Source organism: Patella vulgata, chromosome 8 (genome assembly GCF_932274485.2).
Source record: "Patella vulgata chromosome 8, xgPatVulg1.2, whole genome shotgun sequence".
In the NCBI taxonomy this organism is placed as follows: domain Eukaryota; kingdom Metazoa; phylum Mollusca; class Gastropoda; family Patellidae; genus Patella; species Patella vulgata.
In genome coordinates, this window is record NC_065886.2 from 26,129,963 (window position 1) to 26,199,236 (window position 69,274).

At 35.7% G+C, this 69,274-nt stretch overlaps 1 protein-coding gene and 1 long non-coding RNA gene across 2 annotated transcripts; both read right to left on the reverse strand.

Moving 5' to 3' along the window:
- Window positions 1–1,045: 1,045 nt before the first annotated feature.
- LOC130014046 (uncharacterized) lies at window positions 1,046–44,771 on the reverse strand. The gene is made up of 5 exons (XM_056102856.1): window positions 44,753–44,771; window positions 3,237–3,344; window positions 2,559–2,672; window positions 1,643–1,774; window positions 1,046–1,376 (listed from the first exon to the last, which is right to left on the reverse strand). The coding sequence occupies exons 1-5, from the start codon at window positions 44,769–44,771 to the stop codon at window positions 1,054–1,056; spliced, it is 696 nt and encodes a 231-aa protein (XP_055958831.1). The 3' UTR covers window positions 1,046–1,053.
- A 7,565-nt stretch (window positions 44,772–52,336) lies between these two features.
- On the reverse strand, window positions 52,337–54,268 carry LOC126831139 (uncharacterized). Its single transcript, XR_007684151.1, has 4 exons — window positions 54,095–54,268; window positions 52,993–53,113; window positions 52,551–52,772; window positions 52,337–52,381 (listed from the first exon to the last, which is right to left on the reverse strand). It is a non-coding gene; the product is annotated as an uncharacterized LOC126831139 (long non-coding RNA).
- Window positions 54,269–69,274: the final 15,006 nt, after the last annotated feature.

Below are 69,274 nucleotides of genomic sequence, written 5' to 3' on the forward strand. Positions count from 1 at the left end.
AACATTTTATATTGACCTTTATAAGATATTTAAAATCTCCTAAGAATAAATAAATATTTTAAATTTAATATAGGAATACAAGATTTAATTAAATGATATCAAGTCATAAAATCTATCAAATAGACTAACACATTTTATAAAAATAAAAATGAATCTCAAATATTCAATAAATAAATAAAACATGAATATAATGATGTAAAAAAAACCCCAAAACAACACAAATTTTAAAAATATCAACAATAATCAAATAATAATTATGATAAGTACAGTTTAATAAAAATGAAAAGTTTGCAATCATTAGTAATCATTAAACAAAAAATGTTTACAGCAGCAAGAAACCTTGGTCATATCAAAGACACATTATAATAACCTTCATAAAATATTGTAATAGTAAATAAATACTTTAAATTTAATAAAGTAATTACAAGGTAATTAAATGATATTTATCAAGTAAAATAAAAATATACCGCAATCTAGGAATGAAATGATACCGTAGAAATATTTTTTTGAAATATAACCTGTGATGGCAGATATTCTGTACAACACTAATTATACCATATAAGTTTATTGATTCAAACTGTATGTACATTTAAATAATTTTTACATAAATACATAAATACCTGTAATAAATTAAAATTGCATTATGTAAGATTTAAATAATGAGCTGACAGTTCTTGCTATAATAGTTACTAAATAGATAATGAAAAGGGAATATGTTGAAAAATTTAGTAAAATTACATCATGCACACTTTGAAGGTATTATTGGGTAACACTAAATTTTGTTGATAAGATATGACATTTTATATTATTTAGAGTGATAAAATACATTTGAATCACCAAAAAAGACCAATTATAGTAACCAACTATGTAACCTTGACCCAAAAGCATGATAATAAAGGGTGCTGATGAAAACAAAAGTCTCTGTTATGCCTGCAGGTATTGGTCAAATTTGGCATCAAGAATGTTACGTGCAAGTCAAAAAAAAAAATACAGTTCACTTTTAAGTAAGTGTGTAACTTAGACTACTCAACACACTTCAGATCGTTTAAGTCATCAAGACGTTGCTGACAGTTGATACAGTTTTTTATTCAGAGCACTAGGTTTCACTGAACTGGGTGAATAAGAGAAATTTTTAAAAGACTTGAACTGTCGTCCTGGAATTGATGAAAATAAATTTTCATCTTTTAAAATTTCTACAAATTTGTTTATGTCCTCATCAAATTTTGATTTATAATGTTTGGTCTGTTTCTGAATTTTTGCTTCTGCCATTTGTTCCATGTAAATCCTGTTTAGTTCCTTCCGCATATGACCGACCAACTGGCTATGTCGTGCTACTGTTTCTGGTGTGAGGTTTCCTACAGCATCTTTGAGAGATTCTACAAAATATAGAAAAAACTAATTACAAAAATTAAACTAAAAATTATTTACCATAAGAATCGATATTACATAGATGTATGTTTATATTCAAAGATTGCGGTTCCTTTCGATATAGACAAATGTTGTATCATAACTTCCAAGATTATGGCCCCTGATTGTACAAAAATTGCTTTTTTTTAGCTTGTGCTCTATGCATAACTTGCACAAATTGAGCGTATCTTGCTTGCATGGCCATCACAAGTTGGGATATCAGATAATTACTTGCCTTTAAATTCTTTATTAAGAAGTTCATTAACCAAGTCTGCTTCGGGATTTCTACCTGGTCCTCCGCTAAGATTTACAGCCCGGTTCCATATTAAATCTTGCCGCAACCTTTCCGGGTGCCATCCACTAATTGCTGTAAAATATGAAGGAAAAAAAAACTCTTGCCATTTTTTTGAAAAACCTAGGTTCCTGTACGTTTGCCTTTAATGGAAAAATTTAAGTTCATACTTTCAGCAAAGTTTATCTTAAAGATATGTTCCCAGAAAAGTATTTATCGGGTGGTTATTTCCCATAAAAGTATGGCAATTTTGGTATATATGAAGAAAAGTAGAGATATCCAATCTTGCTAGAAAATTACTGGATTCCTTAAAAAAAACACTCATGGAGTGTATAGAGGACAAAAATGTCAGGGCTCCCCTAATCGACAGTCTGACGATTAGGAATATCTGCACGCGTGACGTCAAAGGTTGCACGCGGAGATTGGGCGCTTAATGTACATGTTGATAAACTTTATGAAGAGTTAGGCGTACAACACTTTCTGAGATAAAAATCACGGAAAAAGACGTGGACAGTGGATAATCTGAGAATTTAATTAGGATTCGATATTTGTAATGAATAGTCAGCCTTTAAAGACAACATTGTCTTGTATATGCAATGAATTCTCCTCCGACTTCACACCGGTCAGTCACGTGACACAAACTTGACCACTTTTGATTGATTTTTTATAGCAATGGTATTCCTTGACAATTACAATGTTTTGAGAAGGATTTGAAGCAAATTTATGATAAATTAATTAGTTTGAATATGTTTTTAGGCCAAATGTATCATCAAATCACCCAGTTTGTACGCGGAAATGTATCTTTAATAGTTTAACAGAATGTTTGTTTTTCCTAGTGACTTGTATGCACACTACTTACATGCTATTAATCTGTGGGCATTTATAACATATTTATAATGGTGTCTATTATGAAAACCGATCAAATCATATTTCCGCTGTGACATGATTAATGGTCCATCATTTTCTCTAATGGCGTCACTAGAAGTCACATAAGGAAGTCAACAAAACATCTAGGACTTGACATAATTGGAAGCATAGTCGGGATCTTTGACATTTGTATGGTGTTCTTTCTTGCATTTCTCACAACAAAACCAGTCAACACCTGTAATACATTGAGTATATTTTTCAATAAGAAATGTTTACTCAATTTAACATGTTTTCAAAAGGAAGCCTGTTTAGATATTGGCTCAGCACTTAGGTGTTGCGGCTGTTTCTTTGTCTCAAATACGTTTATTGTACTGCACCAGTTAATGCAGGCCTAAATGTGACAAATTGATTGGCACAATATACATAAATATGATTTGCAGCTAATGAATTTATTTCCCTACATGTATTTTGAGTTAGATTTTAGAAATAAATACAATTGATGGCGTTTCTCTGTAGGCCTATGTACTTACAAATACATCTTCTTCCCTTGTGTTTATATAGGAGAAGTGAAACCATTGACCCTTTTTACATGACTGATTGTCACAGCCTACCATTCCATCCATTTTATCTGTTTTGCATCAAAATGGGCATGATGATACTATTTTTCTACATTCTGTGCTGCAGTACCACTCTTCAGTCACCTCATCTTCAGCCAAGTCCATACATTCCAGATGAAAGATTTCACCTTTTTGGCAGTTTTGGTTGTTGCAATAAACAACTGGAACGTCACCAAGATCTTAAAAAATGAATAATAATTAGCTATGACCAAGAAGCAAATAAAGTATGCGTATATAAAGCAATTAGCAAAGTAGTAATCCTTTGATACAATAAAACACAAATATAAAAACATGCCTCCTGCATAAGATTTTGATAAGGATTGTCTGAGAACCTAATATTAATATCTGTTTCTTTTTAGTACCTGTTTTGCAGATGCAGTGATCATATCGGTCCTGTTTCTTGGACTGGACTTGACTTGCATTCAATATGTCCTTAACGTTTACGTCTTTCCAAACAAGCTCAGGAATTTATTTTGACAATTGGTTTATGTAGTTTTTTCTTGTCAATATCGTTCATGACATTGCACAAGTCCCATTCCCCTGTAGGTTCATCATCCAACTCTTCAATATTAAGGATATGCATTGCTGTCAATATTACATAGCCATGTGTTGCAAAATGTATAAAATCATTTGCATAATTGAAGCTCTGACCTACATCTTTTTTCACGTTATTGTGGCCAAAGGCATTCTTCAAGTGACACAGGGTGCCTTTTTCTGATTGACTACTTCCAATAAAGAAAATGTCCACGATATCCTGGAAAAACAATATATTAAAGGGGCATTATGGGAGATTAGATAAAGAGTTGACAGTTCTCGCTATAATAGTTAAATGGATATGCTGAAAATTTCGGTCAAATTGTTCCACTCTGAACCGGGATATTAGCTTTTGAATTTTAGGATAGCCCTGATCATCATTATTAAGTTTGGTACTATAAAAAACAAAATCTCAATTATCCAGTTTGACGTTAAATCAAACATCACAAAATGTATTCCAATTCGCAAAATAGCACAGACTAGTGATGGCATCTAGAGTTAATTATGGCCTGGATAAGTTAATTAATGTCGAATTAATAATTTAGAAAAACATTTCAGGCCTGAAGAAAGACCTTTAATAGGCAGACTTAGCTCTTGCATAATGTATGTTTAAACATGATGTTATTCATTTATTTTGTGTTAACAACATTGGTGCTAAAATTCCCTTTATCTCATTGATCTGACACAATATATACCCCTATTAAACAAAGTCTTCACTAGATACCTGTAACTTTAACATCTTTTTGTGAAATTCTTGAATGCCTTCAAGTCTTCTATCTCTAGTTAAGCAAGTTGCTCGAACCATATGAGCATCATTGTGGCGTTCACAGGACAGACCACCACCATAACATATCAAACGATATAATTTTTCATCTGACTGTTTTGGTACATATTTTTGCTGCAGGTGTTCCAATATGTTCACAACACCTGCAATTGTGGAGGGATTCTCCGGGGGACACCTAGGTTGATCTACAAAACAAATAAGGAATATAAAAAATATAAAGATTAACTTTCCCTAGATTCGAACCAGAAAGTGATGAACAATTTAATAATCGTTAACAAAATTTCACCAGGGTTAGCTGATGAGGAACTTCAGGCTTTTTCGCAACCATTGCTGTTTTCCCTATTGGTGTAGTCAGGAAAAGGGCTTCGTCTATCAGGTGGTATGACAAACCAACAGGACCTGTGCAACTGCGAGAGAAGGTTATAAAGATCACTATATTATGTTAGATGACCATAAATATGGGCCAATTATATGTAACATATGCCAATTTTTATTAAGACGCCAAAATGTAGGACGATAAACCCCATTTGATCAGGAAGCTGAAGAAAGTAGTTTGTAGTTTGCTCATTAAGTTTGCTCTAAAAGCAATAAGAAAATTTAAAAAAGAAAAATACTCACAACATCAGACTTTTCTGTGGATTTCAACCAGAAGTCATGTTTTAATGTGCTTCACAACCACTGATGTCATCTCATTCATACATGGTATATATTTGCAATGAATTCGTTGTAATATTATACCCATTCTGTCTCGGATACTTTTCAAATCATTATCATCAGGTAAAAACTTGTCTATCTTGATGTCACGAGCATTAATGGCTTGTTTGTCATCTAACAAAGAAGTAGACACTCTGTTTATTGCAGCATATGACAACGTCCATAACATCATCTTGTTATGACTTTCTGTTGAATGATGTCTTGTTTTTATGTGTTTCCCAACATTGTCCCAAACTATATAGTGTAACCTGGACATATTTCTGTGAATAACAAAAAACAAAACATAATGAAAACAGTCCAAACTACAATAAAATAGACTATTGTTACTTGATTTTTTTTTTTAAACAATATTTTATTCAGAAATTGAAAGGGATTGAGGAACAGGCATAGCCTATATGACCTCTCTCCTAAATGCAAGAATTAATATGGATATGTAAAAGAAATAAGTGAGTAAACAACAAAATGAATACTTAATCATCAACATTTTATTTTATATATACATATTTACACATTGGCTACGCAGTTGTTCATGTTTGCATTTTAATCGATATAGATGTTACACTGATCTTAAAACCTTCTGCTGCTGTCAAAAAACGTGTGGACCTTTTCAAAGATTGCTATCGAAATATGACTGCTGCTTACACCGTATAACAAATTATGTGTATTGATAAAATTCGGTGGTAAAAGATTTATAGATATTTTGCGTGCATCTGAATGTAAGGAGCAATGTAAAAGAAAATGATCGTTATCTTCGAAGGAATGACCGCAATCACACTCAGAGCTGTCCGAAATATGCCTTAAGAATTTATGCCCATTTAGGTCACTGCAAGAGAGACGAAGACGACTATGTAATATTTGATTTTTACGTTTGCCAAAGTTGAAACAAGGTGGTATATTTTTATCTTTATCAGTTATTTTAGTTTTTAATTTACTTATATCAAGGTTATTCCATTCTTTTATGGTAGAAGGTATAAAGGATTTAGAGAATAAAGTTGTTCGACAAAAGTAATCAGTTAAATTATTGCTTGATTCAGTGCAACACTCTTTGTTGTCTGTTAATACTTCAACTATTTGCGTGTTGCTGTTGGGTCGCCACGTAAAAGTTATCCCCTTAGGTGTAGTAACGTTTAAATGAAAATAAGACATCACTAATGAAAGTAATAAATTCATCCAACTTTCTCATACGAAGAAAAAAACTGCATGCGGTTTTCATTCTAGCAAGCTACCTATTTGACTAATTATATAACATAGGCCTACCATCCATCTTTTCTGTTTCTGATACGTCACTGATACTCAGAATATCAACTTAGCTGACTTTTCCTTCACAAGAACTATATTTTGAATTTGATGATGTAATTTTTATTTCTGGACTGGCATTGGTATAACTATAATCAATATCACTATCTTTGCTACTAGAGATGTCATCTTTACTGGAACTGCTGGATGAAATCCGTTGTGTGGTGTCTCCATGAACCATAGATGCCTCAATAAATGGATTTTGACCCTCACATGCTTTCAAGTCCAATTCCTAAATGGAAATAATAAACATTTGTATTTAAGAGTAATATTGTAAGTGATTTCCATTAATGATATGTACTCCTTTTTAGTGCTATGGGCTTCCTCGCTAGAGATAAAGGGACATAATTTATAGGCGAGGCGGTTCCACGTGACCTCATTGTTTACCTTATAGCACAGTTTTCCTGTACATTCATTACGAACTCGTGTGTTGACAAACGTTAGTTTTTGTCGTTAATATGGAATTTAATACCGATACGGCTCTCTTAGCATCGATAAGGTCACGTTGAACCAAGTTTGTACTAGCGACACCTGGTCGGAATTCCTTCAGTGAGGACGCCCATTAATATTTCCATGCTTGTTTTTTTAAATTAATTGTTGAATTCTGATTATAACTTTTTAATGGTAGTTGTTAGTTTAGGAATTCAAGTCTATTGGTCCTTCATGTCTTTATTTAACAATTATTAAATAATAAACCTATCTTAATACTGTATTTACCTCAATCTTGGTTTTCATGTCCAATAATTTCTCATCATATTCAATTTTCAACTGCGATAATATTTTCATTGATGTTGATCGGCTCATACAGAGTCCTAAATGGTTGAAGTGGGTGAACAAACATCTAAATAGAAATTAACAAGAGCATTGAAATAATACAAGTATATCTTACTCTAACCAAAAGCTAAAACATGTAAGTAAGATTTAATGTAAAATGAAAATATTGAAAATTTCATTCAAATTTCATTCTGAGCCAAGTTATCAGTGTTTGTTGCTTTGACATGATGTGCGCATTGTGGTAACCAGGGCATTGGTATATTTGAGACTTAGTCTCGCTTTCCCATCCTTAAATTAAATTTTTAAATGGCGAACATTACTAATCTACTTAAAATCTCAAATATACGACGCCATCAAGAGTTGATTATGATCTTGTTTTATTAATAAATGTCTAATAAAAAGTTGATATAACATTTTAGGCCTAACGAAAAACATTAATATTACATATTCCATAAAATACAGGTTTTGTTTACGCCATAAATGTTTCATTGAATACAAACAACATTATATTATGTTCTATACATCATACCTCAATGACAAAACTAGACATTTTGATTAAGGATCGGTTGATAAAAAAATGCATTGTTGATTATTTGGTGTTGCTATAATATATTAGATACATACAGTGTACTTACATTAGGGAAGGGACAACTGAGATCGAAGTTTGAAGACGGGCATTTTTGTAGGCGAAATGGGTTGATATAGCTGAATCCTAATGACTTTTTCACAGAAATTGTCGTTTTAGGTTGGTGCAGCACGGATTTTCAAAATGGCCGCCAAAACTTTCGAAAATGTTTTAAAATCTCAAATAACTCAGAAACTTTTGAGTTTAAAGCATATAAATGTATTACGAACATATAGGAATAGGCATCTGATCTTTTCAGAAATGGCATTGAAATTCGTGTATGACGTCACTGTGACGTCATATTCTCTTTTTTTCGTTGTTTTTAAGATTTTAGCGCCATTTAATGTTTTGAACTCTAGTTAGTAATGACAGCTAGAAGCAGAGGATTTTTCCCGCTCTAATGTGATGTCATAATGCATATGACATCATTTATTTCGTTGCTATGGAGAGAAAATGACAAAAAAAGTTGGAAACATTCCTGAAATTTCATTCGTTTTTATTCAATGTTCTCTTGATAGTGTGTGCTAAATCGTGTGCTTAACTGCTTACTTTGGCGACTCCAACAAGGACAAGACATCGGGCTCAGTTATTCAAGGAATTGTACTGTGAGGAACAAGAATTTGTGAGAAAAACTAAATTGCAAACAGGTAGATTTATTTTAGGCAGGATGTTACACCTCTGCAAGCAAGGATCTCCAAGTAGCAAGGAGGAGGCCGGTATGATAGTGGCAAGGGAATTGCGCGAGGATTGGATAAGTAAAATTGTTTATCCTGCCCACGAAAAATCCGTGGCGAAGAAAAATTGTCAAAGATTATGAAACTTTTCGGGAAATCAGAAAAACGGAAGGAAGAACAGACAGAACGCCGCCCAGAAAATGGCACGAGCTAGCCGAAGAGTTCAATGCTAGAATTACGAAAAATGCGTACGGTAATCGGGCAAACTCAGAAGCCTATGAGAAGCAATTAGGCTATCGGAATTCTACGGTGTCAAAAGGACAGCAGAAGTAATAGCTTTCTTTGAAGACAATTGTAATGGGGAGTACGTGTCCACAAGCGTGTATACTGTTCCCAGAAAATGGGCTAAGCAGGCAAAGCGAAGAATTCATAGAGAATATCGTATAGAGGAGAAACGAGCCAAGATCGACGAACAGGCTGCGGCTCAGTTAGAATTACAGAGGACACTCACTGAAGAAGCAACCGAAACTAGCGACAGAGAATACGTTCCGCCCTCCAGTTACCCAGCACCAAGTACCAGTTCCGGAATTTCGACCCGGTCATCGAAGCACACTGATCCTGATAAATTCATCGATAGTAATGGTAATAAGTTTCCATCTGTTCCAGTTCGAACTGGTAAGAATTCTCTCAACGAGACCATAATGAGATGTCTGGTTCATTGTTGCGCAAAGTACAGAGTGAGCACTAATGACCTTCTGGGAATCACTGCCGATATAGCTAATCAGATCTTTGGGCAAGAGTGGAAAGCGAAGACGAAGGCTGTGAAGAAATGACTGAAGAGTTGAAGCGGAAGAACATTGACTACAGCTATGTACTTCCCAGTAGAAAATGTATATCTAACTATGTGAAGGACGCATCCTACCTAAATCTAGCTGTGGTCGCGAAGGTAGTTGCAGAAGCTCATGAAAACGGTGCAGTCGTAACCATGAGAACAGACGATACCACTAAGGCCGCCGGATACAGAGTTTTCGACGTCAAAACTAACCATATTACGGTCACAACTTCTGAAGGCAAGCGCGACACTTACACCACCGGGTACATGGAAAATGCTTCTCATTCCGGAGAAGCTGGTGCTGAATCGGTGAAGTTCAAGCTACAATGCCTGGCCGTATTGGCAAACACTACTCTAGAAGATATCCCATCTAATATCGACTTCTGGATGTCGGATAGTGCTTCTGACTGCACCTCTTTGCTGGACAAACTTGGTATAGAGAAATCTAAAACGTTGAAATGCAGTGCACACCTGCTTCTATGCATCGACCATGCCATTGACAAGGTATTCAAAGATACTGAAGACAGGGCTGATATCCAGAATCTTATAAAGGTGGAAAATGTTCTACGAGGTAACCAATCACTACATACAGCAGGACTTATCGCTCTGGCCAAACTACTTTCCCCATCCCACGCCCCACATTCTGTATCTTTATATTCCCAATTCAAGGATTGGTTGAAAACTAACGATCTGGACTCTGTCAGCTTTAGTGGATTCACTTCCAATAGATTTGGGCGTGTGGTTGAATTATCAGGGTAGTGTTTTTTAGCAAAGGGACAACCTCCTTGCCTTTTTTGAATCAGTAGTTGACCCGAACACAAATAGATTGGTGCTGGCCGTGTATACGTTCATCTCATGTCGGTGGTTCTTATGCTGCAACGAAGTCTATTCACTCATTGGGGAAATGTTGATTTACCCACTAATGAACCTTCTCGGAATCGACGGACGCGGAGAGAACGATAGACGGCAGTGGGTTGACCTGAAGACCTTCTTCCAACTGAAACTTCCTCAACTTCAAGTACGGCATGAAGACTTCCCGGGAACAACTACTGGGAATGGCCAGCTCATCAGCGCCGTACTTGGTGAAACCATTGAAGGACTAAATCGACAACTTTCACAAATGGACTACTTCAGCGATGAGAGCATGGACTCCTGTAGATTGGACATAGAAAAGCTGCAATTGGCACCCTTGACGAATCTTGGTTGCGAGTCCGATTCTCGAAATTGAGCAACAGAGTAAAGTCTAGTCGAGGTATGACATTACTGAAAACTCACTCGTATAAGACAGTTGTATCATCCAATGGATTACTTGTCGGCGAAAATTTCCTCAGCAAGACTGACACAGAACGCAAAACAATGTGGAAATGGGCCAGGCGTTCAGAAAAAGTAGCAGAAGTGAAGAAGCTGGAAGAAGATTTCATTGAGAAGGTGAAGGCGATGAAGCGCCTTGCGATGCAGCAAAAGGAAGAACAAAAAAGGAAGAAGTCTATGAGAATTCTCCAGACCCTGGAAAGGTGCAAGAATCACGGGGGTCCGGTAACACCTCTACAATAGACTGGATAGATCGGCTAAATGAGAATCAGCTTTTATCTGAAATTTCTTTTCTCAGACTGACCGTGGCTCCGAACATAAGACAGACACGGAGAGTAAAATTGGGTAATGGAAAATATCAATTCAAGACATTTAACCAGGACGAACTGAGACAGTCTGTGAAGATGGCCGCCAAACCAGAAGCTAAACTTGTGGATGATATCGATGAACTAATTCGCGGATTACTTTATAATTTAAGACAATGCGAAAACTATATAAATCAAAGGACAATTTCCCAATTTAATAATAAATAGTTCCCACCTGGCGCCAAAAAAATGCGCGTATGAATAGTTGATGCCAGGAAGTTTAATTGGTGTCACAGAAGATCATGGATAAGAACGACATCATGGAGCTACTTGAACACAGTGTAAAGAAAGTGTATAATTTTGATCTACATTTGAAGACTGAACAAATAGATATTATTCATTCGATTATTAACTCCAAGAATGTACTTGGTGTACTTCCTACTGGATTCGGCAAATATCTATGTTATACTCTTCCACCATTAATTCTTGATGAGGTATTTAATTTTTCCATTATTATACTGTTAAAAAGTCCTTGTAAACAAAAGTTTTGACACAAACGGGTATTTATCAATCAAAATCAAGCGTTTTCGGTAAATAGAAAGTAGAAGATGAGTATTTCTAAAAACAACTACATTCATAGTTTCTATGATTCGCCTTCCTGTAATAATGGGAATAATTTTCTGTATTAGTTATTTTCTTTTAGAAATATACGTTTCCTAGAGGCTTATATAAGGGAAAGTTATTATAATTGTTATGACATTTAGAAATTATTTTAATTTTCTATTTTTGCAGGTAGATTGGACTTGCCAACATATATCACTTGTTGTATCCCCTTTGATCGCACTGATGAAAGATCAAGTTCAAAGCTTAAATGCATTAGGTGTCAGAGCTGGATTCATTGGAAGTGAGATGACTCCAGACACAAAAAAGGCAAGAATTGATGTATGTAATTGAGTTTAAAATATAAAATAGTATTTTCATCTATCTTGGATACAATAGCTGGAATTAATGGTATAAATAATAATGCTAATAATCTTTTAGAACCATTTAGAAACTGGATAGAGCAATAAGCAATAACACATAGTTATGGAAGTTGAGAGAATACTCTTCGAAATGTCGCCTAAATAAATCAGCCACTTGCTTGAAAATATTGAGAGAATACTCTTCGAACATGATCTAAACAAGGCAGTAATTGTTCTTCAATTAGCATGTGTTATGTTATAGTTTAATAATGATGCCTAAGCTTATAATAATATAAACTACTTTACAGATATCCATGACGCAAAATACAGTGTCATATTTATATCGCCAGAAGCTCTGGTGACTAAGACTTGGAGATCAATTTTTCTCACCAAAGAGTACAGAGAAAGGATTTGTTTTTTGTTGTTGTGATGAAGCCCACTGTATATCAGAATGGCATTTCTTAATCAGCTTTCTTTTTATGGGTGCCAAAAACAGTTTTTGACATTGTGTGCCCAGCAACATTATTTTTTATTGTAAGTAAGACATTTATCTTCATTTAGTTATATGGTTATATTTTGTTGGTTACTTAAATTTACCAAGTTTGAAATTAACTTCCTCGTCTGTTTTTAGGGGTGACGATTTCAGACGATTTGTCTTACAGCAACATGCACAGAAAAGATTTTAGGACAGATTTTTAATGTCTAGGCCTAAGCAAACCAGACACCATCCAGATTTCTATAGTTCCTGAAAGGTTAGTAATATTTGTTTCTTTTCTTCACATTTTCAATTTATCCATGCAGCAAGGACTACTTCATAACCTATTTTTGAAAAATATTTTTTATCAAAACATTAACCTATCCGCAATGGCCTCTCAACAACCAGTGAAAAGTACTGTCTGGGCCATCAAATGAAAAGGACACACATCATTTTTCGAGTGGTGGATTTTTCATGGTGGGGTAAACTAGAGCCCCAGAATAAATCAAAATCAAAATCAAATAATTATTGCCGTTATGTCTTTTTCAGCAAGACAATGGAAAGGTTGTCAGATGTTTTATTGTTGCCTACACTTAATGCATCACTCAGTCTTCATGCGGCTCTGAATAATATAATAGACTTTTTAGGAAATGGTAACATTTTTGTTTTGATTCTGCTTTGCAGGCCTAATATATATCTCCAGATTGAAAAATGCAGGTAATGTGAAATACATTGTACAATTATAGTATTTGTAGCCCTTCCAGAGCTTCATTGCTTCTTCAAAATATTGGTGTTATATTGTTATTCCCCAAAGACATTTTCTCAAGTAGTGCCTAACGTTTCAATAGATATCTAATTATTATCATGATTAGGTCCGAAATTGTTTCGCTTAATTAAAAGGATCTGTGCCATCATTTCACATTAAGATAAAGGACAATATACGGGTACTTACCCTTTTTGGGTTTATACGTCATGTAAATGCATGTGTTTTACCATCGTAAATGCTTAACCACTTAACTCCTCTCTTACTCAGGCATAATATCTTTGTCTAATTAATTCGTAATTTTCTTTCTTTTAGATCAGTGAAAACAACTGCTCAGCTGTATTTTAGGCTAGCTATAAAACTTCAACGTCAAGGGATAGATCAAAGAAATTGCTGACAAGCGAATAATAGATATGTTTCATATGTCGCTAGATGTTGACACAGGTAACAAAATATTGGATGAATTCAAAAAGAGAAATTCACATGTCAGATGTCTGATAGCAACAGTTGCCTTTGGCATGGATATACAAATTCCTGACATAAAGTTAATAGTTATTTGGGGTGCTCCAAAATCTATATTAACATTTTGGCAAGAGTTGGGTAGAGCTGGGAGAGACGGGAGGAAATCTTTAGCTATATGCTATGCTTATCCACGAAGCCTAATGAAAACTACTACTGATGAGGATATGATAAATTTTTATCTCATCTGAATCCTGTTACCGCCTAGCCATGATGGAATCACTGACCTTAAAAAGTATGAGCTCGACCACGCTGGATTATATAAAACATATCACAGTTTGTAATTGTTCATTTTGTACGTGTTGTTCATTATGTTACAACCTGTGTCCCTGTGATGACAAGATAGATGTTATGAGAGAGTATTTTTAATATTTATCATTGTTAAAAATGCCTCAGTTTCCTGGATATGAGAGAACAAAAATTCAGAAAAAACTCTGAATATGAATATGACCAAGGTTTCTTGCTGCTGTAAACATTTTTTTTAAAATGATTACTAATGGTTGCAAACTTTTCATTTTTATTAAACTGTACTTATCATTTTCTAATTAAATGTACAGACATATTAGTGTACATGTACGTTTGTCTTTGTAATTTTTAAAAACAAATATTTCCAATACTTTTACATTCCTCTCTTATTTATTTCCAGTATTTTTAAAATTTGTGTTGTTTTGGGTTTTTTTTACATCATTATATTCATGTTTTATTTATTTATTAAATATTTGAGATTCATTTTTATTTTGATAAAATGTGTTAGTCTATTTGATAGATTTTATGTTAGTGATAGATAATGGCCGAAGACTGTTCATTATGTAAATAGAAAGAACAACTGAGGGGCGTTAGCCCCGAAGTTTTTCTTTGTATTTACATAATGGACAGTCTGAGGCTATTATCAAACTTAAAACATAGCACCATAGAGATACAAATAATGGATAGTTTTCTAAAACAACAAGCCATAAAATAATGGATATATTCTTAAAACAACATGCACATGCTCATGAATGCACGTGACAAAACACTCCAGTCATACAATGCAAGCATACACAGACAGTCCAAAATATTCCACATGGGGACAACATGTTTATAACACAGTCGAAAACAAATATTAATAATGAGAATATATGTGATAAGCATTTGGATACTGATTACATTGGTAATGTACTCGATATGGAGGATAATTGTCGTAAAAATTGTGATGTTCTTGACATGGGGGGATAATAGCCGTCAAAGTTGTGATGAAAAGGCTGCTCACGAGAATGATTTAAATATTGATAATACTCTTAGTACTGTGGTTAATATGTAGAGTACTAGCCGTCCAAATTTTGATTTAAAATTTAATATATACTCTGATATAAGTGACAGGACACAAGATCAAATGCACAAACCAATGCACGAAATTCAAACTCAACTGTCATTATGACGTAACAGTGATATATTTGAACGTTTTTTAAAATCGGATAAAAATTGTGACCTGTATAGGTTCCACAGGCTCAAAACACGTTTTTATGTTCAATCAGGGGCCATAATCCAGGAAGTTATGACCCGATATGCGCCAATATCGCAAGGAATCGAGATCTTTGGGTTATAAACACATATGTTCAGTTTCATCAAAATGGGCTAATATTTGTGGCCTCTAGTGTGTACAGTCAGGGGCCATAATCCATGAAGTTGCGGTCCCACACAAGCTAATATCGAAAGGAACTGAGATCTTTGGGATATATACCTATATTTCAAGTTATGACCTGTACAATGTCCACAAAGAAGGTGTGAAAATGTGGGCGTATAAAGCTTATTATCGATCTAGTGCCAAACGGACAAGTGGCATATAGCGGACGGATTTAAGTGGAATTCTTTATGTGGACAAACACGTGAAATCAACATTCGGTCATGTGACATTTCGGTAACTATGAGGTTTTAAGTAATTTCATGTTCTGTAATTTAATTTGTTCAGAGAATAAATTATCCCAAAATTATCCCAAAATACATGTTCATTTTTCAAACAAGTGTCTATTACTGGTATTTTCTTAAACACTCGTCTATTATTTATAAAAATGTCCATTACTTATTGAAAATAATGGACAGTTTTATAAATAATAGACGATTGTTTAAGAAAAGCGTACATTCTCCTATATACTGGTTAAAAACAGCAAAGGGTGACGTCATATCTATGTTTTAATAATTGTTCATGTGTGTTGAATGGTTGTGATAGGCTACTTTTTTTTTATTTTACTTGATATCATTTAATTAAATCTTGTATTCCTATATTAAATTTAAAGTATTTATTTATTCTTGGAAGATTTTAAATATCTTATAAAGGTCAATATAAAATGTTGTTCAATATTATAGATTTTATGTAATTATTGTTCATGTATGTTAAATAAAAAAAAAACTTTAGCAAGTTTAGTCTGTTAATTGCGGTACAGCACGAATATTCGTTTACGGTAAAAATTCCATTCCTAAATTTGGAATATTGGCTGAGCGCAGTTATGAACCGGTCTGCGCAGGCGTCATTTTACAATGGCCGCCCCATTCAAATGAATGTTGTTTGTGTTTTTGTATCGTACAATTCTACATGAAAAAAATGTTGGATTATTATAAATTTGTGTCAGATGTGTCAGGAAATGATTCCTGTTGGTGATCAAAGAAGAATCACGGTGAAAAATAGACGGTAAGGATTCCAAAATAGCCTTAGAACAGAGATGAGGAAAAGTCTAATTTTCATACTAGTTGTCATTAAACCTCCCCAGTAACGGAAGAGAGGCCAGGTACTAGGACTCTCATATTTTCGTTACTAAAGTAACTACTAGCTCAGAAGACTAACACAAGATAAATCAGCAACTCTCTTTATTATACTCTAAGTATACACGTACCAACTCCGCCTCACGCTTGTCGGGCTCTCGAATCGCGCTCCAAGAAACGGCTCCCAAAATAGCTCTCTCCTCAGAGCTCCAACCTTAACGCTCCTAAAAGGGCTCTCTATTACGCTCCAAAAAAGGATTTCTACCACGCTCCCTATGTGTCGACTTTCTCCTTTCTGCTGGGAAATGCTAAAAAACAAGACAAAGTATTATATACCCAAGATCATGTGACACAACCACGTAGTACAAGTCACGCCTACAATCCCTGCCAATCATAAACACGTGAAACCAATAGACAACGAGCCAACGACAGCGCGTGTAGGAACGGGTTTACGAAAATACATTTAAACGATATGAATGAAAATATGGGCTTCATATTAACATAATCAGAGTTCTTGAAAATGGATAATTAAATGAAATAATTACTAACGGAAAACAATAAGAAAACTATGTCGTCTAAACTGAGAATGTGGATGGGGCTATGAACATGCGCTTCAGATCACCACATTACCACTGACCCGAGGGACACTGATGCCCTAACTGGGTTTTTCTTTAATTACGTGTGTCAGGGGTGGGGGAGTCCTGTCTCATTGTCTAATTTGATCGGGTTTAATACTACTTTTTTCAAAAAAAAAAAAAAAGAAGAAAATATTGAAAATTTCATTCAAATTACTTCATTCTCAGCCAAGTTATCATTGTTTGTAGTTTTGACAAGATGTGTGCACAGTGGTAACCAAGGCACTGGTATTATCGAGGCTTTTCCTAGCTTTCCAATTTTTATATTAAATTTTTAAATGGCGAACCGTTTTAATCTAGTTAAAATCTCGAGTATCCGATGCCATCGAGCGTCGATTATGGTCTTGTTTTGTTAATAAATGTCTAATAGTTTATATAACATTTCAGGCCTAAAGAAAGACCTGCAATAGGCAGATTTAGCTTTTGCATAATGTATGTTTAATTCCTTATTTTATTCCCTATCCGCTTCCTTATTACTTCTTATATACTTAAAATTCATTAACCTACGTGCCCACTTTAATTTCAATTTAACAATTTGACATTCCGAAAGGTAACCATATTACATTAATTTTTAACCCGCTTGTTAACCTTAATAACAAACATGTTAAATTTTAAACACCTATCTTATTTAAATCTTTACTTGGGACTCATTTTCACGTCGAGTATTTCTTCAGTTTACTTGGATTATGGTTTCACACAGGAATAACAATGCAACAGTTCGTTTCAACATTTTATATCAAGTACTGGATACATAGGTTACAAGCTTAGGTTACATTACAATACTTAAAATTAACATGTCTTTCTCTCCACCCCTAACTCGCAGATCCAATTTACTGACGGACCCCCTACATCACATGGCTCTCCTGCGGCATTCTGAATCCCGATGGTGTCTCTTGAACTTCAACGGTATCTTCTCTCTCAAGAACTCAATGCGTGTCTAAACGCTATGCGATCTAAATCAGTATTTTAGCCACTGGAAGTGGCCGTGAGATAGCTCCGTCAATTATTTAATCGTACAAATATTACGTAATTAATTATGATGATTAGTTACTGAGCCTAATGCCCTTATATGGACAGCGGAAACTTTCCACCAGGAGTGTCAAACGTATTATTTTTGTAATTAACCCAGAATTAAATTAAATGTTTACCAAATTATAGCTGATTTTATGTCTCAACTTATCAATAGTTTCAATTTGTCTACTTGAGATATGCTTTGACTATGAATATTTATTTAAACAATATTTTATTTATTTAAATTCACAAAATTTATATAATAAATACAGAATACGATAATAAATTTTATCGGCTTATATAAAATCGCTTCCAATATAATGAAACCAATAATCAGTCAAGGTCATAGTTAAGCTAAAATTCTCATATTAGTAAATATAACATTATTAGTCATGTATATTTCGAGTTTTCACCTTCAATATGACTACATTCAGATGTCACATCTGGCAAGAGGTGAGGTCAAATAATAGACAAGGACAAGGAAGATTTTCTACGTAAATTCGGGGACTTGATCATAATTAATGATTATAAATGGGCACTACAATACAACTAGAACTTTTGCGCTTTTATGCCCCCCCATCTAAATAAAAACGGTAGGGTGGGGACAGGGCACTTTTCCCATATACTCTTGGGTTTGACAAGCATAAATATATATTTTTTCGAATCAATCCTATTACATGTACATATTTTTAAGCATCTATTATCGGGCATGAATTATACCCACGTTAAAACTTAAAGGGACAATAACACTCTTGCTGGCTTGAAAGCTCCAGAAAATAAATAATATCCTTTATCTAAGTACTAGATGTTTAAGTGTCCTAGCTGTTGTGTACATTATCCATTACATCCTATTTTACTTGTCCAGAGGGTTCGAAAATATTTTTAAATCGAAGTTTCATTTGAAAAGGTTTACATTATACGTTTCAAACCATTATGTTGAATTTTTCAAAATTTTTAAATAAGGTGTGTTAAGATGAAATTTGTATCATCAATTAAATGAAATATTCTAAAATAGTACAATTTGTTGACCAGAATAAAGATTGGGACATATTATTCAGTTACAACAAGAGTGGTATTGAGCCTTTAAATGGAATACGATATTGTTGTTGTGAATTAGGTTATAATGCTTTTATTGTTCGTTATAACATATACACATATTATGAAAAATGTTCTCAAAAGAAACGTACTAATTAAATACTCTCTCATCAATCAATCAATAGCTTTACATATAAAAAATATAATAGAACTATCCCCTAAGGTACGGCGAGGTTAATATCAATTAACATGATGGATCAAACAATTCTGCTAAATTTAATCGACCATAGAATTTGGAAGAAATTATGCCCGACTGCACGATAAGACTATATAAAAGTAGAGCACAGATATTAGCCCCCCCCCCCCATTCCGGTACGCCTGATGCTGGTCCCAGATATTTATAATTTTCTCCTTTCTCTTTATTTGCATGCCAATTATTTTTGATTGTTTGGCCTAGTATCGAAGTGAAAGGTTTGAATTATATCTTTGCCCAATATTCACAAGAGGTGAAAAGGCGATGTTAAACCAATTTCAGAATGTAAATAAACTTGCTTCTAAAGCGTCGTTTACCCGTGATTACATCCATATAATAATTGACAATAAAATATATGGGGCAAAATGGTGGCGAAGATATTTTTCAGGAAAGCTTCTGAGAAATATCTTTGGTATAGGGAAATTTAAGGAGACTTAAGAGCAAGGAAATAGTATGTGAAATGAATAAATATTAATATACACCACAATAAAAATTCCAAATTGATATTAAAAAGTGCATTCTGTAGCGTGTTCTTTACCTTACAACAAGAATCCTTTTTACAGGCAGAAACATTGAAATATGATTATTCCTTTTTGGAATAAAAAATGATCCGTATCCGCAGCCTTTATTTCGCTACAATTACTGAAACCATGGTGTTTTTGCTTTGTTGACTTTCAATAGGCCCTGAACTAAATATATTTCGAAATCCCGTAGTAGACATACGTTCAGCTAGGCGTTTGCGTGTCCTGGCATTTAAACCAAATGCTAAGAAGATAAATACACCCTGAAGACCATTTAGTATGATATAAACATACCACAGTAATCTAACATTTAAAAAAGATGCAATGAAACCAAAAATCCACGTGAACCCCATCACAGACGACAACTTAATGTATATGAGGCATCTCTTTTTATCGCGCTGTCTACCGGTGATCTTTTGGGACATCGTCATGGTTTTTTCAATTGAATATAATGTGTGGGCGAAACAAACGCCATTTATCACGAGACTGAGACCAACTGGCACAAAGAAGGCAAAAATGTAACCATTGATATCGGCCATCCAACTACATGATATCAGACCATATCTAACGTGCATGTGATCACCAGCAATATTATCCATGATAAAACATACAACAATAATCATTAATGGAATGAACAGGCAGACCAAGAGATACTTTTTGAATGCATTCCCAGCATTCTGTAAGGTGCTGGATTGAAACGTCAAAAGCATGTTGATAGATTGGCAGCTCATCCAAGAAAAGGCTGAGAGCCAACTATAATGTGTCAGTGCAGCAATGTATTTACAAGCTTTACTTCCCAAATCAGGAACAAGTAGTAGCCCTTGACCAAATATCAGCGATACAGAAACGCCAATAGTTAGCTTTCCAGGCAATGTACGGAGTTCCTCAAAAATAAAATATAAAATAACAGTTACAATCAAACATACAATAGACAACACGGAACATGCAAGGGAAATGTATCTTTGAACAGTATCTAGTTTAAAAAAAGAACGCGTTTCGTTTGGACTGTAGCAAACATAAGCTGTTTCATCTTGAGTATAAAATTCATGTTCCTTAAATTCCAGTTGGTGTCCGAGTATCTTAAGCATACCTTCGTCGTCAATGTTATATTCAGCAGGATAATATTTGCGTAATGGGAATGTACAATTTATTATATTATACATATCGGATGGGACACAAACACAGAGTTCATGAAACGTGAAGCTACGCTCAAAAGGATGAATGACCAAATCAAAGTAAATATTGTTTACTGGATACATCAGTGTTTGGTTGGACTCAAAATTCTCGATTTTCGCATACATAGTCTGCTTAAGAAAATGAATCCCCGACTTATTAAAACATTGAAAGGACGATTCTGGACAAGATACGTTTGAGAGGTTGAGATTATGTTGGTTAGAAATACTTAGAAATAACAATGGTGAGTCTGTCATGGTTTTCCGATTGACTTTTAATGTTCCTAGTGAATCTAAAATAGTTTCCAAACGGACACCATTGGTTGTCAACTCAAATTTTGTTAGTATTATTCCTTGTCTTGTTATATTCTTAGGTCTATGAACAACTATATTTCTTACCAGATCATTGATGTCTTTTGTACTTATAAGAAATATTTGAGGAATTTTCAGCAGTAATGTCTCTGAACCTTCCGGAACAAGTTGAGAGTCGGGGGAGAGATAGATTGTTTTGTTACTATGGCATGCTCCCTTACTGGCATACTGACCAAACGAACAAACGAATTCTCTACATTTCTGAAATAGAATGTCGAAGCGCTCGTTACTCTTACATATATCACTAGCCTTAAACAAACCCCCATTAATTTTGACTTGAACTTCCAACTTATTTGGGAGCATGAAGAGATTTGTAAGTGATGATAATTTAGCGAAAGTAGGCCCCAGAGTACTGCAAAGATTAGCAACGATAACACTGAATCTACATAAAATACAATTAATTTCGTTAGTGTAATCCTCCCCATTTCGAAAAATTGACAAGCAAACACGACAATCGATGTCCAGAATTTGTCGAATCGTTAAGTGACAGAATGAGGTCCGTATTCGTGGTTGGATAAACGATTTCTGACATGTTCCTTTAGATAACGCAACTTCTATATCATCCCACCTATAGTCAGTGTCATTTTGACAATGGATTTCTACCGTCCAAGGATTTAGTGTCGCCAATGCTTTTGATTCTTCCAAACCATGACAGAAAGCACAATAGATGTTTCGAAATGTCACCGCAGAAACATCAACCCGAGGTAATTCTTCTTTTTCGGAATTTTCGCATAAATGTTTGATAGTTGGACTGGATTGATATTCACTGGGACAGGTATCTATGATGGCTATATTAGTTACACCGTGTCTTGTACGAATATGTCTACAATTACCGTGTTCTATGATGTATAGTAGAATATTGCGGAGAACTGTTGCACTTGTAATATTGCCCTTCAAATCTTTAATGGTTACACTCGATGATCTGTTCAGTTGGTTATTAACGAGAAAATCTGCACATATATTAACGTCAATACCATTCAACCAGCATGTGCAATTGGTGTTTGGTACAGATACAAATGCCGGGACTTCGAAACAAATTCCTGCAGACGTGCATGCCTTTATTGTCTCGGTGGTCGCTGGAATGGAAATAAAATAAAACAAATTTATGAAATGCGAAACAAATTAAACTATGTTAGATAGAAACAAGACAAAGACAGTGTAAATGTAAAGGGAATTTGCTGAAAATTTCAGTCAAATTGGTCCACTCTGAACCAAGATTTTAGCGATTAAGTTTTCATTACTAAAAGTCGGTACAATTAAAACACAGTTTCGATTATCCATTTCATGATTAAACTATTTAAATCATGAATGGAAGTGGAACGTCAAATTGGAACCTAATCCACTAAACATCGCAGGCAAGCGATGACATCGAGATTTGATTATGTTCTGGATTAGTTAATTAATGTCTAATTAATAATTTAGAAAACGTTTCATGTCTAAATAAAGACCTGCAATATGCAGATTTAGCTCTTGCATAATATATGTTTAATAGACAAATGTAGACTTTCAGCCCATACACAATAAACTGTATTTTTACCACAAATATTGGGGGTTGGATGGGCTAATGGTGCTGTATCATAAGGTCTGTCAATGAGTCAACTGGCGTGGTTTCGATTCCCCGGTTGTACGTGACAAGGAGTAGGGTTGCCTGTCCAACCTCGTTGGTTTTGTCTGGGCCCTCAGGTTTCCCCCCACTGATAAAGACCCCTACGCGCAAGCGGATTATTGAAATAAAATTGAACGATAGTTCCGAAATGACCTAGTTTGTGTCCAGTGGACGTTAATGACCATTCCTCTCTCTACTGTGGCCAGTAAATGGCAGGGATAATAATTCTCTCAATTTTCCTTGTCCCCCGCCTTTCGCAGTTTCGCAGAAAGCAGAGGACTATTAAAATGGGACTGTCTATCCGCCCGTCTGTCTGTCTGTCCGTCACACTTTTGGGGACACAATTACTTTCCTTCTAATTGAACTAGATGTTCAAACTTGGTGTAGGTGTTTACTAGATGAATGCTGTGTAGGATTTCGAAGATGGGCATTTTTTGCTTAGGGTAAGCAATTTGGTTGGTTGATGATTTGGGACACGATAACTGTAGTTCTAATTAAGTGATAATGATTAAACTTGACAGTTAAAGAGAGTATTCAAACATACTGTGACAAAATATACTCTCGTACTATCTGATTAAAACAGAGATCCAATTTCGTTTCGTTTTTATAGTTCAAAATTTCGATTTTACTTGTCTTTACTACACTTAGATCTGGAAGCGTTGTTATTTAACTCGTGTTCTGCTTGAAATGAGGGGTCAGCCAATTAAATGGTCTGTCGAATCGAGCGTTTGACCTTTTTTGCGCGGAACTGTGGGTAGACATTAGCAGCAATAGAAATCGAAACAGATAAATTGGTTAATCGAATGACTGACATAATGGGGTCAAATGTCGCTTGCTTGGTACCTGACGTCATAGAACGTGATCTCCCTCTATAACTTGTTAGATCTACATGTAGTGTAGTCCATCAAAAGTATAAAAAACGAAACGAAATATAGATCTATATTTTAATAAGATTGACTCTCGTAGTGATATTAATCAAATGTGGATATAAAAAAAATCCAAAGAATTACTTGATGGTTTGCAATCTAGATCACCTGCTTCAGCCTCATCTATAAAAACGTTTGATTTTTCTACTTTGTACACTAAAATTCCCCATAGTAAAATAAAAGCTCGGTTATCTAAATCGGCAACTGTTATATATAATATTTGGTTGTTAATTACAATTCCACATTATTTTGTTAACAACCATAGTGATTCCAAAAATAAATTCAACGCCAACAAGATAATTCAGATCAGATGTTGGATTTTTTAATTGACAATATTTTTGTTGAATTTGGAGGGGAAACATATCAACAAGTGGTAGGTATCCCCATGGGCACCAACTGTGCACCTTTGCTTGCTGATTTGTTTCTATATTCTTACGAAGACGATTATATACACGCACTCTTAATAACAAATAAACGATTTTAATTTCACTTATCGATATAATATCGATAATGTTATATCACTGAATAATCCCAAATTTAGTGATTATGTAGAATTCATGTATCCTGATGAGCCCGAAATTAAAAACACTACTGAAGGTGACAATTACGCTTCCTACTTGGATCTGCGTCTCTATTTTGACAATTGCCATACATTTAGTGTTAAACTGTACGATAAACGTGATGACTTTGACTTTCCGATTGATAACTTTCCATTCATTGATAGTAACATTCCAATATCACCAGCTTATGAAGTGTTTGTGTCTCAGCTAATTCGTTACGCGAGAGCCTGTTCATTTTATTCTGAAGATCGAGGCATTTGGGCCCACTAAACTTACAAAAACCCTTAAAAAGTTTTATGGCCGTCATATTGACTTGGTAAATATAACGTGTCTCTTTCGGCTATTATTCTAGATATATCTAATTGACGCGAATACTATCTCCTGAGATTTCGTCTTATGTTTTGAATGCGGGTGTGGCGCTAGACAGGGTAAGCTTACTTTTCCGGACACATGTTACCACTGTTTGTCGTGTATTTTGTACACGGTGATCGGTCCATTTGCTGATTACACCATTTTGCCTATACCGTTTTTAGGACTTCGAATCTTCTCTAATGGTTTGGATTGTTCGTACTTGGTTTTATTTTATTTTCATTACATCAATAAATCGATTAAGTTCGATAATGAGCAGTTTCTGCTGAGGGTAAGCAGAACGATAAGCAATTTCATTGGTCAAGACTTTGGAACACAATTACTCTCCTTCTAATTGAGGTAGAATGTAGGCGTTTATTAAGCAAATGCCTTGATGGGTTTCGCAGAGGAGCATTATCTGCTTAGGATAAGCAGAGATAAGCAATTTGATTGGTTGATGCTTTGGTACAAAATAACTTTAGTTCTAATTAAATGAGAGTGATGAACTTGGAATATAGTTTCATAACATCAATTAGCAATTTCTGCTCAGGGTAAGCAGAGCGATAACCGGTTTAATTGGTCAACACTTTGGAACACACAATAGCTCTCCATCAAATTGAAGTAGAATGTTCAAACTTTGTGTAGGCCATCATTTGGCGAATGCCTTGATCGAGTTCGATAGGGTAAGCAGAAATAAACAATTTGATTGTGACGCGATAACTTTAGTTCTAATTAAGTGAGAGTGATAAAACTTGGTGTATACTTTCATTACATCAATACCTTGACTAAGTTCAATAATGAACATTTTTTTGCTTAGGTTAAGACTTTGGAACATAACAAATTGAGGTAGAATGATTAAACTTGATGTAGATGTTCATTTGGTGAATGTCTTGACTTGAGTTCAATAATTAACATTTCCCTCTAAAGCCATGCAGAGCTAAGTAATTTTATTGGTCGATAACTTTAGTTCTAATTAAGTGAGAGTGATGAAACTTGGTGTATACTTTCATTACATCAATACCTTGACTAAGTTCGATAATGAGCATTTTTTTGTTTAGGTTAAGTATCGATAAGCAATTTGATTGGTCAAGACTTTGGAACACAACAAATTGAGGTAGAATGATTAAACTTGATGTAGATGTTCATTTGGTGAATGTCTTGACTTGAGTTCAATGATTAACATTTCCCTCTAAAGCCAAGCAGAGCTAAGTAATTTTATTGGTTTATGCAATGGGATAAGATAACTTTGATTGTAACTGATGGAAAATGATGAAAATTAGTGTGTAGTTTCACTACCAGATACTTTGACCACAAACATTCTATGCTTAGACTAGGTATAGATAAGCAGTTTGATTGCTCAATACTTTTGAAAAGGATAAATGTGCAATTAATCCATATGTGTCATCTATTTAATTGTGGATTTCAGACTCACTGTTTCTGTCTATGATAAGATGGATAAGCCCAGGAAGCGCGAATAAAGTCTTTAAAATTTTGACCTACAGAGCGATTACATGGTGCCATTCTGAAATTCGTGAGGGACGATTGTTCTAAAGACTAAATTAACAAATGTGCATATAGGCCAAAAAGAAGGCAAAAAAAGGAGAAAATAAAACTACTTACCGCCAGCAATCAGCACCCATTTTAATATTACATGTATCAAAATGAAGGCAAGAAACATTTTCCTGGGTCTTCTTTTTATGTCTAAACTTGTCATGGAACCAAATTAATACATCATTCTAAGCAGCGTCAACTTGGAAGTTTATTACAGATAATAACCGAGCGGTACAGATTCGTCTGGCTCAAAATAAAGATTGTTTTATTTGTGATCCAGGTATGCCAAGTATTGTACACTACCACAATCTCCAATAATGTTAACAGCTAGAAAGCTTAGACTCTGTAAATATTTTATATTTAACGGTAGTAATTGGATCATTATTTATCCGTGCATCAATTTGTAAAACAAACAATGTCATGAACAATAGTTTCCGATGATCGATAATCATTAGTTGGAGGCACAAGGCATATGACAATAGTTATAATAATTTGCCTTAATTAATCATACTCTGGTTTTTTTTTAAAGTTTTAAAGATGCAAATGGGAAAATAACAACCGTTGGGCTTCTGTAGCTTCTGTCCGGTGTTGCATCTGATTTGAAATCGCCACATAACTAACAAATTAATGTTATAGTTCAGCATCTGTAGGATGGTGACTGTTGGTGGCTTAAATTCGGCATAACCAATCATTTCAATAACAGAGCCAAGCCGAATTTTTGTGTTTATCGTCTACGGATCCCAAATCTGAATGTACCAGCTTGGAACTTGGAATATGTATTCCTTATTTGGTGCATGTCTAGACGCCAGGAACAGAGCCACGCCCAATTCTTGTGTCTATCGCGTACGGCCCGCAATTCTCTGATTATCTTGGAATTTGGTATACTTATTCCTTATACTCTAAGGACGGTAAATATTGATTTTGTTGCATGATCCGACCCCATGGGCGGTGTCAAAGACACTTTTTGTTTGGTTAAAATGCTGTCTTTAATTATTCTACAGGTTGCAATTATTAATAGATTGTGTTATAATTCGGCATGATCGATCATTTCGATAACAGGATTGTACCCATTTATATTGGTACATCTCCAACCCCCAGGGGCAGAGCTACGCCCAATTTTTGTGTTTATCGTCTACAGACTGCAGTTCTGCATGGATAATCTTGGAACTTGGAACATTGTATTCGCTTTAACCCACGCACGGCAACTATTGCCCTAGGAGGTTGGATGGACAATCCTTTTATTGAAATGATTGGTTATGCCAAGATTTGTAAATGACGATTTAGAGGAAGAAGACCACAGAGTACATATCATACAATTAATTTCGTTAGTGTAATCCTTCTCATTTGAAAAAATTGGGCCACCAGCAGAGTCCAAACGCCAGGGGCAGAGCCACCCTATTAAAAATCGTGCCTTTTGACCAAATTTTTGTTGCTCCAAATTTAATCCGGCATAGTAATTTGTCTGGACATCTTGTTAAACTATGTAGTGAAACCAGTTTTGACAGCAAATTGGACCCCAAATGGCGAGGCGCCTCATAATGAATCACACGATTAACACCATGGGGTGCCTTATCCCGGAAATTCAAACAAGTCGCACTATAACCCGATTCCGAACTTTTCGTTTTTCTCATAAATTATTATAAGTACGCTAAAGTCGTATTCCTTCCTTCAAATTTTTATAATCTTTATATCAAAATATCATAATACGCCAATATCGCAAATTCAGCCTCAAAATTGAAATTTTATGTCATTTTAATAGTTCCTCTCGGTTATGTATATAGGCGCCGCCAGAAGCCCCATCGGTGCCCCCCCCCTTACTTTTTGGGGCTAGCTACAGGCCCGATGTTTGAGACCGTAACTTTTGGATTATGACTCCTGATTGTACAAGTCACAATTTTTATCCGAATTTAAGAACCGTTCAAATAATCACCGTTACTCGATAATGACGGTTGAGTTCGAATTTCGTGAAATGGGTTGTTCCTTTGATCCCGTGTCACTGTCACTTATATCAGGGTATACATCAAATTTCAAATAAAAATTTGGACGACTAGTACCCTCCATATTAACCACGGTACTAAGAATATTATCAATATCTAAATCATTTCCAGGAATATCCTTTCCATTCAAACTTTGACGGCTATAATACCCCATATCAAGTACACCACAATTTGTACCGCTATTATCCTCCATATCAAGTGCAGAATCCCTTCACACAGGCATATGAGACAACACGTCAGACAGTGGGAACGCACGGAAGAGCCATAAGTACCGAAACAGTGCGCCGACGTCTTACCAGAGAGAACATCCATTGTCGTGGACCTTACCGTGGACCGATCCTCACCCCTCGCCATCGACGTGAACGTCTACAGTTTTCCCAACAACACCAGAACTGGCAACACAGGCAATGGATAACTGTTCTGTTCAGAGATTCTGATGAGAGTCGGTATTGCGTATCAACTTTGGGTGGCAGGACCAGAAAATGGCTTCGACGTGGCCAGCGTTATTCTGACCAATGTGTCATGGAACGAGATTCATGGGGCGGTCCAAGCATAACGGTTTCGGGTGGAAACGGCCTGAACCAGACAGTGGGTTCTGTGGTGTTCCAAAATCTTGGTCCAGGGAGAGGAGACGGCATCACAGCAGTGCGCTACATTGATCAAGCTCTCAGACCCCATTTCGCACGTCATGCCTACACCGCCAGAGTAACTCGGGACTTTCTACAGCAGAACGGTGTCAACGTTATGCACAGGCCAGACTTAATAACGTCGTACCGAAACCAAACACCAGGCTTTTCTGATAGTATGGTTCTAGGTGACAATGGCGTTCAGCAATCGTATGATCCACTCCATGTAAGACTTTGCGCTGCTGTTATTGACACTCGCGGTGGACACGCCAGATACTGATGTATAAACTGTGTACGAACTCTAAATCTTCTCGTAATGTCTTGGAATGGTGATGAATTAATCACTAATGTGTCAACATACTGTTCACAAAAAATAGCTTTGATCCATTTAGTAAGTCGTATTCTAGAATAATTTGATTAAAGTACCTCTCTGATTTTGAAATCGTCATGGCGTTTTTTTTTACTTGCTGTGTGTATTGTCCCCATTTGAAGAAGTGCAATGAAATGGGGTTTAACGTCCTACTGTTCGGCTCCTACTGGGCTAATGAAGACGGGCATACGCCATGCAGTGTGCTATGTGGGAAATCTTACCCGGGCAGCGGCACTATGGTCTACTCTGGTATCGAATTCAAACTGCCAAGGGATCTTTTATTACGAGTACGCCAATTTATACACGGGTCCTCGCTTTTTCGTCCCATCCGAACGACTAGACAGCTGTCCTTATATCAGACCCTGCGTCCTGCAACACGCCGGAACTCCACTTGAAGACATCTTGCTAAATGAATATATTTTATGACTGGAGTGTTTTGTTAATTTCATTCATGAGCATGTGCATGTTGTTTTTGTGGCTTGTTTTTGAAAACTTTCCATTATTTGTATCTCTATGTTGCTATGTTTTAAGTTTGATAATACAGGACCGGCGGAAGCAATTCTTGATTGGGGGGGGGGCTACCATCCTAGTTCCTTAGGCGAGGGTCCAGGGGCCGCCTAGTCCCCGGAAGCTCTTAGGGATCTAGATCGTCGGAGACGCTTTCTAGGCGATTTCTGGCTAACAAAATTACTCAGCAATGAAGTGAAATTTTATTTCATTTTTAACTCCCTTAAGGGGGGGGGGGGGGTTATACAGAGCGCGAACGCGGCTTTTCGCCCTGGAATGCTCTAGTCTTTTTTAGAGGCCCCGTTCATACAGAGCGCGAACCCGAACAAATATTGGTTCGCGCGAACGACGGCTTGATTGCCTCCCGAGCGAATTTTTCAGAAGTTCGCGCGAACTTTTTCCCAATGAACCAATCAGCGGGCACTTCCCATGACATCATTTCCACGAATAGAAACCGCTAGGCCTGATCGTTCCCACCAGTGTGCAATATTCACAATCTACTTGTAAAAGCAGAATGGAGAGAGAGTGAAATGGGGTTTAACGTCCACTCGACACAGACTAGGTCATTTCGGGACTAATATATGGTTTTAATTTTATTTTAATAATTCGATTGCGCGTAGGGGTCTTTAGCAGTGGTAGGAAACCGAAGGACCCGGAGAAAGCCCCACGAGGTTGGACAGGCAACTCTACTCCTTATCACGTACAACCGGGGATTCGAAACCACGCCAGTTGACTCAATGACAGGCCTCATGATACAGCGCGTGCGTGCTAACCATTCGGCCATTCAACCCCCAAAAGCAGAATGGACAAGACCGAAGAAATAATCATTGAAATCGAAAGGAATGTGATTCTTCTCCGTAAAATTTCATGCACTGATATTCGCCTCTTTCTCTTCCTTCGTTGTTTTATGTACAAATACAGTGCCAAGATCTCGTCTGTGTCTGATTCCACCTGAGCCATGATAGCAAATGACAAAATTTATCTCTCACAGCTAGAAAAAGACAAGCCATCACGAAAGCCGTCGACGAGTTTCCGCGTTCGGATTCGCGCCCTATTTGAACGGTGAAACTGCTCAAAAGTCGCGTTCGGGTTCGCGAAGGACGCGTTTGAGTTCGCACTCTGTATAAACAGTGCTTGACCATAAAAACACAATCTATGGTGGTTTATTCCTGTGATGCTGAACTTGACAAATATATGCATACTGCATGATGAAACTTACAATGCGCGTTTATTACCGAAAGATCTCCGTTCCTTTCGATATTGGCGTATATAGGACCGCCACTTCCTGGATTATGGCCCCTGATTTTAGGAACCGTGGACCCAGTAGAAGTAACAGTTTTTATTTGATTGTAAAAAAACCTTCAATTATAGCAGGTCAAATTTTTTTATCCGAAATTGACGAGACTTGAAATATAGGTCTATCTCCCAAAGATCTCGGTTTCTTTTGAAATTGGCATGTATTGGACCGTAACGTCATGGATTATGACCTCTGGTTGTACGAAAAATGACATTTTTAGCTTATGGACACTCTAGAGGTCCCCATTTTCATCCAATTTTGATGAAACTTGAAATGTATGTTTGATTCCTTTCGCATATTCGCGCATATCTGATTGTAACTTTCTGGATTATAGCCCCTGATTGAACGAAAAATCGCGTTTTTAGCTTGTGGTCCCTTTAGAGGTTACAATTTTCATCCGATTTAAAAGGCATTCGAATATATCACCATTACACCATAATTACGGTTGAGTTCACATTTCCTGAAAATGAGACCGAACTGCCCGACAAAATGGCCGCTCCCCTAAAAGCATATAATATTCAGTTTAGATCTAAAAATTAAGGCCACCTTCAGATTTCGCCAATGTCACGAGATGTAAACAGGGCTAGCGCAAACCCTAACCAAAGATCTAGCCCTTACCCTAATTCACCTTGCATAGCAACCGCTTGTTTCAGCTGACCATAGCAGTGAATTATTTGATGGATAAGGGGCACAAGGAAAGAGGATAAATAAAACTCTATACCTAATATGTCACAGATACAACCAGACATGAGATGGACTTGAAATAAAGATCCACCGTTCAGTTATCTATTCACGACCCTCGCAACCGCTGGTCTCTTAACCCTGGGAACAGTATAGAGCATAGCAGGGGTTTCTTCTCCCGAAAGTCTACGTTCTAGAAGTCTCACTTCTACCCACTTCTATGTTAAATTCAAGCCTTTTTATTTTTAATAGAATAGTTACTTGCGTGTAACAGCCTGGAGAAAAGGGTACTTGCGGCCAAAATATTGGGTGGGCTAAAGCCCCCCTACTCCGCCGGGCCTGTAATAGCCTCAGACTGTACAGTCTTCGGACATTATCCATCATTTAAGCCGAACGCAGAGAATGGGACATTTATGTCGACGAACAAAATCACCGAACAAATATTTTTATTTTTCTTGTCCGAAGACGACGAACATGTTCCCGACGACGATAAAACATTTATGTCGATGGACAAAGGCCCCGAACTGATATTTTTCTTTTTCTTTTCCGTAGACGAACATTGTAACGCAGACGAACGTCCAATGACGTATATAAATTAACATACGCCACACTCACATCACGTGATTTCAAAATGGCATACATTTCAATGACATTTGAATATCAAGTGATATGTATGTGATCGCTGATTAGTGCTGCGTGGAGAAAAAATGTTTTGCGAATGTTCGGCTTCAAAGCAGACGAGGATCGAGTTCCAAATATCTAACACGTTTGATTTCACGAACATTTTTTCGGAACATTTTTGTTCGTGTTTTTTTTTTACCGGCAGACGGCGAACAATGTTTTCATGAATGTTCGGTTAAAAATGTTCCATCGTGCGCGTTCGGCTTTATCAATATAGATAAACTGATTACTTTAACGTGTTTCCATTAAGGCCTACTTTAATGTTCAGTAGTTATCATACCGTTTAGACTAGAATGATCTATTAATTTGATTCTGTCCAACGTTCATAGGAGAAACAGAAACATGTTTTTTAACTACATTTCGATACACGTAATTTTAAAATGGATACTACATGTTGCTGGTAAGTTTTTTCATCGATTCAAAATATGTTTTTGCTCTTTATTTTTAATTTTATAATAAATTGTTCTTCACATGGTTATTAATTTTGCTTTTATCCACCAATATGGTCAATTATATTAAATGGTTTTAAAAGTTAAATGATAAATACCATGAATATCAGTGGATAGTCTGTAAAAAGGGGTTCTTTATACATAGGCTAAATCTACCTTTTCCAAGACATTTTTTCTGGCTTCAAAAATTGTAGATTAGTAATTAGATATCTGTTCGCATAGCACGTCATCAACTCTCTAAGATCATCAGATGGCTGGGATATTGAATCAGTTAGACCACAGGCGTTATATAACCGATTAACGTTAAAAATGGATGACACTCAAGAAAATAACTGACAAAAGAAACTCCGTTTATTACACCACGTGTGCCATATAGTCGGTTTTAACGTTACAAATGAACGTCGCACTGACAATCAAGACTTTGTTTATTATCATGGCAATGGAAATTAAGAATCTGCTCAGAGGCATAGGGGGCCAACCTCACTTGGGGGTGGGGGACTATTTGCCCGAAAAGTTTTCCACAAATGCTATGGTACGGGGTATTAAATAGTGTAGTATCCAAAACGTAAAGCGCGAGCGATGTTATTTTACAATTATATTTCTATGATATATGGTCTCATTCTGTGATGGTTGTGCCCGAAAAACGAAAGTACATTGCTCGAAAAATGGACGCTTCGCCGAATGTGATGGGGGGGGGGGGGGCTCAATAGCCTATGTATCGGCTATTTCTTGTCCAAACTTAAAGCACTCATAATTTTGCTGAGAATACAGCAATTTGACTGAAATTTCATTGTATTCATTTTTCATTGTTTATTTTTTAACTATTATATTAAAACGAACAGTTCATTATCTAACTCTAACAGTTTTAATAGCTATATCGTACCGTAAAAAGAGGCATTTCGGCCTACATAGTTCTAGGGATGTGTGCTGAACTGCGTGGAACTGGTTGTAGTTACAGGAAAAGGAGCCAAACGCGCTAGAAAAACTGAACACAGTTACATGCTGATTTGTAAACAGTATAACCAGATTTGTCTGGCGATGTTTATGGATAAAGCTTGTCCATATTCCGTAAGAAGGTTGACAGAAATAAACGAGACAAAATGTTGAGTCTGACATTGAAGCTTTTGTGGTATATTTGTGCATGCCCAAGCGTATATAGTCGTCGCACCTGTCCGTCAAGAACAATTGCCCGTTAACGCAATTAGAATTGTTGATGGTTATTTCTCAAATGTGGGTTGAAACATTGGGATCATGACTTTTCGTTCCTGAGTCACCCATACCCCAAACACCCCTTGTCCGAAAACCTTGTAAACGAGATATAGACTGTAGTTATTAACACACCTGTTTTAGATACGCGTTGCGTGAATATATTTTTTTTATATAAAATTTTATGCCCATTCGAAAGCAGCAAGTCAACAAAATGTAATTTATAAATTATTTACTACGTTTTGAAAGCTCAACCCTAATTTTCAAAACGAAATAAGAGTATATTTAATTCAAATTATGTGAAAACAGAATATTATAAATATTACTAAGTTAATGCGAGTAAAAGACTGGAATTCATTTTGTTTTTCGATTTGGCTTTTGAGATAAAAATTTGAGATAAATCGAAGAGATCATATCCTTTCAAAGGAGAAATTCCAGATATATATTAGCCAATAAAACTGGTAAATAATTTATGCGTGATAATTTTTATTGGTCCCAGGCAATAATCTGCATGTAGCTCTTCGGTGGGCTTTCAAAAAAATACCAACGTCGAAGTTTTCATGTGAATTTAGAAACAGGCTGTTCGGCGTGCAATCACCATGTGCTTAAAACGGTATCAAAACGGTATTGCAAAAAATAAACATACATTAAGCAAGAGCCAAATCTGCCTATTGCAGACCTTTCTTTAGGTCTGGAATTGTGTATGGGCTGAAAGTCTACATTTGTCTATTAAACATACATTATGCAAGAGCTAAATCTGCATATTGAAGGTCTTTATTCAGGCATGAAACGTTTTCTAAATTATTAATTAGACGTTAATTAACTTATCCCGACCATATTCAACTCTTGATGTCATCGATAGCCTGCGATATTTAGCGGATTAAAATACATTTTGTGAATGATAATTAAACGTGAAACTGGATAATCTAGATTTTGTTTTTATCGTAAGAAATGATCATCGAGGCTAGTCGGAGATTGATAAGCTAATATCTCGGATCAGAGTGGAGCAATTTGACTGAAATTTTCAGCATATTCTATTTACGTTATCTATTTTTTAACAATTATAGTGAGAACTGTCAACTCTTTATCATATCTCCAATAATACCCCTTTAACGTATAAATTATTGAAGGTGTCTATCTCTAGAGGTATTGTCTATTGAGATTTAATATATTATGTGACACGCGTAAGCTTGTAGAAACAACTATCTTGTCTGTAGTTTGTATGCATTAAAAAGGACGTACCGGTGCAGGCAGATATCACTATTATAATCTTATAACTTTATTTTATTTATTTTGTATATTCTAGCGGACACCAAGATAAAAGAGATATGTACGGATACGTCCGGAACAAATTGTTTTGAAGTCCCGTCATTCCGACCTACTCCAGAAAAAAATTGCACATGCTGGTTGAATGGTTTTGACGTTAATATATGTGCAGATTTTCTCGTTAATAACCAAATGAACAGATCATCCAGTGTAACTATTAAAGATTTGAAGGGCGATATTACAAGTGCAACAGTTCTCCGTAATATTCTACTATACATCATAGAATACAGTAATTGTAGACATATTCTTACAACACACGGAGTAACTAATATAGCCATCATTGATACCTGCCCAAGTGAATATCAATCCAGTCCAACTATCAAACATTTATGTGAAAATTCCGAGAAAGAAAAAATATCTGCGATTGATGTTTCTGTAGTGACATTTCGAAACATCTACTGTGCTTTCTGTCATGGTTTGGAAGAATCAAATGCGCTAGAGACACTAAATCCTTGGACGGCAGAAATCCATTGTCAAAATGACACTGAGTATAGGTGGGATGATATAGTAGTTGCTTTGACTAACGGAACATGCCAGAAATCATTTTTCCAGACACGAAAAAGGAACATATGTAACTTAAATGTTGGACAAATCCTGGACACCGATTGCCGTGTTTGCTTGTCAATGTTTCGAAATGGTGAGGATTACACTGACGAAATTACTTGCATGTTATGTAGATTCAGTGTTATCGTTGCGGAAGAGGGTATGTATTGCGTGCAATATTCAGATGAATCCGACGAAGGAGGAAAATCGTCACTTACAAATCTGTTCATGCTACCCAAAGAGTCCGAAATTCAAATAAAAATTAATGGGGGTTTATTCATGGCTAGTGATATTTGTAAGGACAACGAACACTTCGATATTCTATTTCAGAAATGTAGAGAATTCGTTTGTTCGTTTGGTCAGTATGCCAAAAAGGGAGCATGCCATAATAACAAAACAATCTATCTCTCCCCTGACTCTCAACCTGTTCCGGAAGGTTCAAACACATTACTACTGACAATACCCCATAAAATTCTTATAAATACAAAAGACATCAATGATCTGGTAAGAAATATAGTTGTTGATAGACCTAAAATTATAACAAGACAAGGAATAATACTAGCAGAATTTGAGTTGACAACCAATGGTGTCCGTTTGGAAACTATTTTAGATTCACTAGGAACATTAAAAGTCAATCAGAAAACCATGACACATTCACCATTATTATTTCTAAGTATTTCTAACCAACATTTTCTCAACATCTCAAACGTATCTTGTCCAGAATCGTCCTTTCAATGTTTTACCAAGTCGGGGATTCATTTTCTTAAGCAGACTATGTACGCGAAAATCGAGAATTTTGAGTCCAACCAAACACTGATGTATCCAGTAAACAATATTTACTTTGATTTGGCCATTCATCCTTCTGAGCGTAGCTTCACGTTTCATGAAATCTGTGTTTGTGTTCCATCCGATATGTATAATATATTAAATTGTACGTTCCCATCACGGAAATATGATCCTGCTGAATATAACATTGACGACAAAGGTATGCTTAAGATACTCGGACACCAACTGGAATTTAAGGAGCATGAGTATTATACTCAAGATGAAATAGCTTATGTTTGCTACAGTCCAAACGAAACACGTTCTTTTTTTAAACTTGATCCTGTTCAAAGATACATTTCCCTTGCATGTTCCGTGTTGTCTATTGTATGTTTGATTGTAACTGTTATTTTATATTTTATTTTTGAGGAACTACGTACATTGCCTGGAAAACTAACTATTGGCGTTTCTGTATCGCTGATATTTGGTCAGGGGCTACTACTTGTTCCTGATTTGGGGAGCCAGGCTTGTAAATACATTGCTGCATTGACACATTATAGTTGGCTCTCAGCCTTTTCTTGGATGAGCGGCCAATCTATCAATATGCTTTTGACGTTTCAATCCAGCACCTTACAGAATGCTGGGAATGCATTCAAAAAGTATCTCTTGGTCTGCCTGTTCATTCCATTAATAATTATTGTTGTATGTTTTATCATGGATAACATTCCTGGTGACCACATGCACGTTAGATATGGTCTGATATCATGCAGCTGGATCGCCGATACCAATGGTTACATTTTTACCTTCTTTGTGCCAGTTGGTCTCAGTCTCGTGGTTAATGGCGTTTGTTTCGCCCTCACATTATATTCAATTGAAAAAACCATGACGATGTCCCAAAAGATCACCGGTAGACAGCGCGATAAAAAGAGATGTCTCATATACATTAAGTTGTCGTCTGTGATGGGGTTCACGTGGATTTTTGGTTTCATTGCATCTTTTTTAAATGTTAGATTACTGTGGTATGTTTATATCATACTAAATGGTCTTCAGGGTGTGTTTATCTTCTTAGCATTTGGTTTAAATACTAGGACACGTAAACGTCTAGCTGAGCGTGTGTCTACTATGAGAATCAGTAACATGTTCAGCTCAGAGTTAAATGAAAACGGACAAAGAAAAAGTACTCCAGTTTCAGTAATAGGTGACTAAGTAGCCTAGTCAGCGTGGAAGAAGGGTAAAGTAGGAACTTGTTTAACTCCTTCAGTAACTCTGCTATGACTGACAATCAAAATAGGAACTATCTAATATCATTCGTTTTATTCCACGAATTGAATTTTTGTCCGTCTGGAAACTACATTCTTTCTTTTTGAAATGTCTTCTTTTTTAAAAGAAAAATGTATTTGTTGTTAGAAATAGAAAATCCTGTCATATGCACCTTTTTATATTAATTTGGAATTATAAAACATAAACCAATCGAATTAGCAGAGTATCTGGAGATAATTGGTACTTTGATAGATCAATTGGATCATAAATATATGTATACTTTCTAGAAACTCTGATACTATTTGCTGCTGATTTAGCACATCTTTGTGATATAACTTGTTAAACACATTCTAAATATATATTAAGGTTGATCCATAATAAACATTTGAAGAATCAAAAAATGGCACAAAAAAGGAAACACATGTCTATTTATTTATCTTCTTGTCTATTTATATAATTTGTTTGTTTAAAAACCGCGTGTTCATGGCCTGTGTCGAAATGCCATTGCCTTTCATAAGATATTCGTAAAATTTAAGTTATATAGTATATTTTGAGTTCACAGCTGAAATTCAGATTTCCCCATTGTTTTTTTTTATATTGATACTACGTGAGTTTTCTGTTTACTTTTCTATTTCCCGTCTTCATTATCCCAGTTGGAGCAGAACTGTTGGGGCTTAAACCCAATTTCATTCATTTTTCTATTTTAATGGTGTTGTCATTTTCGATTCTAGTAGACACAAATGAGTATGTACCTTGGGAATACTGTTAAAACTGTTTAATTGTTAGACGAAAATGTTGGGTAAATCAACGGGGCAAATGGACGTTGAATTATTAAATGTTTTAAAGTGGTAAGTGATGTCTTCGATTTATAGTACAATGTCAAAAATAGGAGTAATTAAAAACTAAAAGTAGTGTTAATTAAGTGTAAACTTTACACCACAGCTAGCGTTTTTAAAATGTAACACTTTTACAAGGTTACCCAATTAAAAGATCTACACATAACAAGTGTAACCGATTTTCATGACTACTGAACACCTGAATAGGTGTAATTGTGGGGTGTTTTGGATAAGCTACACCACTTTACACCACAGCTAGCGTGTTTTTAATGTAATACATTTCCAGGGGTAACCAACTAAAAGAACTACACATAACAAGTGTAACCGATATTCATGACTACTGAACACCTAAATAGGTGTAATTGTGAGGTCTTTTGGATACGCTACACCACTACCAGTGTTATATTGCATTTACGTCAAAGGATGTAACTATCATTGGGGAATAAATCATAGAACAAGGTTAATTTTACAGCGTTTATTCGGTTGCAAATTTGTAGCCGCTAAAGCAGTTGAATTTGGATCAATCTAATGGATATTTGTCAATTTAATGTCGTTGTAAAATAAGCGAAGTAGATGCCGGTCTATCTAGGTTAGGGCTAAACGCCGTATACTAATTATCATAGAGACCTATAGCAAATTTCAAGTATTCGTTGGCTTGAAATAAATATCCAACAAAACAAATTACACCCGCGTTGGTGTAATGATTAAAATGGAAGTGTAAATACAAAACATCCTTGAGGGTTAATGCTTAATCGCATCAGGCAGGCTACACTACTGCAAGTGGCAACTAATTTCAACCTGAATTGGTGTGATGTTCTACACTAGTAATTGGGTGTTATCAGTTTACACCATTAAAAACTACCTTATTATTTTTAACAGTGTATTATAGTATTATGGCCTATTATAAAGACCATTAGATACATTAGATACCGATTCAACAACAACTTTGTTGTTAAGTGGTAATCATAAAAATTATATATTGATCAATTAATAGGGTGACACAATTAAAGCAGCTATTATATGGGTGTAATTAATGATGCTAAAACAGGTCATGATTAATAAACTACATAAAACAACGTATCTTCACAGTCTGGGCATATATCCCGGACAATACACCATGATATAAGGGTGAATCATACGTTTATGTAATTACAAGAACAACCGCTTGTTGTCGTCTCGTTATGCATTAATTAATACATCTACATTGCATTATATATCGAACTGCCTGGATTTTATTTGTTCAAAAATGATTAAAATGGACTAATCCAAATATATTTTATAGGGGTCATCTTATACACTGTTAGAAATAATAAGGTAGTTTACACCAATTCGAGTGGAAACTAGTTGCCACTTACATAGGGGTTAACTCCTAGTCTTTAGTGGTGTAAACCGATAACACCCAACTAGTGTAGAACATTACACCAATTCAGGCGGAAACTAGTTGCTACTTGCAGTAGTGTAACATGCCTGATGCACTCAGACAGTGTAATGTTACATTTAAATAGTTTACACCCGTGGGTGTAGATTAAGCATTACCCCTCACGGATGTTTTGTAAATTACACTTCCATTTTAATCATTACACCAACGAGGGTGTAATTTGTTTTGCTGGATTTTTATTTCAAGCCAACGACTTTAAAGTTCAGAAAACTTGAAATTGACTATAGGTCAACGACGACATAAAATTGACAAATGTCCATCAGACTGCTTCAAATTCAACTGCTGTGGGGTAATTAGACAATCTGTATTAATTTACAATGAATATAAATTATGAGGAAAAATCAATACACATATTCTTACAATTTAGCTGAATAATGTGGTTTATTCATTTATGCACCCCACCTGAATTAAGAATAATTAATTAAGATATTGTACTTTGTAATATTTTGGAACATTTACACGTCTTTAAGTGTATACAAGCTCGAAGAATCTATACTTGAGGCGTTATGAAATATTATTAAGATTATTATACATGATAATATTCTGAAAGACTTATATTCCTTATGAGTTAACACTCTAGAATGAGTTACAGTTGTGTTACTAATGTAATTAACTCCATATTTTATATAAAAAAAAACCCAACTCAAATTGGAGTACACAAATACTTTTGTAACGCAAGATACGGTGTAAAATTGACACCCTATTCGGAGGAATGTTTCCCTGTTTGTGTAAATGCGATAAAAAAACTTGCAGAGGTGTAACTCATCTCAAACACTCTTTAGCGGCTACAATTACACCTATCCTGGGGCTCAGTACTCATAAATTTCCATTACTCTTTTGCAACCCAATAAACGCTGTAAAATTAACGCTGTTAATTGGTGTAACTGCAGTATAACACTGGTGGTGGTGTCGCCTATGCAAAACACCCCACAATTACACCTATTAAGGTGTTCAGTAATCATGAATATCGGTTACACTTGTTAGGTGTAGCTCTTTTAGTTGGCTACCCTTGCAACAGTATTACATTTTATAACTGCAAGTTGTGGTGTAAAGTTTACACTTAATTAACACCAGGCCCGTACCTAGTGCAAAATTGTTGGGGGGGGGGGGGGGCAAGGGATTCAGGGGGCGCCTATGTACCTACACTTGACGGTCCAGGGCGAACGGTACCCTGGACACCGTTGAGGCGCCATAAAAACAAGTGACATTGGTTGGGCGCCCCGCCAGTCTCGTTGTGGGTGCCCATGCTGAAATGGGCACGTTGGTCGTTGGTTTCGTATTGCGTCCAAAGGCGCTGAATTTAACAGGGGGGGGGGGGGGCACCCCCTTGCCCCCCTCCCCCTACCCCGCTAGCTATGGGCCTGATTAACACTGCTTATAGTTTTTAATTACCCCCATTTTTAACAGTGTACCTTCACATTACCCTTTATTGGTTATACTGCACTATCTTCATTGTTAGTTTGTAATTTTCCTCTAAATGAAATCCAAGTGTAAATTAATATTTAAATATATTATCAATAAATATCGTTGGTAAAATTACAACTATCATCTATTCTGTTTATAATTAGTCACTTTGTAATGATACTACGGTTGACATTTTAGTATTTTTGACAAAAAATAAATTCCATCTCTTGTATATACCTATCTGTGTTAAATTTAACCAATTAAATGCATGTAAAATAATTAAACATTGTCTATTGATGTAATAAAAAACCCTGTAATGTGTGGAATCGTGTTGCATTAATCTTTATATGTACATGTATAAGGAAAAGATGTTTATTATTAAGAACACCCGAAAAATATCGTAGACAATTAGTATGCTTTCTGTGTAGGCGAAAACTTATGGAAGAATAACGTTGTCATTATCCCTTCAATGTTCACGGTTCCCTTTATAATACTTGATTATGAAGGGATTCTAAAATGAAGGGATTCTAAAATGTATTACTGAAAAGTGTAGTCTATATTTTATTTTAACACTGCGACATTGGTATTGTGGGCAATGGAAATTGCAAATTATAAAACTAAGATAAGTATCTTGAACTACTGACATGATTTTGGACCGTGAACAATGAAGTTATAATGGTAACGAATTTGTACTGAATTTATTATGGATTAAAGCATTTTGTCTGGAGCCGACATTTTTCGGGCAGACAATCTTCACGAAATCTTGCTTATACTGGTATATTGAAACACACACTTATAATAATACCCAAGTATATTTGAAAGATAAGAAATAAATTTCATTTCAATGCTGGTCTGACAATGGTTGCTATTACCATTCTGTCTGGTCAAATTCTAAAATTCATAGGCGTACGGGCCAGGGGGGCGGGGGGCAGCTGCCCCGCTAACTTTCGGGCAATTTGACTTTTCGGACAGACGGGTCAAGTGAAAAAAAGTTCATCTAGTTAGCAAAATAAAACGCCTGAAATCTAATAAAACACTAATTAAAATGTACTTTTCTTTTAATTGAATACTATACCACGAATTTGTACTGAATTGACTATGGACTAAAACATTTTGTCTGGAGTGACTCTACTTTGTGCGACATTTTCGGGCATCGATTATTATTTGTGAATGCAGCTGCAACAGTCTGATTGGATGGTTGGAATTCAGGTCGGCACAGAGTGGGATATCGGTTGCAGCTCGATTGGAAATTTGAAGTTGCTTAATTCACGGGCTAGAATTGCAGAAAAAACGCATTTGCGGCGGTTACATTTTCAAAATTTTCTCGTGGAGCGCAAGTCCCCCATATATTGAAGACCATAACAACCATGCATAATTTCTTCTTTTCGCCCCCCCCCCTTCAAAACACGAAAGTCAAAATCTGGACGAACTTTCTCGACCAATGCAGGGATCGAACCCGACCCCCAGGATAGCGAGCCAGCGACTTAACCACTTAGCCACTGTGACCCCTCAAAAAGAGAGAGGGAGAGAGAGAGAGAGAGAGAGAGAGACTTGAATCAATGACAGATCTTGTGATTTCACGCGCACGCGTTAAAACCACAAACCCTCATGTAAAACGGATTTCATAAGTTGTATATTGTATATATACCGGTACGGGATAATTGTTTTATAATAGACCTACATAATAAATTAAATTGTTGTAAATTTGAGGGGGGGTTTATCAGATATTTTTGGCAGATAAAATATTCCAGTTAGCGGAGAAAAAATATGAACAATTTTTTCAAATAAAAATTTATTATCCATTTTGGCGGAAAAACAAATGAAAGCCAGTGTGAACCCTGATGGTACGTATTCAAATGCCATGGCATCTGGCAAATTGAGACTATAACCACTTCCGAGGCGAAACTCGAAACGTCGCCAGTACGACAGCAAGCCAAAATGATAGGTCGCTAATAGCGCGTGTGTTTATTTCCTAATTTCTACTTTTCGAGTTGCATTATGGCCTGGTATGCGTGTTGGCACCTTCTTACTGAGATCAATAAATACAAAAATATGACTAAGTCGAAAGTCAACAAGACGGTACACAAGCCAAAATGCAAGTCGAAAATAAGAAATTAGAAAAAAACGAGGGGCGCTATTATCGCGGTGCAATATTCCTTAATTTCCTATTTTCGAGTCGATTTTGGCTTGTATAGCGTGCTGTCGCCTCACATTTTGTCGTAACGTTTACTTTTCGACTTTCGTGTTTTGAAGGGGCGAAAAGTAGAAATTAAGAATTGCAGTTACAGGCTTCTATACCCACACCCGGCGACGATTGATAGGTTGATTTGGCTTTCAGGTAAGTCACCTAAGGTAGGCTATATTGAACTACATTGAAGTTGATGTATTAACGGGCTGGAATAGCAGGAACACGTATTTGCGGCAGTTAATTAATTTCGAAACATTCATCGAGCTAGTACGCCTTAATGCATCACAGGACCATTTTATGTTTAAATTTATGTGATATTTCTAGATTTAAAAGTCACGTCATAATCCAAATGTATAAGTAATGAATTTATTTATCGTTGATGTTATACCTATGTATACAATTTCACACACCGTCTTCTTTATAATATTATATTATTATTATTGGCCTACTTATTCAACAAGGACGTTAAATATCTATTTTATTGTACATGTGTGACGGCGTTTAGGAGAATAAAAGGTCTGACTATTCATTTTATTCGTGCAAACCAGGGAGGTGTTACACAGGAATAGAAGATGTTAATGCGACCGTCAAACTTTCTAAATTTTCTTCTTGTGGGGAGGGGGTGGGGGCGTCATATACGTCGGGCATTTTAGGTTCTGCCCTATTCATCGAGCCCGTACGCCTATGGTGTTGCATAATATTACCTGGTGATTTGAATTTCATCTTTTAATAAAAGTTCATTAGCCCCAAACCATAAATTGTTCAGCTGGTCTTGGCCGAGTAAGTACCTCGAGAGTTTCCAGCATGGTTACGGCCTTGTCAATGGCGCAGGAAAGAGGACCGTACAAGGATGGAATTCAAAAAAAGGAGACCATAACGCTGCTGCATTCGCAAAATTTCTCTCACAACACACTGGGCGTTAAACATCATTTCATGTCATTTCCGAAACATATAAAACATATGAACTAATATGACCTGATTATCCTTACTGCTACAGGGAATCGAAAGTAAAACCAAACATCTTTTGTAACTTTAAATAAAATAGAAAATAAAACATAATACAGTAAGAGTTCAGTTAATTTCATTTCAAACATGATACTTTAAAGTATAATTATTTATTTACTATACGTCTTCTCTTCTGAAATAAAAAATATTTATGAAAGTAACAGCAAATAATCACTAAAGAGATTAGATAGCTAACAAATATATCAACTAGCATATAAATATTTTGATCTAACTAATGTTCCATAGAGAGCGTAATATTGAAACCAGAGGAATGAACCAATATTGATCAAACATTAATTCTCAATAAAGTAAACCTGTGTCTATTTACATCGAAATAAAATTAGAGATTGGGACCATATATGAAACAATTGGCGACATTGGGTTAAACATGTTACTAATGGCGATATATATGTGATTTTTTATCCTGTTTTCGATTATCAGCAGTAGTAATACCTGTTTATTGCCTATTTGTCATTAGTATAGTGATTTAATCTGTATTTGATCTACGCTTATACGAGTGGTTGTCTACTTTGGTTACGAGATATATATATACATTTATGCGATCACAAGGTCAATTTTGTTTTCATTTTTATACTAAACGTGCTTGTTATGAATTAAAAATACTTACATATGGATATACTACTTCTGAATTTATTAACATGCTACGTTTCGATACACATACAGATATCGTTATCAAGCAAATAATGATATTTAACACAAATGTGGTGCAATATATAGTTTACAATTGGAAACCATATAACAGATTAATTATTAATATGTCTATATGTCTTACAAGGATTTTGCTTGTAATGCACTAAAAAACGCGAGGCATTATCGTAATGAACTCATTACAGTGTGTTATGTGTGGTTTAATGGTCGAGAGCGAGACATTAAAGTTACATTATGGGAGATTAGATAAAGAGCTGGGAGTTCTATAATAGTTAAAAGCTAGATAATGTAAAGGGAATTTGCTGAAAATTTCAGTCAAATTGATCCACACTGAATCAAGAATTTAGCGATTGAATTTTCGGCCTAGCCTCGATAATCATTACTGAAGTCAGTAAGATAAAACATATAGTCTCGATTATCCATTTCATGATTAAATCATGAATAAAAATTGAGCAGCAAATCGGATCCTAATCCAGTAAATATCGCAGGCTAGTGATGACATCGAGGGTTGGTTATGGTCTGGATAAGTTTATTAATGTCTTAATAATAATTTAGATAATATTTCAGGCCTGAAGAAAGACTTGCAATAGGAAGATTTAGCTCTAGCATAATGTATATTTAAAGTAACACATTGAAACAACACGTGACGTTGGTCACGAGTGTTATTTCAATATATAACGCAATGTCTTAAGCTCGAGACCATTAAACAACTTAAAATACAGACACTCGCAATGAAATGCGTCACACGGGTCCAATATTTTAACTAGTATAAATAATGTAGTGTATTGTCAGTAAATACAATAAGCGATCCCTTAATTATAATGATATAACAATGAATCATCCCCGATGGTGAAACAAGTTAAATGGAGTCTGGCTATTTTATTGGTTAAATCCAGGCCATCCAGTCCTAGGTTAAATCCGATAGACACTACATTTTGGCGACGAGGAAAATAAAACTTGTGGGGTTGATCACGATGGCAGGTTCGCTTGACAATGTGGGTGAGTTGCCGATATTTGATTGTATCGAATCCGCAGGACTTGCCGCCCGATGGAAACGATGGTTGAGAGCCTTTGAACATTTCGTCGTGGGAAAGGTAGTAACAGATCCCGAACAGAAGAAAGCTTTGTTGTTACACAGAGCGGGAATGAATTTGCAAGACATTTATTTTACCCTGCCGGGGGTTCAAGACGAGGGTGGCGTTTATGCAAAGACGGTGAGAACATGAATGGACATTTTGTACCACAAACAAACGTTCCGTTTGAAAGACATCTGTTTCGAAGCATTTCACAGTTACCGACGGAAATTATAGAACAATTTAACAGTAAACAATTAGAATCTTGTCTATTTGGAGATCTTGGGGCAGTGAACGAGAGAATTAGGGACCACGTGATTGATAAATGCTGTTCCAGCCAACTGAGAAGAAAACTTTTAGAAAGAGGGACAGATTTGACATTGGACCAATTAAGGGAAACTGCTCGAGTTTTTGAGGAAACTGAGAGGCAAATGGGATCAACTGATGGACTTAAATCCGAGATACAAAAGTTGACAGTGAGTGGTAATAAAGGTCAAGGTTATGACAACCCATACAGTGAAAATTCCCATTATGATAGAAGAAATTCGAACAAGTTTAGATGCTATTCATGTTGATACGAGGGACACACCCTGAAAGACCCAAAATGTCCAGCAAGGGGACAACAATGCCGGAAACGTAAGCTAATTGGGCACTTTGAATGTTGTTGCAAGACAAAGCAGTTTAAAAGCAGTGGTAGATCCATTAGAGGGAAAAATGATGGCAATTATAGGAGGCAGTCAATCCGATCACAAACAGATCTAAAACAAATACGTGAAAATGACAAGGACGCAGAATATGCCTTTCATACTGGCCCGAAGGAGAGGTCGTGTGATGCAGAAATTTAACTGAGTATTGGTTGGTGTACCGTTAAGAATGTACATTGATTCGGGAGCATCAGTTAACGTGATAGACAAAAACACTTGTAAATATTTGAAGGCTGAGAAAGTGAAGTGTGTTTTTAAAACGGAATCCAAGAATATATTTCCGTATGGAAGTAGAGAGACTTTGCCAATCGCGGGAACTTTTCGTGCTCAGATATCTCGAGGAGAATTGGAATTAAAAGACGTCGAGTTTATTGTCATCGAGGGCGAAGGCCAAGCTCTCTTTGAAAAGAAAACGGCATTAGAACTTGATGTTTTACGTCTTGGTCCGAGAGTGAATGCAATACAGACAGACACTGCAGGTTTAAAGGTCGAATATGAAGATTGTTTCAAAGGATTTGGGAAACTAAAAGAGTTTCAATTAACGATCCCAATAAAAAAAGATGAAACCACAGTAATTTTTCATTACGACGAGTGCCGTATCATCTTAGAGATCGCCTGGAGAAAAAACTTGATAAACTTGAGAAATTAGACATTATTTAAAAGGTTGATAGTCCGAGTGCCTGGGTTTCATCAGTAGTTGTAGTCCCGAAGGGGCAGGACTACATCAGACTTTGCGTTGATATGAGATTACCAAATAAAGCTGTACAGCGCATAAGACACCCAGTACCAACGATAGAGGAAGTGCTGCAGGATTTGAACCAAAGCAAAATCTTCAGTCGTCTAGACATCAAATGGGCTTATGATCAAATAGAACTCGCATCGGAGTCAAGGGAGATAACTACATTTATCACTCATAAAGGCTTATATCGCTATAAAAGATTGATGTTTGGAATATCCTTTGCATCTGAAATATAGCAGAAAGTGCTTCAACAGATTCTTCAAAGCTGTGAAGGGACGGAGAATATAATGGATGATATTATTGTTCATGCTAAGTCAGACGATGGACATGATCGAAGATTGAAGAAAGTTTTAGACGTTATTCGAAGTATTTGATGGACGATGGACATGATCGAAGATTGAAGAAAGTTTTAGACGTTATTCGAAGTATTTGAATCCCGAAAAATGTTTATTCAAGTTACCTAAGTTGAAATTCATGGGCCATGTATTGTCTGAAAAGGGTTTGGCACCAGCAGATGTAAAAGAACAAAATGGAGGGAACCGAGTAATAAGTTATGCAAGTAAAAGTTTGTCGGATGTATGGTCATGTGAGAGTTTTCACCCTTACCATTATAGGACTAATTTTGAACTTCTAACCGGCCATATACCACTTGAATTTATTTACTCTCCAAAATCGAAACCAAGGGCGAGGATAGAACGTTGGGTTCTACGAAAGTCATACAAGTACGTCGTGAAACACATTCCAGGAAAGAACAATATTGCAGATTGTTTGTCGCGTCTACTAAAGACTGATGGCCCGACGAGTTCTTCCATAGATACAGAAGAATATATCAAATTTGTGGCCATAGAGTCGACACCGGATGTCTTGACAACCAGGGAAGTTTAGATAGCATCAGGAAAAGACCCAGAACTGGGAAATATTCGTCAATGTTTAATGACAGGAAGATGGCACGACACTAGTTATAAACAATATGTTCCAATACGGAATGAACTTTTATCAATTGGAAAACTAGTTCTGAGAGGGACTCGTATAGTTGTTCCTACAGGTTTGAGAGAACAAATTTTGAAGTTGGCACATGAGGGTCATCCGGGAATAGTCAGTATGAAACAGAGGATCCGAATTAAAGTATGGTGGCCAGGAATGGATCGAGAAGCAGAGCAGTACTGGAGAACATGTCATGGATGTCAGTTAGATCAACCGACACCGCCAACACCCATGTCACGAACAGAACTCCCATCGTCTCCTTGGGAACACTTAGCTGCAGATCTGTTAGGTCCATTGCCATCCGGAGAAAAAACATATTTGTAGTGGTAGATTATTACAGTAGATATTTTGAACTGTGGATAACGAAGAACACGACAACAGAGAAAATAGTTACAATGTTCGAAGAAATATTTCTTACTCATGGCTTACCAGTATCGTTGCAGATCGACAACGGACCTCAATTTGTCAGTGACCATTTCAAGAAGTATATGCAGGAAAATGGAATTCAACATAGGAAAACTACACAGTTATGGCCTCAAGCAAACGGAGAAGTGGAAAGACAGAATCGTTCAATTCTAAAGCGTATCAAGATAACACAAGCAGAGAAGAGAGATTGGAAACATGAACTTAATCACTTCTTAATGATGTTTAGGAGCACACCACATTCAACAACAGGAAAATCCCCATCAGAGTTGTTGTTTAGGTGAATTATTAGAACAAAGATACCAGAAATTTCCCAGTTTAATTTGGAAGATACTGAAGTGAGAGATAAAGATAGCGAACAGAAAGGAAAAGGTAAAGAATACAGTGATCAAAGCCGGCGATGGTGTATTAATGAAGTTATGTGAATAAGTGGTCTACACCATTTGCGCCTGATCCTTTTATTGTAAAAGAAAGAAAAGGAAATAGTGCTGAGATTGAATCCAGTGAAGGGGTTCAGTATAAAAGAAATCTTACAGCTGTGAAGAAATTCATGTGTAAATAGTGATAGTATAAATGTGCCTAATGTGAACGTGCCGATTCCATTTAATTCACAAAATGAATATAATAATTCAGATGTGATATCTCGACCGACCGGTTTGAATCAATCAGGAAACGAGTTACATGTACATGTTCCAGAGACTATTATCAATAAGAACATCAACTCCCCAAGACCTGTCAGACAAAAGAAAAAAACAGCAAGATTTAATGACTTTGAAATAGAACGTTAATCATATTTTAGTGTTTTTAAACAGTAGGATTGTTTAGATTAAGGTGTTATCAAGTAATAACTTTATCAGTTTATAACACTATTACATGTATGATTATATGTACATTTGTATAACAACAGTATTAGCTTGTACTAGTCAATTAGGTATAGTAACATTAGTTTCCAGTGTAATATTCATCAGTATTATGAGATAATTATAGTCACATAGTTGAGAGTTTAGTTACCTTGTATACCAGCAGATGATAGGTAACTCATTTGAAACAAAAGTTTAGTAAGAATTTACAGGGTTATTAAACTTGAGTTGTATATGCTTGTGATCAATTTTAGATCTTACTCATTATTGCATAAGTAACCCCATAGTAAATATGGAAATGAAGTAAGGAACTTTGAAACATCTTTGGTAGGGATTTTAATTCTCTTTGTAAGTAAATACTGTTTTGTCAGTAAATACAATAAGCGATCCCTTAATTATGATGATATAACAATGAATTATCCCCGATAGGAAGTGTTAGCCACGTGTGATTTGTATGACGGTAAATAAACAAGTTAAATGAAGTCTGGCTATTTTGTTGGTTAGATCCAGGCCAGCAAATCCTAGGTTAAATCCGATAGACACTACAATGATGATGTCTGTCTGCTGTCTGTTACAAACAGTAGGTATTTTAGAACTATCTTCGGCAACTTTTTTTTTCGGGGCGCGGGTAGGGGGGTGGGGGGTGGGGTGGGGAGGGGACTTTTCCCGAATGACTACGGGGGCGATTCCAATCAATAGTGATGTTGTTATCATGTAAAAATATGGGCTCATGATATCAAATATTTAAGACACCGTGAACAGTTATAAAAGTAGACTACATATCAGTGAGCTAGTTAAATGTCAGACCGTATTCTATATAGACTGGACTAACCAGGCGCGAGCGACTACCATTCATTTTAGACTGCCCGTGATTTCGACGAACAAAACTGATTGAAATTACAATAAAGGTTTTAAAAAAAGAATGTAAATCAGTTTATATACACTCATATTGCATAATGTGCTCATTTTGGCCATAGACAAAGAGCTAAACCATGACGATTTCGGTCAAAATAAAGTATTGGCGCGGGTTTATGTGTATGTGTTATTTCGTTTACTGATGGGGACGGTTTTATACTATTTATTTTTTATTTCGAAAGATTAAGCTAAAGTCGTTTTAAACTAAGTATTTGCTTACTGTGTAGTCAGTGGAACACAAAATCGGCGTTATCTGTATACATGAAAACAGATTCTCATCCGGCCAAAAAAGTCGAGTTACAAAATCCAAAGCAATGGACAATTTTAACAGTGGATTGTGGAACACAAAATCGGCCTCGTCTGTATAGACATAAAAATTTCAACCTAGACAAATTCTCACTCGGCCAAATAAAATAAACATATGACCTTATTTGAAGAGGTCTGGTCATTTCAAAAACTGAATTTTAAATTTCCTGGTATATTTCCATAGTCTTAAGTTATATAACGTTTAGCGCGTGAAGTTCTGCGATGTATGACCCAAAATATTCAGAAAACCTCAAAAAGTCAATTATTATAGATACTTGACACATTCATGCATTTGAACCAACATTTTAATTTCGTTAAATTCTATTTATGTGATAAATAGTGTTGATCGATTTAGAAAATGGCTTTATAACAACTCAGTAATTATGATATTATAAGGCAAAAACAGGGATTTTAGTTGGTAATCCATAGTGTTCATCGGTGTCATTGAGTTTACGTAAGAATGACCATTCCTAATGTAAATATATATTTGTAGGCCTGTTGGGAAGATTTTAGAAAGTAATCCATAGTGTTCATCGGTGTCATTGAGTTAACGTAAGAATACCATTCCTAATGTAAAAATTTGTAGGCCTATTGGGAAGAATTTGTAATACTCTCCATATGTCACTGGTTTACCAATATTTTAATAAACAGTAATCTAAAAAAAAGAAGATATTTCAAATACAAAATATTGTCTTTAATATACAATATATAAATGTATATCTTTCCAGGTTCAAGCCACCTTGCTTTTTAAGAAAAGTTGTTTGCATTTAAGAATACAGCAATACAGCCTTAAATATTTATTTTATGGATTGTATTATGCCTACCTGTTTTGTTAGGGTGGTTGATAATTTAGCACTGTTAACCACGGCAACCACTAGGCGATACACGTGACCATCAGTACTGGTTGCATTATCATTGATGACTGGGAGTGTGGCTGTCGTTGGTTTGATTTGAAAATGGGGATGAAAACAACTGCTGTTCGGAGTACAATAACAGTCGGGTCCTCTAATCGAATTAGAATATTTTATATCACATTCGTCTACAGACTACAATTTAAAAATGAAACAGATAACATGAATTGAAAATAACGATTGAACAATTATAACTTGCCCATTATAACAATCCAAAAAAACCATATTTATAATTTATGTTTTTGATCAGGAATATTATGATGCGCCTGAAACATCACAGTAGTTGTGTTTTTAAATGTGGTATCACTTGATATTATTATCATTGTTCGAAAAACAAGTCACCCAACAAACTGACCGTAGTGGCACCTTGAACTGGAATTTGGTCAGATCCTAACTCTGTGTTGGTTTGGTTATCAAATATTATCCATTTCACCGATTCTAAACCACTATGATAATCAGTGACTACCCACTCCATACTACAATGAACAATACAGTATAGGATAACATGTTATGTTTTATTAAATTGCACTCTCGATTCCTACGTATAAATAATTCCTGCAAAATAATCAGCTTCAGAACCCGCCATACCGAAATACAACAGAAGTAGGTTAGCTAAAATAAAATTTAAAAAAACACGCAATCATGAGGATTCCTAAATATAATAAACGTTCTGGTGAATATGCTGTCTCCGTCAGAGCTGCTAAAATGTGGAATGATCTTCCAAAAACTCTTCGAGAGTCCTCTTCCATCCAAAGCTTTAAGACTAACTTAAAAACATATTTATTTCAAAAATGTTTTTGAACTGTTTTGTTGTGAATGCGCTTAGAAACACTCTAAGAAGCGCTATATAAATTGAACAATAATAATAATAATAATAATCATAATAATCTGATTAAAACACAGATCCTATTTCGTTTCATTTTTTGTAGTTCAAAATTTCGTTTTACTTGTCTTTACTAGACTAGGATGTGGAAGCGTTCTGTATGATGTGAGGGATTAGCCAATGGAACGGTCTGTTACGGGGAGTTTTAAGCGTGAGGTGCACGTAACTGAGTAACACACTAGAAACATCAACGGTGGTTGGCTAATCAAATATCTGACGTCATAGGGTCAAAAGCCTCTGACGCGACCTTCCACTATCTTCATATAGAAAGTGTCAGAAAAAAGGGAAATATAGATCTGTATTTTAATCAGATTGAAAAACACCCTACTTCATTGGCGACCGTAAACATAAATGCAGTACGTGAACTTTACCAGGGCTTTACCAGGGTGACAGACCAAAATAGTGGACGTTTCTAAGAAAGAGTATTATCGGCATACATAAACGGATAAATAATGAAACATAGCGAAATAGATTTGTGGCAATAATTTCCTGATACAGCAGGAAGATATTTTGATTTGTAACATACACAATATAAGACACTCTACTTTAATTTACTCCAATATAAGTCACTTACGTCATGTCATAAAACTGTTCAAATCCATTTAATGAGTCATATATACCACCATTTTTGCTTAACCACAGATCTTCAAAAACCGGCGGAGAACTATCAAAATCGACGGTGGTCCATTCTTCCTTGTATTGTGACATAATATCGTAAGCTCTGATAAAATACCGTAAAGTATCACCATCCTTCTTCGAAGGTTTGGTGATGGAATGTCCTCCATTTTGTACTATTTTAAAGGCCGATTCAAATCTTATTACACCTGAAGATATTTAATTTTTTCATAAAACACAGTTTTCTAGAATTTATATACCGAATCTTTCAATACCAGTAATTTTATTGGGGATTTAATAGGATAGATGATGTGGTTACAAGTGGAAACACATGTAGAGCTTAGGAGTAGTATGTATAATATCATTATGGTCCCGGCTCATGATGAAAAGTTGGGTGGAACTATGCAGTCCAATCAAGCGCACATTTAAAACGAAATTAAATGAAATGGGGATTAGCTTCCTACTGCTCTGCTCTGACCTGGCTAATTGAAGACGGGCATACCCCATACAGTGTGCTATGAGTGAATTTGGCCCGAGCAGCGGCGCTACGACCTACTCTTATATCGAATTTCACATGCCATGGGATCTTTTACGTGTATAAGGGGCCGCGGTTTTCTGCCTCATCCGAAAGACTATACATTGTCTCCTTACAGTCCCTCTATAATGCACCAATGACAACGGGGAACTGCGTCGGAAAATTCCGATGAACTTTCTCGGCCAACGCTGGGATCAAACCCGGAATCTGCAGGTTAGCGATCCAATGTATTTCTCACTGGGCCACCGTGGCTCCGCACCATTAACACGTACCACCAATACAGGACATTAAACTGTATATTTTTTCAATTCCGTGCCCCATACATTATAGAGGATGTTACATAAATAGACGATATTTACTTATTTTACACCGTAAATCAATGAATATTTCACTGTAATGTTTATTAGTGAAAAAAGAAATGCTTAATAAATAAAGGTTTTCATGCGCATAATGATTGACAGGGTCACCCACCGAACCAGTTTCTCACGCTTCTCTGTTGCCCCCCATATCCTGCTCTTTGAATTTTAAACCAACTTAATGTTTACTAGTCTTATTCTGTTTGCATAATTTATGCATTTCCCTATTTTGACACATATGTGTCACGAAATCCTACCTTGAACATTATCAACAGCTTGTGTTGTTCTAGATCCATCATTATCATCATATTGAGACTCTACACCAGGTTCAGATTTAACTGCTGCTAGAAACCGACCATTATGATGTACAGTGTTGATAAATCTATTAGTCCAACTGATTGTAACAGAATTTAAATTAGTCTGCCATTTGTAATTAGTAGAAGAAAGAGCAGACGTGGCTCTAAGAACACTTCCCTGTGTTGTGGTTACAGAAGACGAGTCATCAAATACAACCAATCGTCTGGCTTTCTTATAATTACCAGCTTTATCATAGGCTGATAAAATAACTGAATATACTGCTGTTTTAGGGAATGTAATATCTACACTTTTCTAAATACAAATAAAAGAAAATAACATTGACTATAATGCTACCACAGCTGGCAATGACATATAGAGGACACAACTATTATCTCATTGAAAACAAAATCGTTCGATTTACACCATCTCGTGAAAATCGGATAAAAACTTTCAGACAAAAATATTGCCTCTTCTCGTACGCAAATAGTTTAAAATTATGGTATTTCAAGGTTGTGGACCCTCCAGAGGTCCTCTCGATAATCGCGCATATCGGAGCGTAGCTTTTAATGGATTATGGTCCCTGATTGTTCGAAAAATCACTTGTGGACCCTTTAGAAGTGACAATTTGTATTTAATTTCAAAGCTACACCCCATTGAAGGTTGAATTCGATCTTCGTAAAAATCCGACCGAAACTGCCGGTCCACAAATATTCCAACAGTATGTAATACCAAGCTTGCGGACCTCTAGAAATCACAATTTTTATCCAATTTTGACGAAACCTGAAATGTATGCTTATAACGCAAAGATCTCCGTTCCTTTGGAACATACCGGACTGTAAATACCTGTATTATTGCCCCTGATTGTACGAAAAATTGTGTTCTTTACACCGAGGGGTAGAATTTATTCACTATTTGTTGATTTCACCAGGGCTTGTTACAGTATCAATAGTGAGTAGCCGTGAACACTTATGCTACAAAAAGAGGCAAATGGAAAGATGTTTATGGCCGTGATAAGTGTGTATTGAAAATTGCGTTCATGTGTGAAACTAGGGTCAAGAATTACTCCGTTTTTCGACTGCTTGTCTGGTGTTCTACAAGGATGTAAAATCAGTCCTCTACTTTTTTGTTATTATGTTAATCAGCTCGTTCAAATAATGGAAGATAGTGATGTCCAAGGAATATTCACAAACCAAGATGCACAAGATATTATAATGCTACTGTATGCAGATGACTTAAGTATCTTGTCATATTCTTTTGGAGACTTACATAGAAAAATAAACATTCTCCAAAGATTTTACAGTAATTTTAATTTATCAGTCAATTTATCAAAAACGAAAATGATAGTGTTCAGAAATGGTGGTTTTATACGTAATAATGAAGTGTTTTATTATGACAATGTTAAGATAGAGTGCGTTTCATGCTACAGTTACATGTGTTTGAATTTTCAAAAATCCACACATAGACATCAAAACAAACTTCATATAACACCTACATTCAACATTGGACCAATTTAACCAATTATGGTTAAAACTACTTTTGGGGGTAGGGTTAACTTCTGTTGACATTTGAATACCCTTAATCATGAATATGATGCATGGAATTATTAACGGTATTAAAGGAAACTTCTGGCCAATTATCTACAAAATTTGGTGTATGAGAGGTTGTCGGATTTTGAGCTACTTTCAAACTGAAAGTGATTTTTGATGCGAATTTGGCTTTTGGCTAAATAGTGTATTTTTCGGCTGAAAATGATAGTTTATGGCTTTGAACGACGTTTAAAAAATGTTAGTTATGTCTAAGCATGATAATTAAATGTGCCATTTAAATAAAATGCTGCCAGCTCTTGGATTATTCCAAGAAAACTGAATTTTGCTATTTTGGCCGATTTGGGTCAATTAGTCATTATCATTAATTTTGTTGGGCAGAAATAAATGAACTTGGTCTGGGAGTGTTACCTAGGTGTTTTCCAAGCGGCTCAACATATAGAACAGGAAACCCCAAAGTTTCACTGTAAAAAGAGAGCTGTATACAGCCCCCCCCCCATCCAGACCCAGGGTTATAGGTCCCATCCCATTCTGGAGAGGAGTCAACATCCTATTCCCCAATCCATATTCAAATTAAATAAAATATTGTTAAATATTGTTTATAAAAAAACCACAGCATCCAGCCCAGTTTGATCAAAGCACATAAACAATACAACAACACAGTGAATGGTTTGAAAATGGCCATTTATTAATATTATTATGTTAGTAAATGCAGAAGGACCACACTGCACGCAAAACAAACCTGGGGACAAGAGAAACTACAAAGACATTGCAAGAAATAAACAAATATCAAATCAAGTGAAGGGATCCGGTGAGGGGGGGGGGGGGGTAGCCGTAAGAGCCCACTGCGCTTTTTAATAAAGGACAAGGTATACAAATATATAATATGATTTTAATGAAATTTTAAATACAATAAACATGTATAATACCAATAGAAATTATCTCATACTGTATGGTTATCAAACAAAATGACACAATACTGCTGTAATATATGCTCAAACAACGTTACAAGAACCCCCCCCCCCCAATGCAAGAACAATGTTTTTATTTCACGCTATTTTATTATAAATAAAAACTTAATGACGGGGTATGCTTACCCTTTCCAGATCAATCATATCACTTCTCTTTTTTAGGAGTTCTAGCATTACCAATGTGTTTTTTTATACACATTATTTCCACTTTTGAATAAAATGTATTTGAAACTGTATATCTTGGTAACAGATAAACAGCAGGTTCAAGTTTCGGAATTCCTACCTTTTAATAACCTGTAGCCAAATTGTACCAAGAACATTTTACTGACTTTTAAACATTCAACGAGTTTGACTCACACTGTAAAATTCGACAAAGCGGATTTACCATATGACACGGGGAGCAGTTTTGATAGGTCCATGGTACATTTAAAACATTTTTTGGGAAATCTGTGTTTTGGTTTTCCCCTCATTAATACCTTTCCCTCTTTAGTAACGCCAACCTCTAAACCCGCGCAATGTATATGACCACATCCCCAATTGGAGGGTTTGGCTTGGTATTTGGCATAGAGTTCTTGATTGCATTTTGAGTTAGGCTTCCAGTGAGACTCGAAGTTTCCGCTCTTAGTTGTCATGTGAATGGCTCTAACAGTTTTTGTAATGTCGATGATCGTTGCGTTTACAGCACGAGCATAAGAAACAATCCACATTCCAATACCGATCCGACCAACAACCACATCTGGAATATATTTCCATGGAAATAATTTATTTGTAAAAAATCCGTCGGAGGATCCGTCAGTTAACGGTTGTCCTCGTTTCAAAATTTCAGTAAAATTGGACGACTTATTCAAAAGTGGACCTTGAGAAAAATCTACGTTTGTTCTCCGCACTAAAACCATAACTGGCTTTTCACGCACAAGATCACTTTTCATTAGAAATTTAATCGCAGTGGACATGCCATTGTCAAATGATATATCGCCGTTAGCGTATCCGTATAAGACACTGTCATGATGTTTCATGGCATCAAGAAACATGTCTCTGATAACAGGTATATTAGATTTACCGCATGCAGTATGAGATACCGGTAAAGTTAACCAACCATTTTTCTCCATTCTGTCACCAGTAGTTTTATTGCTGTAGAAAAATAACGGTTTTACCAACGGTTTCCAGAATTGCCAGGAGTTCATGACATTAGCGTGCACTAAAGACTTCTCCTCGTTATCAGTCCATGTTGTAAACATTATTAATCAAGTCTTTCCTGAAGTCGGTTCACTATCGACAATTTTCATGTCTTTTGAAGAAAGTACTTTTTTAGTATCCGTGTTCTTGGTGTTGTCATTCATCACTGAGTACGGTGCAGTTTGTGTTCGCTTGACATCGTTTACAAGCGATTTAATAAGTCCACTATCGGTTAAAATTTTTCTCGCGTAAGAAATCATGAAATCATCCCGTTCGTTCGTGTTATTATTTGCGTACCACCACCCTCCAATACTTGCAAAGACAAGCATTACCAGAATCACAAAAACTTGATTAAAACCCTTAATATTCATAGTGCTAATGACTCCTACCACGATCGTTATTTCAAATGCGTTTCATACCATGTCCGCAATTACATATTAATATACAGACTTTAACCTGTAAACAGTCAGAATGTTTTGATCATTGATAAAAAAAAATGTGCTAGAAGCTATTGTTATCGCCAGTCAGTTACTTTCATTCTATGTGTTCATTTATCTTTATACCCTCGGGGTGTTACAAGTATCGCTGTGTTTCATCTTTATGATAAAATTTTATGAGTGAAAACAATTAATATATTGGCCAATGTGATATAACATTAATGAATGTGCATAATACAATAAAGAAACTGTATCTGAAATGCACACTAGATTGAACATAAAATATGATTGTCATGAAAAGTGTAAACACGTATATGCGTGAGTTACTAAACATCGCATAATTAAATATATTACATTGCTTATTGCCTACATATGGGACTATGATAACAAAATCTAGATTTTAATATTGACGTTTAGCTTTCCAGATAGTTCCTAGCTTTTGTGAACGTGTAGACATCTTATGCAACAAATAAAACCCCAACTGAAGTTCACCAACAATGGCATACCAGCACTACTATATTAAATATATAATTTACATATACTTAGTTTCTATCATCTTTTGTTGTTGTAACATTGATGTTGTATGTTGCGTTACGGTCTTGGGTGAAAAATCCAACATGGTAACTAACATACTAACGCAGTTTATTTGACAAAATGTCGTCACCTTTATCTAGTTTAGATTGCAGATGGGTGTATGAAACTGTACAACAGTACGGTCTACTCTTATTTCGAATTCTGACAACGTTTCTTTTACGTGCACGTCAATGTTTACACGGGACCTCGGTCTTTCGTTCCAGACATTGCCCCTTGCTAGGCCCACCGTCCTACACCACTGACAAGGGGGTTAATCCCAATGAGATTTTTCGGCAAAGCTGGGATCGGAAATAAGCTAACGCTTTACTCATTGATTCCCCTCCGCCACACCCTCGACTCCCGATATAGGTTAAACTGTGTGTCGAGTGGACTTGTTTAGATGGGATATTTCGATTGTAATCGGGTAATCTCTTTACGATTAAGTGTTCATTTTGTCAAATAAGAATAATCATGTAGTATAGTTGTCTAAATTATTGATGCATGTTTACTAATTTGTTACGTTCCAATTTACTTCAGTGCACAGGGCCATTACGCACCTTAATCAGAAACTGTGTCATTCTTTCCGTACTACATAGTGAAGCAAAATAGGTCTAATAAGAGTCATATAATATTCAAAAGTATTTATTGCTGTTGCTATTATCCATTCACTCCAACATAGCAAAGACGTTAGCTGTTGGAACATGACTTATATACAATATAGTTTGCCTGTAGTGATGTACAATGCACTGGACTTATTTTATGCTGAACCAGTGAAAAATCAATCCACACGAGTTTAAATTAGAGTTACAGTTTCATCTTTAAAAAAACAAATGAGAGCAGCGCTTCAAATAATATTTTATTAAACACTACCATTAGAAGTTTCATATAATAAAATCGCTATACTAACATTCTAATGAGCGTTGACTCTCCCAAACAAAAATGAGCTATATTCCCGAGAAAATAAAACATAATAATCTATGGAGTGCAAGAGGCGAGAACCGTTGAACTGAAATTAAAATTCCTTCAAATTTCTCGTGACCGCGCAGGTGTGAATATTCTAAATATGGAAATAATTGCCATTTATACTCATAGAAAACAATCTGCAATTCAAATAAACCACGTTCAATAATTTTGAAGATATTGACAACAGATGCCGAAGCATAATTAATGAGAAATCGAAAGAAGCAAGGTGTTCATTTATTAGAGGGCACTACAACTCGAAATGGTGAACTCATTAATCGACCTTAGTCATATTAAGAAATTGAAAATGCGTTGTATTTCAATCTAACAGAATTAATAAAAAAAACTGGAGACAAATTACTTTGCGAAATACATCCTACAAATATTCTGTCAAACTGTATAGTGAAACGCATTAAATCTATTAGAAATAAATTTATTCATGACGATCAAGGGTGTTCTTTTACCCGGGACTTTTATTGGGGAGAATACGCGATTATTACTTGATATACTGCAGTACAAAGAAATTGAAAACATACCCGGACTTTTGGGCAAAATATCAGGAAACAGTTTGGGAAATTGAAGGAGTTCTTGGCAATTGCGGACAAGGCTGTAGACAGGTCGGTCCGTTATCTCCTTATTTATTTTGCAATGTGTTAAAATTCTCGTAATTTAATAAGAAACTAAGAAGACGTTAACACTGCTCTGACACTTGACGGGACTGAAAAATTCCCCTAGAAAGGCCCTGCACCTGCTTAATGAATTCGCAAAATATTCAGGTTTAAAGCCAAATATAAATATGTTTGGACTAGATCATTGTGGAGCTAGCCGAGAACGATTTCTAACAGTTAAAAAAGAAACTCAGCGAAATACCGAAATTTACGCCTCTATAAATACATTGTTGATATTGATAAATCAATTGATTTGAATTATATGTCAAAAATCATATGGGATGATTATTTTTTATAAAATTGTCATCCCGAAAAGAATGTTTTAATCTCTTTAATGGGCATTTAGTAATTGAAAATATCAACACAACGTATGCATTATGTAAGAGCTAACTCAGTTTAGTGTGGCTCTACAAATGTTATATAAATTATCATTTAGACATTTATTTACATGGCAAACCCATTATCAACTCTCAATACCATCGTATGGTTTTGATATTAAGTGGATTAGAATATCCACACCATTTAATCGGTTAACGTTAAAATGCAAAATTGAGACTTCGTTTATCATCGTAACAATGACAATTGAGAGTACGCTAATTTTTTCAAAACTTCAAACATTCTTAATTTCGCTCAGAATAAAGTAATTTGGCCAGCTATTTATCTAAATTTTACATTATGCGTCTTGGATCAAACTAAAGCCAAGTATTTTGGCCAACTATTTATCTAAATCGTACATAATGCTTCTTGGAACAAACTAAAGCCAAGTAATTTGACCAGCTATTTAATTGTCTAAATCTTACATTATGCGTCTTGAAACAAACTAAAGCAAGGGAATTTGACCAGCTATTTAATTATCTAAATCTTACATAATGTGTTTTGGAATATATATTTCTATGACATTGGATTATAAATAATATTGGGTAGCCCAATATGGTACAACTGAAATATAAAAATCAATAACAAAACACTATACATGTGTATTTGTGTGTTTTGATGTTTTGCACGACAATAGATTATTTCTAAAGATTTTTTTTATGACATTCGATACGACACGTTTTAAGTTCTCTCTACACATTACTTTCTAAACTGTTTAAAGCTGTCTCCTCGTACACTTTACGTTCTAATCTGTTTTAAGTTCTTACCACACTTTACGGATTTTTATGAATTTGTTTTAGGACCTGTCCACAATCTACGTTCTGATTTGTTTTAAGTTAACTCTACACTTTACGTTCCTTGAATGACATTTAGAAGTAGAGGTACAATATTCATAATAACACAACTTTATGGATTTACTACTTCTTAGTCTACACTTTACGTTCTAATTTGTTTTAGTTATCAATACCCTTTACGTTCTAACCAGCTTTAAATTACCTCTACACTTTACGTTCTAACCAGTTTTAAATTAGGCTACCTCTACACTTTACGTTCTAACCAGTTTTAAATTACCTCTACACTTTAGGTTCTAACCAGTTTTAAGTTACCTCTACACTTTACGTTCTAATCTGGTTTAAGTTATTAATACACTTTACGTTCTAATCTGGTTTAAGTTATTAATACACTTTACGTTCTAATCTGGTTTAAGTTATTAATACACTTTACGTTCTAATCTGGTTTAAGTTATTATTACACTTTACGTTCTAATTTGGTTTAAGTTACATACACTTTACGTGCTGATCTGTTTTAATCATCAATACACTTTACGTTCTAATCTGGTCTAAGTTACCAATAATACACTTTACGTGCCGATCTGTTTTAGTCATTAATACACTTTACGTTCTAATCTATTTTAAGTTATCTCTACACTGTACGGATTTTTAATTAAGAAAATTCCCTTCGGATAAATGGAACATTTTAAATAATATAGATCTTAAAATATTAGATTAATACTACACATTTATCCTCACAACAATGATACTGGGACAAACGTTTTTATCCCCATTTCTCAGATACAAAAAAGCTAAAAAAAACTAAATCTAAATGATCATCTGAATCAGACCCGGAAAGAAACTGAAGCCTACAGGAATGGGCTCGAATTTAAATGCAAACTTGTGAATTTGCTACCAATACTAAGCTGAAATGGTTTCAGTTTCAAATTTTTGTTGCTGATAATTGTTTTAGACAAATTGGAATTATTAAATTAGACCTATGTACATTTTGCATACCTTTATACATAATCATTAATACATCTTTAGAGAGAGAGAGAGAGAGAGAGAGAGAGAGAGACATGGGGTTTAACGTCCACTCGACACAAACTAGGTCATTTCGGGACTAACATATGGTTTAATTTTATTTCAATAATTCGTTTGCGCGTAGGGGTCTTTAGCAGTGGGAGGAAACCGGAGGACCCGGAGAAAACCCACGAGGTTGGACAGGCGACCCTATATCCTTGTCACGTACAACCGGGGAATCGAAACCACGTCAGTTGACTCAATGACAGGCCTTATGATACAGTGCGCCCGTGCTAACCATTCGGCCACCCAACCCCCTAATACATCTTTATTATAGCTGTGAATTTGTTTTGGCAAGAATTGGGAACCTTGATTAAACTAAAGACAAACAATGATTTCGTGTTAATTTGTCAGTGAAACTAATGATAATATTATTTCAAATTCAGTAGGCCTATATATTTGAAATGAAATCGAATTCCAACTGCCAAGGATTCTTTTACGTGCACGCCAAAGTGTACACGGGACCTCGGTATTTCGCCACATCCGATCGATTAGACAGCTGGGAAGAGAAAAGAGAAAATCACGCCGGAAAATCCCGATGAACTTTCTCGTTTAACACCGGGAGCTTTCCCGCGACTCCAGACTAGCGAGCCAGCTTCTACTCACTTAGCCACTGTGGCTCCCCTATATATTTGAGTAAGGTTGAAATTTTGAACAACCCAAGATAGCACATAGAGGTTAAGATGTCATCATATTTATACAATTTATACCATTTATATAACTAGTGGATAGCGTAAAACAAACTAAATATAACAATCAAGTTATTTTTTTTCAAACTATCTACGTGTACACAATAATATTATGTCATACTGATCAATATAGTTGTTTCCACTCACATTATATGAAGCACAATGATATATTGTAGCCAGTGGCGGACCATGGCGAGGGCAACAGAGGCAAATGCCTGGGGTATAGAAAACAAATAATGAAGACCCATTTTCCCCAAAATCATGAATCAATTCTCCGAGTATATTCCTGAAGAAACAAATTCTGTACTGTAACAACTTCTTCAATCAGATTACTACTCTAGATCGACACTAACTGCTTTGAACTAAGTATATTATTATGACTTTCCACCCGGGATATACTCAACATTTTAGGTTGGGTGTCAGCTTGTCACTGGGGCCCGGCAGCTGCGCTGCCTCAAGGTCCGCCGAAGTCATGATCCTCCACAGATTATAGCGCCCGGGGGTTAAGAGGTAAGATAGTTGCGTCAACCAATCAGAAATTACATGTATGTCATTTCGGGACTACAATACATTGAGGGCAGAACCAGCTTATACCTACAGGACAGGAATTGCTATATTTATTATTTTAATTTCTTAATACAACAGGTCAATTGCTTTCGTGGTTCAGATGGAGGGGGGTGTGTGTATAGCAAATAATAAGATCCGGGGTTAATAAATGAGTATTCCGGATATGAACTTTGCCGTGACAGACTCTTCAAGTGATTTTCAATGTCTGGTAACTGGTAAAAACATATTTGGTCATAATTTTGTACCCATATCATTCATCATGAGTCAAGAGAAGAGCTTGCCTCGTTATTCTGGGGCGTCAGTCGCAGACGCGCCTAATTCATTGGATACGTTTCCTGTTTAAAAGACAAGAGCGGAATTACATTTCTTTATACATCAGTCATCAGACATTACGTAGCTGCTCGTAAGGCAGGTCTCAAGATATCTTTCAGAATGCGCGAATCATAGGCGTAGTTCCTTATTCCGTGTCCTGGATAATAGTCCCTTCAAAGTATCTAGAAAATCACCTGTCCTCAGATAGCTGGCGTACCAACATAATGAGGTTTAAGCGTGGTTAACGCTTTAAATATTCATAGTGTTTTACGGTATAATGGGTATGTTTCGAAGTGTACTATAAAATTAATATAAACACAGGATTAGAACAGTTACGGTTTCGAGAGTTTTGTAGTTTATTCAAATACTAATTAATATAACAAAGATTGCTGGTTTATGAAACACAAAGAGAATAACAAACAATAGCCAACGGCTGGTTGTAATTTTTTTTTATTTTATTTATTTATTTATTAAAGTGTCACAAATCATAAAATCAATACCAATATCAATGTAATAATAGGAGCGGTAAACCATTGTCAAGCGTAAAGTGACAATATTGTCACATCTTTGATTTGGGGGCATGTGACGAACAGTTTATGGCCCCATAAGGGACGGTAATTTCACCGTAGCTTTAATTTGAAGCCTGTAACCAGGGTAGTGGCCCACCCTCAAAGTGTATTAGATCACTTATTTTCATCTGCAAGTTTTTGACGACAATGAAAAATAAAATGGTGCTTATTAAGACTGTAATGTATGAAACAAGAAGAATATTTATGTTTATTAACGGTAAAGTGATAACCACATGGTTACAAATAGCGAATATTTTTTTACATCACGTTTACTCGTTATTTAATTTGATTTTAGTTTTAGATTTATCATTCGGTCTCGATTAGAAAAGGAAATAAACGATAAGTTACATTGTGGAATTTCAGTGTGCCATGCATCATTACCGTAACCTTATGTTTAACAAATCTTGAATATTCACCAAATCTAACCAAAAATATCAACTGGATTCGAAACCAAATAGTGTAGGCATTTAAAGAAAAGATACGCTATGCAGATCACACAGTAAAGTGAGGGTAAGCTTGTTTACCATAAGATTTAGGAAGCACGTTCATTAGATTCATACTACAATCATAACAGCCTTCTGTGATTTCATTTTTAGACTTTTTCTTTAAGATAGCATTGTCATTCTTATCAGCTGTAAGTTCTAGACTTGCACAATGAATATGTCCACATCCCCATCTTGTCGGGTAAGCATTAAACGTTTTATAAAGATCATGGTTACAATAAACATCCTGTTTTGCGTGTGACTCGTAGTTTCCACTTTTGGTCGTCATATGAATCACTTGAACAGTTTTGGATATCTCAATGAGCGTTGCGTTTACAGCTCGGGCATACGAAACCAACCACATAGCAATACCCATCCGACCAACCACAATATCCGGGATATATTTCCACGGAAATAATGTGTTTGTGAAGAATCCATCGGATGAACCATCATTTAATTCTTTCCCCCTTAATCTAATTTCCGTAAAATATGATGACTTATTCAAAAGTGAACCATTTGTAAAATCTACATTAGTTCTGCGAACCAAAATCATCACGGGTTTCTCGCGCATAATAGCCTTTTTCGAAAGAAACTTAACAGCTTTGGAAATGCCTTGATCAAACGTGATATCACCATTCGCGTATCCATACAAAGGATTTTCGTAATTGTTCATGGCATCAAGAAACATGTCTCTGATAACAGGTATTTTAGATTTACCGCATGCAGTACGAGATACCGGTAAAGTTAACCAACCATTTTTCTCCATTCTCTCACCAGTAGTTTTATTGCTGTAGAAAAATAACGGTTTTACCAACGGTTTCCAGAATTGCCAGGAGTTCATAACATTCGTATGGACTAAAGATTTCTCCTCCGTATCCACCCATGACGTAAATAAAATTAATCTGGTCTTTTCTTGTTTATGGTTTTCGTGATTATTTGCTGTTTGATGAAGATGTTTTTCCTCAGAAAATCGTGATTCAATAGATTTAGTACGCGTCGAGATATGTTGAATGTCCTCAAAAGTTCTATTTTCAGCAGATTCAGTACGCGTTGGGATATGTTGAACGTCCTTAGAAGTTCTAGATTCAGTACGCATCGAGATATTATGTGGAGTTTCCTTTGAAAGTCTCGATTTAATAGACCTAGTGCTAGTTGCGGTTTTTTAAAATTTATTAAGTTCGCTGTTCGAGTAGACTCCGTATGAACTAACAGATTTCCGCTTATATTCCGGCAATATCCTGACGTACCAATATCCTCCCATGAGTGTAAACACCATTAATAGCAGAACTGTGAACACATTTTGTTTACTGCGGTTGCTCATTCTGTGAACTTCGGTTACTATTTCCAAATGTATATTTAGTCAAAGCATTCCTTTATACAAAAATAGAAAGGTATTGATCAGGAATTATTGCCACACGATCTTGGGCCTTCACATCAATATCTCATTTTGTGACTTTATGGTTACTGTTTTCTTGTGTACATTTAATCCAACCATTTCCTACGCCCTACACATCAATATCTTATATTCATCCATACTGTAAAACTCACCGTGTTTTATACATCTGCATATGGTAACCTATTTTGTATGTTCGAATGTTCGTTGGTCCGTCCATCCACACTTACTTATACTTACTCAAGATTTTTATGATTTGGGTTATAGTAAAAGTACTTCCAGAGGTGTAGCCTCTGATTCTATGACTCTTGATTAACGTACATTATCGGGGTCATTTTAAAGAGTCAATTTCTTCGCCGATTTTAATTTTAAACTTGTCTGGATTAGTCAAGATACATTATGGAAGATTAGATAAAGAGCTGGCAGTTGTCACTATAATAGTTAAAAACTAGATGATAAGCCGAGAAAATCATTGTAGCCTCTATTGTCATTGTTGCCGCTGTCACGATAATGAACAAAGTCTCGCTTATCCACTTTGGGTTTAATCATTAATGGACGTCGAACAGCAGATTGGATTCAAATCCAATGGACACATACGATGGCATCGGGAGTTGATTATGGTCTTTTCATGTTAATAAATGTCTAATTAATAGTTTTATAATATTTCAGGCCTAAAGAAAGACTTGCAATAGGTATTGTTATTAAGATGGAGCGCATTGATATTGAGCGTTTTCTCAAATGTATAGTTCCAAAGTTACTTCCGTTCTTAATCTTCACTAATTTTTAAAGTGATTTTATTGTGAACGAATGATAAGAATATCGTTTCTGCGCCACTTGATTGTTCTGATGCCCCCATTGTTAAACTCTTCCGTAAATGGCATATTTATTTATGGTACCAAATCATTTTACAACTATTTTTGGGGCCCCTTTAATATTGGGACCCCTGACTGTAGCCGAGACCCCCGCCCCACTTAAATATTTCTCTATTTACAGAATGATTCAGACGGAGCCGTGTCGGCTCAGTAAGTAAGGCTTTGAATAAAATGGACAGCTGAAAGTTAATCCAGATAATTTGCTACATTATTTCACCAAGCTGTACTTGGCGTATTGTCTATAGTACCCCATGTTGTACTGCATAGTGCTTGGGTATATCAACAAACAAACAAACAAACACACATTGACATATAGGCGTCGACAAGCGAGGCTCAACCCATAACTACTTGTCGAAGTAATTAATTCAAACATTTTCGCGCCTAGCTTTGGTCAACATTAAATCTATTATAACGAAATTGTCTAATTATAGCATGGAATTTTGCAGGATACATCCATTAAGACGTGGAGAAAAAAGGCATGGAAAATTTGGTACGTTATTAGGGATTCGT

Excerpts from the sequence above, each read along its gene's own strand:
- LOC130014046 (XM_056102856.1), bottom strand. Across the intron at positions 1,775-2,558 it reads TGCCCACAGATTAATAGCAT|CAATTAGTGGATGGCACCCG; the intron begins GTAAGTAGTGTG and ends CATATTTTACAG. Across the intron at positions 1,377-1,642 it reads TCTTAATAAAGAATTTAAAG|AATCTCTCAAAGATGCTGTA; the intron begins GCAAGTAATTAT and ends TATATTTTGTAG.